Source organism: Coptis chinensis, chromosome 8 (assembly GCF_015680905.1).
Source record: "Coptis chinensis isolate HL-2020 chromosome 8, ASM1568090v1, whole genome shotgun sequence".
NCBI lineage: Eukaryota > Viridiplantae > Streptophyta > Magnoliopsida > Ranunculales > Ranunculaceae > Coptis > Coptis chinensis.
In genome coordinates this window covers 86373652-86444917 of record NC_141463.1, presented here as the reverse complement: position 1 = coordinate 86444917, position 71266 = coordinate 86373652, and the positions used below count along the sequence as shown (strand labels likewise).

The 71266-nt window shown below is 37.7% G+C and overlaps 6 protein-coding genes and 2 pseudogenes across 7 annotated transcripts; 2 read left to right on the top strand and 6 right to left on the bottom strand.

The window, feature by feature from the left end:
• Window positions 1–17123: 17123 nt before the first annotated feature.
• LOC147483854 (protein SEH1-like) lies at window positions 17124–23076 on the top strand. Its single transcript, XM_086576593.1, has 8 exons — window positions 17124–17762; window positions 17904–18015; window positions 18576–18676; window positions 19139–19216; window positions 20330–20485; window positions 21334–21446; window positions 22441–22567; window positions 22784–23076. The coding sequence occupies exons 1-8, from the start codon at window positions 17604–17606 to the stop codon at window positions 22916–22918; spliced, it is 981 nt and encodes a 326-aa protein (XP_086432719.1). The 5' UTR covers window positions 17124–17603; the 3' UTR covers window positions 22919–23076.
• Window positions 23077–39943: 16867 nt separating this feature from the next.
• On the bottom strand, window positions 39944–41410 carry LOC147483852 (syntaxin-121 pseudogene; annotated as a pseudogene). Its single transcript, XR_015207011.1, has one exon. The product of XR_015207011.1 is annotated as a syntaxin-121 pseudogene (transcript).
• LOC147483853 (syntaxin-121 pseudogene) lies at window positions 40575–41192 on the bottom strand (annotated as a pseudogene).
• Window positions 41411–42447: 1037 nt separating the features above from the next.
• LOC147483851 (TatD related DNase) lies at window positions 42448–46854 on the top strand. The gene is made up of 12 exons (XM_086580808.1): window positions 42448–42562; window positions 42704–42724; window positions 42815–42915; window positions 43018–43075; window positions 43178–43221; window positions 43305–43385; window positions 43937–44007; window positions 44092–44202; window positions 44653–44735; window positions 45593–45809; window positions 46419–46502; window positions 46675–46854. Exons 1-12 carry the CDS (start codon window positions 42541–42543, stop codon window positions 46742–46744), a joined length of 963 nt encoding a protein of 320 aa, XP_086436934.1. The 5' UTR covers window positions 42448–42540; the 3' UTR covers window positions 46745–46854.
• Window positions 46855–47205: 351 nt separating this feature from the next.
• Window positions 47206–49212, bottom strand: LOC147483850 (33 kDa ribonucleoprotein, chloroplastic-like). The gene is given in 5 exon segments (XM_086580809.1): window positions 47206–47675; window positions 47759–47832; window positions 47835–48066; window positions 48358–48459; window positions 48568–49212. Coding segments are annotated over 5 exon segments (912 nt in total). The 5' UTR covers window positions 48943–49212; the 3' UTR covers window positions 47206–47546.
• A 1083-nt stretch (window positions 49213–50295) lies between these two features.
• LOC147483849 (P-loop containing nucleoside triphosphate hydrolases superfamily protein) lies at window positions 50296–54171 on the bottom strand. The gene is made up of 7 exons (XM_086580807.1): window positions 53734–54171; window positions 53569–53661; window positions 53400–53486; window positions 53142–53235; window positions 52856–52912; window positions 51836–51915; window positions 50296–51743 (listed from the first exon to the last, which is right to left on the bottom strand). The coding sequence occupies exons 1-7, from the start codon at window positions 53955–53957 to the stop codon at window positions 50585–50587; spliced, it is 1794 nt and encodes a 597-aa protein (XP_086436933.1). The 5' UTR covers window positions 53958–54171; the 3' UTR covers window positions 50296–50584.
• A 1418-nt stretch (window positions 54172–55589) lies between these two features.
• On the bottom strand, window positions 55590–58542 carry LOC147483848 (dnaJ protein homolog). The gene is made up of 7 exons (XM_086578273.1): window positions 58426–58542; window positions 58154–58313; window positions 57238–57403; window positions 56966–57110; window positions 56591–56867; window positions 56285–56483; window positions 55590–56164 (listed from the first exon to the last, which is right to left on the bottom strand). The coding sequence occupies exons 2-7, from the start codon at window positions 58304–58306 to the stop codon at window positions 55845–55847; spliced, it is 1260 nt and encodes a 419-aa protein (XP_086434399.1). The 5' UTR covers window positions 58307–58313; window positions 58426–58542; the 3' UTR covers window positions 55590–55844.
• Window positions 58543–61874: 3332 nt separating this feature from the next.
• LOC147483847 (uncharacterized) lies at window positions 61875–63385 on the bottom strand. The gene is made up of 2 exons (XM_086579659.1): window positions 62873–63385; window positions 61875–62432 (listed from the first exon to the last, which is right to left on the bottom strand). The coding sequence occupies exons 1-2, from the start codon at window positions 63383–63385 to the stop codon at window positions 61875–61877; spliced, it is 1071 nt and encodes a 356-aa protein (XP_086435785.1).
• Between the last annotated feature and the right edge of the window lie 7881 nt (window positions 63386–71266).

Sequence of the window (71266 nt, the reverse complement as noted above, 5' to 3'; positions counted from 1 at the left end):
AATGGGTGGCCAAGATTACATTTCACATTTTCAATTAAAGGTTACAAAATAATCTACTTTTATAATAGAATTTACTATTCCTCAATTTAATCTTAGTGGAAGAAGTGGGTGAATAGTAATTTCCATTACAAAATAAATAATTAAGAGTGATTTGTGCACTTATTAAGTGGAGAAAGTGGAAAAACACATAAGCCTCCACTTGACCATGGTGAATAGTAATTAGAATTTTACTTTGTATTGGTTCGGACTTGTTTTAATCCCCAGTCGATTCAATTTATATAAGCTATATACCATTGCGTAGAGCTCGCCGCACTGATTCTTTTGATAGGTCACACACCCAAATCGGAGTTCGGAATCAAAAGATATGATTTTCTGAAGTTTCGTTGTCTTTTCTGCAAGATTTGAGCAGGGTTGACCTAGAATTGACTATTTTGACCAGGCTTCATGGTCTTGATTATGATCTTTTTAAGCTTCCAATGGGCTTCTTTTGGACTTGATAAAAAGTCTTTGTTTCCAATTAGCATATTCACCTTGTTTCCATGCTAAAATGCCGGTTTTGTTGAAATTTCATCGTTTACGTGTCGAAATCTGCAAAAACATGAAAACCATTATTATACCTATTTATTAAACACATTATTGACCCAAACCAAATGTTATGAAGGGGTTATTTACACCGTTTTGGGTGCTTATCAGTATTTTTCTTTTAATTCTTTTTTTATCAATAATAGATTAACATGTTAAAAATCTAGCTAGGATTAAAGTAATCCTAATAGGATGATGTTAAGTTGTCCTTATATTTTCAACATTTCTTGGTTTAGAAGATTCAAGATGTGCTTATAAGACCTTTGGGCATTGGTGGGGATAGAATGGTGTGGAGTGTTGAAAAGACATGAGAGTTTACTGTAAAATCTGCCTACAAGTTTATTTCTAAAGTAAATAATGTAGGTCAGAGTTCTAGTTTTAATTCCCAAACTATAAAGCACTTATGGAAATCCAAGCTCCTAGCCAATGTCCAAATGTTTTTATGGAAGTTATACATGAATGTTTTACCCATGGGTGATAGGTTAGTTGGCTGCAAGGAAAATACTTGGTGACTTCTCTTGCCACTTTTGTTTTAGGACCCTGGAAACTGATTGTCACTTTTTCTTTGATTGTGAATGGTCAAGAGCTATGTGGTTCTCATCAGACTTGGATCTCATAATGGAGAGTCCAGGCAGTACTCAGGCGATACATTGGGTTACAAGGTTTATGACATGGTGTCACAACAAAGACAAAGATACATCTTAGGCTGGTATCAAGGCATGCTACTTGTTATATAACATATGGATTACAAGGAATGAAACCAGGTTTGAGCATAGAATGCCTAATGGGGAAAAGACTATCAAGAGGAGTACTCTGGAAGTAGAAAAATGATTAAAAGTTTTCTCAACAAGAAACCATAAAACCCTAAACTCTATAACTCAATCAATTGAGCATTCTGATTTTGATTTGATTTTTCATGTTATCCTTAATGATTGTATTACTATCAGGTTCGATGCCTCTTTCCAGTCAACATTAGGAGGGGCAACAACAAGATGCATAGCTTGGGACACTATGGGGAAGGTAGTAGGAGCAGCATTTAGAAGATTCAAAGCCAGATTTGCAAAGGAAGCATAAATGGTGGCGGCTGAAGTTGCAATTTTCCTTGTTATCTCTTCTGGGTGGACTGAAGTACTTTTAGAAAGAGACTGTGCATAAGTTATCAAAGTCTTTAATAGCTCTACCTGTTCATGGCTTTTAGAGAGCTTGAGAGTTTTATGTAACAAATCTTTTAACTTTCTTTACCTTTTGTAAGTTTAAGTGGACTAGTAGGACCTCTAATGGAGTTGCACACTTGATTGCTAGATGGACTAACCACTAGCTTCAAGTCTATAATCTACCTATGTTGGAACAAAATATCATGCATGTTGTCCTTTAGATTTATTATTAATATATATGGTATTATCGAAAAAAAATGAAAGGTTGCTACACGTCTACACAGCACATAACAACAAATACTTTCTTTATTAAGCACAAAAATATATACTAAACTTTCTGACTTTTAAGTGTGAAATAAGCTACTGAGTACATAGCCATAACTAAAATGACGGATTGAAAAATAACCATTTTATCCATTCTTCCTCTATCAACCCTTAAGATTATGGCCTCATAAATTGGCCAGCAATTGACCGCCACAAACCCAGACATGATTAACTGAACAAAAACGTTCTCCCAGTTTCCATGTGTGAATATTGCACTGAGCCCTACAATAAATGCTACCAAATTGATTAGTGCGATCGCCGTTATTGGCACAAATAAGGAAGATGCAACTCCAAATTCGAATAGTCCCTGTTCGTACCGCTTGCTTTCTTCGTCATCTACCACTTTACTAGTTACATTGAATCCAAAAGCAGAAATGCCTAGTGATTTTAATACGTAATCTATAAATCCAAATAGGTGGGATGACACACTTCTGATCATCCACATCCTTTGATCATTATACCATTGACGAAATGTTCCTCCTCCTATAATGTAATCTAGAAAATCTTGTCCATATGCCCCAAGAAACAAGAACATGTGCACGTAAAACCAAGGGCTTGATACCTGCATTACATTTTTTACCAACAAGGAGAAACATGTCAAAGATATATGGCTTCAAGCACCTTTTAATAATACTATTTTTGAGCACGTAGCCACACATGCAAGGGATGTAAAAACCACGACCCATTGATCTGTTGGTAGTGAGGTTGACTATTGGCTAGTTTGGTCATGGGATCAAGTGGTGGTGCATTAAAAAAAAAGGATAGAACTAACCCACATGGCCCAGCACAAAAAAAAACCTCTGAAGTCGCCTCTGATTGGTGTATTGCAATAAAATAATGAGTCAAACTCTCTCTCTCACCTCTCTCCTCTCTCCTCACCAGCCAATCACAGCGGACTTCGAAAGTGTCTTTTTGTGCTGGGCCATGTGTTGTAGTTGCCCCCTTAAAAAAAACCAACAAAAAGAAACAACAAAAATGTAATGGTGTAAAAAAGGCTCTTAAGCAATTGGCCCGCCAGACACATGGGCCAAAAAAGTCATCAAATTTAATGTAAGAGTTTGGATATGGAAGCATGAGGGCGGCCCTCAGCCCGACCCTCACAAGGCCCTCACAAGTCACAATTTCTTTATGTAATTTTATTTATATTTTGTTAAAAAGTAACTGTATAAATAGCAAAATGGAAAATATATTTTACATGAGTTAGTGCCTTGTGTAAGCTCCTCCAACGTTACATGAAAAATCTAGTTCAAATGAACAAATTGTTTCAATGCCGGGATATGAACCAGAGTCACTTCTATATATATAAGCTAGAATCAAATATAAATCAAAGTGATGTGATATGATCTTTGGTATATGGTAATGAAGTTTTTAATCAACTTCAACTAATCAAACTCAAATTATTTTACAACCTACAACACCACATCATATTTGGTCTCATATACACTTTTTATTGATTCATGGAATACATCGGCACATATAGAACCTAATAATGAAACTTTTGAATTTTATTATTTTAGAAATTTTAACTAAATTATTAATTAAGTGGATGATCCCAAGTCAAGATTGAGAAAACCTATTATTTAAACGTGATAAATTTAGCAAGATTATATTGTAAATAAAGAGTTTAAGAGAGTAATCAAACCCAGCCCTCAATTCTCTAAAGAGAGGGCTGAGGTGAGGGTTGTGGCTTCACAATTTTAGCATTGGTTGGGCTGGCCCGCTTTACACCCTTACACGTGATTTTGTTAGCCTTATTAGAAAATAATAATCAGGATTTGATTTTGGGTGGGGCTATGAGAGAAATTCGGAGAAAATAATAAGACTTTTTTTTTTTTTTGGGGTGGGACCAATAGGAAAAAGTTGAATCAAATAAAAAAATGATGGTTATATGAACTTCACTTAAAATGACTCTAAAAAAACTCCACCACAAATTACAATGAATTAAAAAGCTAATTTTTAGTGGAGATGTTCTCTACACAATAGAGATCATCCTCACAAAAAATCAATTCATTTAAAGATATATAGTTTTGTCAAAAATCGTTTATAATGTTATGAAATTATCCAACGGCTCATATTTTTTTAATTTCGATATAACTTTTAATTTCGATTAATTTTTTGTAGGAGTGTTCTCCATCATGTGATAAGGGACAAACTGATTCACAATTACCAAACTGAATCAAGGTTTGATTTTAGTTGTGAATGAGCAGAACTTGATGAATACAAGGTAGAGTCAAACTAACTTCGATCGCGGAATCACGTACTCAGGTGGAGAAGATGAAGAGAAATTCTATTTTTATTTTGATATAAGGTAAGGGACAAATTAGGAAGTTGGAAATAAAGTCGGTTACTGCTAGGCTGGGTTTCTAGTTATGATGGACAGGTGGTTGGCTCTAGAGTCCCCTTGGAGGCCTTGGAGCAATATCGCTGGGAGCAAAAAATCACTCGTTTTGAGTGATTTTTTGCTCCCAGCGATATTGCTCCAAGCGGACTCTAGAGCCAACCACTGTCAAGAAATAAGAAAGCGGATAGCCAAAACCATCGAAAATCTTGACTTCCTATTTTATCCCTATAAAATATAAAATGAAAAAGAGAGAAAGTGCGGCAATGGGCTTCTCGCCTCCTCCTTATTTTTTTTCGAGAGGAAACAACATTGTTCACTGTTTTGAGTAAACACTACAAATTTTAATTTAGTAAAAATATATATGATATCAATATCACAATTACCAAAACTGAATCAAGGTTTGATTTTAGTTGTGAATGAGCGTAACTTGATGAATACAAGGTAGAGTCAAACTAACCCGATCAAGGAATCAATGCATCGTGGAGAAGATGAAGAGAAATTCTATTTTTATTTTGATATAAGGTAAGGGACAAATTAGGAAGTTGGAAATAAAAGTCGGTTACTGCTAGAATTTTGGGTTTCTAGTTATGATGGGCCGGTGGTTGGCTCTAGAGTCCCTTGGAGGCCTTGGAGCAATATCATTTGGGAGCAAAAATCACTCGCTTTGAGTGATTTTTTTTTGCTCCCAAACGATATTGCTCCAAGCCGACTCTAGAGCCAACCACTGTCAAGAAAATAAGAAAGCCGGATAGCCAAAAACCATCGAAAATCTTGACTTCCTATTTTATCCCTATAAAATATAAAATGAAAAAAGAGAGAAAGTGCAATGGGCTTCTCGCCTCCTCCTATTTTTTTTCGAGAGGAAACAACATTGTTCACTGTTTTGAGTAAACACTACAAATTTTAATTTAGTAAAAAATATATATGATATCAATATCACAATTACCAAACTGAATCAAGGTTTGATTTTAGTTGTGAATGAGCAGTAACTTGATGAATACAAGGTAGAGTCAAACTAACCCGATCAAGGAATCATTGCTTTCGGTGGAGAAGATGAAGAGAAATTCTATTTTTATTTTGATATAAGGTAAGGGACAAATTAGGAAGTTGGAAATAAAAGTCGGTTCTTCGCTAGGTGGGGTTTCTAGTTATGATGGGCCGGTGGTTGGCTCTAGAGTCCCTTGGAGGCCTTGGAGCAATATCATTTGGGAGCAAAAAAATCACTGCGTTTTGAGTGATTTTTTTGCCCAAACGATATTGCTCCAAGCGACTCTAGAGCCAACCACCGTCCAAGAAAATAAGAAAGCCAGATAGCCAAAAACCATCGAAAATCTTGACTTCCTATTTTATCCCTATAAAATATAAAATGAAAAAGAGAGAAAGTGCGGCAATGGGCGCCTCCTCCTTATTTTTTTTCGAGAGGAAACAACATTGTTCACTGTTTTGAGTAAACACTACAAATTTTAATTTAGTAAAAAATATATATGATATCAATATCACAATTACCAAACTGAATCAAGGTTTGATTTTAGTTGTGAATGAGCAGAACTTGATGAATACAAGGTAGAGTCAAACTAACTTCGACAAGGAATCAATGCACTTTCGTGGAGAAGATGAAGAGAAATTCTATTTTTATTTTGATATAAGGTAAGGGACAAATTAGGAAGTTGGAAATAAAGTCGGTTCTTGCTAGGCTGGGTTTCTAGTTATGATGGGCCAGTGGTTGGCTCTAGAGTCCCCTTGGAGGCCTTGGAGCAATATCATTTGGGAGCAAAAATCACTCGTTTTGAGTGATTTTTGCTCCAACGATATTGCTCCAAGCGACTCTAGAGCCAACCACTGTCAAGAAAATAAGAAAGCCGATAGCCAAAACCATCGAAAATCTTGACTTCCTATTTTATCCCTATAAAATATAAAATGAAAAAAGAGAGAAAGTCTTGCAATGGGCTTCTCGCCTCCTCCTTATTTTTTTTCGAGAGGAAACAACATTGTTCACTGTTTTGAGTAAACACTACAAATTTTAATTTAGTAAAAATATATATGATATCAATATCACAATTACCAAACTGAATCAAGGTTTGATTTTAGTTGTGAAATGCAGAACTTGATGAATACAAGGTAGAGTCAAACTAACTTCGATCAAGGAATCAACGCATTACTCAGTGGAGAAGATGAAGAGAAATTCTATTTTTATTTTGATATAAGGTAAGGGACAAATTAGGAAGTTGGAAATAAAGTCGGTTCTTCGCTATTTTGGGTTTCTAGTTATGATGGGCCAGTGGTTGGCTCTAGAGTCCCCTTGGAGGCCTTGGAGCAATATCATTTGGGAGCAAAAAATCACTGCGTTTTGAGTGATTTTTGCTCCCAAATGATATTGCTCCAAGCCGACTCTAGAGCCAACCACCGTCAAGAAAATAAGAAAGCGGATAGCCAAAAACCATCGAAAATCTTGACTTCCTATTTTATCCCTATAAAATATAAAATGAAAAAGAGAGAAAGTCTTGGCAATGGGCTTCTCGCCTCCTCCTATTTTTTTTCGAGAGGAAACAACATTGTTCACTGTTTTGAGTAAACACTACAAATTTTAATTTAGTAAAAATATATATGATATCAATATCACAATTACCAAACTGAATCAAGGTTTGATTTTAGTTGTGAATGAGAGAACTTGATGAATACAAGGTAGAGTCAAACTAACTTCGATCGCGGAATCAACGCACTTTCAGGTGGAGAAGATGAAGAGAAATTCTATTTTTATTTTGATATAAGGTAAGGGACAAATTAGGAAGTTGGAAATAAAAGTCGGTTCTTTGCTAAATTTTGGGTTTCTAGTTATGATGGACAGGTGGTTGGCTCTAGAGTCCCCTTGGAGGCCTTGGAGCAATATCGCTGGGAGCAAAAAATCACTCGTTTTGAGTGATTTTTTGCTCCCAGCGATATTGCTCCAAGCGGACTCTAGAGCCAACCACCTGTCAGTAAAATAAGAAAGCCAGATAGCCAAAAACCATCGAAAATCTTGACTTCCTATTTTATCCCTATAAAATATAAAATGAAAAAGAGAGAAAGTGCGGCAATGGGCTTCTCGCCTCCTCCTTATTTTTTTTCGAGAGGAAACAACATTGTTCACTGTTTTGAGTAAACACTACAAATTTTAATTTAGTAAAAAATATATATGATATCAATATCACAATTACCAAACTGAATCAAGGTTTGATTTTAGTTGTGAATGAGCAGAACTTGATGAATACAAGGTAGAGTCAAACTAACCCGACAAGGAATCACGCACTTTCGTGTGGAGAAGATGAAGAGAAATTCTATTTTTATTTTGATATAAGGTAAGGGACAAATTAGGAAGTTGGAAATAAAGTCGGTTCTTTGCTAGGCTGGGTTTCTAGTTATGATGGGATAGTGGTTGGCTCTAGAGTCCCCTTGGAGGCCTTGGAGCAATATCATTTTGGGAGCAAAAAATCACTCGTTTTGAGTGATTTTTTGCTCCCACGATATTGCTCCAAGCCGGACTCTAGAGCCAACCACTGTCAAGAAAATAAGAAAGCGGATAGCCAAAAAACCATCGAAAATCTTGACTTCCTATTTTATCCCTATAAAATATAAAATGAAAAAGAGAGAAAAGCGGCAATGGGCTTCTCGCCTCCTCCTTTTTTTTCGAGAGGAAACAACATTGTTCACTGTTTTGAGTAAACACTACAAATTTTAATTTAGTAAAAATATATATGATATCAATATCACAATTACCAAACTGAATCAAGGTTTGATTTTAGTTGTGAATGAGCAGAACTTGATGAATACAAGGTAGAGTCAAACTAACTTCGATCAAGGAATCAATGCACTTTCAGTGGAGAAGATGAAGAGAAATTCTATTTTTATTTTGATATAAGGTAAGGGACAAATTAGGAAGTTGGAAATAAAGTCGGTTCTTGCTATTTTGGGTTTCTAGTTATGATGGGATAGTGGTTGGCTCTAGAGTCCCTTGGAGGCCTTGGAGCAATATCATTTGGGAGCAAAAAAAATCACTCGCGTTTTGAGTGATTTTTTGCTCCCCCGATATTGCTCCAAGCGACTCTAGAGCCAACCACCGTCAAGAAAATAAGAAAGCCGGATAGCCAAAACCATCGAAAATCTTGACTTCCTATTTTATCCCTATAAAATATAAAATGAAAAGAGAGAAAGTGCGGCAATGGGCTTCCTCCTCCTATTTTTTTCGAGAGGAAACAACATTGTTCACTGTTTTGAGTAAACACTACAAATTTTAATTTAGTAAAAAATATATATGATATCAATATCACAATTACCAAACTGAATCAAGGTTTGATTTTAGTTGTGAATGAGCAGAACTTGATGAATACAAGGTAGAGTCAAACTAACTTCGATCGCGGAATCACGTACTCAGGTGGAGAAGATGAAGAGAAATTCTATTTTTATTTTGATATAAGGTAAGGGACAAATTAGGAAGTTGGAAATAAAGTCGGTTACTGCTAGGGTGGGTTTCTAGTTATGATGGATGGGGTGGTTGGCTCTAGAGTCCCCTTGGAGGCCTTGGAGCAATATATTGGGAGCAAAAAATCACTGCTTTTGAGTGATTTTTTCCCTCCGATATTGCTCCAAGCGGACTCTAGAGCCAACCACTGTCAAGAAAATAAGAAAGCCGATAGCCAAAACCATCGAAAATCTTGACTTCCTATTTTATCCCTATAAAAATATAAAATGAAAAGAGAGAAAGTGCGGCAAATGGGCTTCTCCTCCTCCTCCTTTTTTTTCGAGAGGAAACAACATTGTTCACTGTTTTGAGTAAACACTACAAATTTTAATTTAGTAAAAATATATATGATATCAATATCACAATTACCAAAACTGAATCAAGGTTTGATTTTAGTTGTGAATGAGCAGAACTTGATGAATACAAGGTAGAGTCAAACTAACTTCGATCGGAATCAACGTACTTTCGTGTGGAGAAGATGAAGAGAAATTCTATTTTTATTTTGATATAAGGTAAGGGACAAATTAGGAAGTTGGAAATAAAGTCGGTTCTTTGCTAGGCTGGGTTTCTAGTTATGATGGGCCGGTGGTTGGCTCTAGAGTCCCCTTGGAGGCCTTGGAGCAATATCATTTGGGAGCAAAAAATCACTCGCTTTTGAGTGATTTTTTCCCAAATGATATTGCTCCAAGCGGACTCTAGAGCCAACCACTGTCAAGAAAAATAAGAAAGCCGATAGCCAAAACCATCGAAAATCTTGACTTCCTATTTTATCCCTATAAAATATAAAATGAAAAAGAGAGAAAGTGCGCAATGGGCTTTCTCGCCTCCTCCTTATTTTTTTCGAGAGGAAACAACATTGTTCACTTGTTTTGAGTAAACACTACAAATTTTAATTTAGTAAAAATATATATGATATCAATATCACAATTACCAAACTGAATCAAGGTTTGATTTTAGTTGTGAATGAGCAGAACTTGATGAATACAAGGTAGAGTCAAACTAACCCGATCATCATGAATCAATCACACTCAGGTGGAGAAGATGAAGAGAAATTCTATTTTTATTTTGATATAAGGTAAGGGACAAATTAGGAAGTTGGAAATAAAAGTCGTTTACTGCTAGGCTGGGTTTCTAGTTATGATGGACGGTGGTGGTTGGCTCTAGAGTCCCTTTGAGGCCTTTGAGCAATATCATTTGGGAGCAAAAAATCACTCGTTTTGAGTGATTTTTGCTCCCAAATATATTGCTCCAAGCGGACTCTAGAGCCAACCACCGGCCAATAAAATAAGAAAGCCAGATAGCCAAAAACCATCGAAAATCTTGACTTCCTATTTTATCCCTATAAAATATAAAATGAAAAAGAGAGAAAGTGCGGCAATGGGCTTCTCGCCTCCTCCTTATTTTTTTTCGAGAGGAAACAACATTGTTCACTGTTTTGAGTAAACACTACAAATTTTAATTTAGTAAAAAATATATATGATATCAATATCACAATTACCAAACTGAATCAAGGTTTGATTTTAGTTGTGAATGAGCAGAACTTGATGAATACAAGGTAGAGTCAAACTAACTTCGATCGCGGAATCACATGCTGTACTCAGGTGGAGAAGATGAAGAGAAATTCTATTTTTATTTTGATATAAGGTAAGGGACAAATTAGGAAGTTGGAAATAAAAGTCGGTTCTTGCTAGGCTGGGTTTCTAGTTATGATGGGACAGTGGTTGGCTCTAGAGTCCCCTTGGAGGCCTTGGAGCAATATCATTTGGGAGCAAAAAATCACTCGTTTTGAGTGATTTTTTGCTCCCAAATGATATTGCTCCAAGCCGACTCTCTAGAGCCAACCACTGTCAAGAAAATAAGAAAGCCGGATAGCCAAAACCATCGAAAATCTTGACTTCCTATTTTATCCCTATAAAATATAAAATGAAAAAGAGAGAAAGTGCGGCAATGGGCTTCTCGCCTCCTCCTTATTTTTTTTCGAGAGGAAACAACATTGTTCACTGTTTTGAGTAAACACTACAAATTTTAATTTAGTAAAAAATATATATGATATCAATATCACAATTACCAAACTGAATCAAGGTTTGATTTTAGTTGTGAATGAGCAGAACTTGATGAATACAAGGTAGAGTCAAACTAACTCCGATCGCGGAATCAATGCATCAGTGGAGAAGATGAAGAGAAATTCTATTTTTATTTTGATATAAGGTAAGGGACAAATTAGGAAGTTGGAAATAAAGTCGGTTACTGCTAGGCTGGGTTTCTAGTTATGATGGACAGGTGGTTGGCTCTAGAGTCCCCTTGGAGGCCTTGGAGCAATATCATTTGGGAGCAAAAATCACTTCGTTTTGAGTGATTTTTTGCTCCCAACGATGATATTGCTCCAAGCGGACTCTAGAGCCAACCACCGTGTCAATAAAAATAAGAAAGCCGATAGCCAAAACCATCGAAAATCTTGACTTCCTATTTTATCCCTATAAAATATAAAATGAAAAAAGAGAGAAAGTCTTGCAATGGGCTTCTCGCCTCCTCCTTATTTTTTTTCGAGAGGAAACAACATTGTTCACTGTTTTGAGTAAACACTACAAATTTTAATTTAGTAAAAAATATATATGATATCAATATCACAATTACCAAACTGAATCAAGGTTTGATTTTAGTTGTGAATGAGCAGAACTTGATGAATACAAGGTAGAGTCAAACTAACTTCGATCACGGAATCACGTACTCAGGTGGAGAAGATGAAGAGAAATTCTATTTTTATTTTGATATAAGGTAAGGGACAAATTAGGAAGTTGGAAATAAAGTCGGTTACTGCTAGGCTGGGTTTCTAGTTATGATGGACAGGTGGTTGGCTCTAGAGTCCCCTTGGAGGCCTTGGAGCAAATATCATTTGGGAGCAAAAAAATCACTCGCGTTTTGAGTGATTTTTTGCTCCCAAATGATATTATTCTCCAAGCGACTCTAGAGCCAACCACTGTCCAAGAAAATAAGAAAGCCAGATAGCCAAAACCATCGAAAATCTTGACTTCCTATTTTATCCCTATAAAATATAAAATGAAAAAAGAGAAAGTCTTGACAATGGGCTTCGCCTCCTCCTATTTTTTTTCGAGAGGAAACAACATTGTTCAATCTGTTTTGAGTAAACACTACAAATTTTAATTTAGTAAAAAATATATATGATATCAATATCACAATTACCAAACTGAATCAAGGTTTGATTTTAGTTGTGAATGAGCGAGAACTTGATGAATACAAGGTAGAGTCAAACTAACTTCGATCGCGGAATCACATTACTTTCGTGGAGAAGATGAAGAGAAATTCTATTTTTATTTTGATATAAGGTAAGGGACAAATTAGGAAGTTGGAAATAAAAGTCGGTTCTTGCTAATTTTGGGTTTCTAGTTATGATGGACAGTGGTTGGCTCTAGAGTCCCCTTGGAGGTTTTGGAGCAATATCATTTGGGAGCAAAAAATCACTTTCGTTTTGAGTGATTTTTGCTCTCCCGATATATTGCTCCAAGCCGGACTCTAGAGCCAACCACTGTCAATAAAATAAGAAAGCCGGATAGCCAAAACCATCGAAAATCTTGACTTCCTATTTTATCCCTATAAAATATAAAATGAAAAAAAGAGAGAAAGTGCGGCAATGGGCTTCTCGCCTCCTCCTTATTTTTTTTCGAGAGGAAACAACATTGTTCACTGTTTTGAGTAAACACTACAAATTTTAATTTAGTAAAAAATATATATGATATCAATATCACAATTACCAAACTGAATCAAGGTTTGATTTTAGTTGTGAATGAGCAGAACTTGATGAATACAAGGTAGAGTCAAACTAACTTCGATCGCGGAATCACGTACTCAGGTGGAGAAGATGAAGAGAAATTCTATTTTTATTTTGATATAAGGTAAGGGACAAATTAGGAAGTTGGAAATAAAGTCGGTTACTGCTAGGCTGGGTTTCTAGTTATGATGATGGGCGGTGGTTGGCTCTAGAGTCCCTTGGAGGCCTTGGAGCAATATCATTTGGGAGCAAAAATCACTTCGTTTTGAGTGATTTTTGCTCCAGCCGATATTGCTCCAAGCCGGACTCTAGAGCCAACCACCGTCAAGAAAATAAGAAAGCCAGATAGCCAAAAACCATCGAAAATCTTGACTTCCTATTTTATCCCTATAAAATATAAAATGAAAAAGAGAGAAAGTGCGGCAATGGGCTTCTCGCCTCCTCCTTATTTTTTTTCGAGAGGAAACAACATTGTTCACTGTTTTGAGTAAACACTACAAATTTTAATTTAGTAAAAAATATATATGATATCAATATCACAATTACCAAACTGAATCAAGGTTTGATTTTAGTTGTGAATGAGCAGAACTTGATGAATACAAGGTAGAGTCAAACTAACTTCGATCGCGGAATCACGTACTCAGGTGGAGAAGATGAAGAGAAATTCTATTTTTATTTTGATATAAGGTAAGGGACAAATTAGGAAGTTGGAAATAAAGTCGGTTACTGCTAGGCTGGGTTTCTAGTTATGATGGATGGGGTGGTTGGCTCTAGAGTCCCCTTGGAGGCCTTGGAGCAATATCATTTGGGAGCAAAAATCACTCGTTTTGAGTGATTTTTTTTGCTCCGATATTGCTCCAAGCGGACTCTAGAGCCAACCACCACTGTCAATAAAATAAGAAAGCCGGATAGCCAAAACCATCGAAAATCTTGACTTCCTATTTTATCCCTATAAAATATAAAATGAAAAAGAGAGAAAGCGCAATGGGCTTCTCGCCTCCTCCTTATTTTTTTCGAGAGGAAACAACATTGTTCTTTGTTTTGAGTAAAACACTACAAATTTTAATTTAGTAAAAAATATATATGATATCAATATCACAATTACCAAACTGAATCAAGGTTTGATTTTAGTTGTGAATGAGCGTAACTTGATGAATACAAGGTAGAGTCAAACTAACTTCGATCATGAATCACGAATCGTGTGGAGAAGATGAAGAGAAATTCTATTTTTATTTTGATATAAGGTAAGGGACAAATTAGGAAGTTGGAAATAAAGTCGGTTCTTGCTAGCTGGGTTTCTAGTTATGATGGGATGGTGGTTGGCTCTAGAGTCCCCTTGGAGGCCTTGGAGCAATATCATTTGGGAGCAAAAATCACTCGTTTTGAGTGATTTTTTGCTCCCAAACGATATTGCTCCAAGCCGACTCTAGAGCCAACCACCGTCAATAAAAATAAGAAAGCGGATAGCCAAAACCATCGAAAATCTTGACTTCCTATTTTATCCCTATAAAATATAAAATGAAAAAGAGAGAAAGTCTTGCGGCAATGGGCTTCTAGCCTCCTCCTCCTTTTTTTTTCGAGAGGAAACAACATTGTTCCTTGTTTTGAGTAAACACTACAAATTTTAATTTAGTAAAAAAATATATATGATATCAATATCACAATTACCAAACTGAATCAAGGTTTGATTTTAGTTGTGAATGAGCGAGAACTTGATGAATACAAGGTAGAGTCAAACTAACTTCGACGCGGAATCAACTTTCGGTGGAGAAGATGAAGAGAAATTCTATTTTTATTTTGATATAAGGTAAGGGACAAATTAGGAAGTTGGAAATAAAGTCGGTTCTTGCTAGGTTGGGTTTCTAGTTATGATGGGCCAGTGGTTGGCTCTAGAGTCCCTTGGAGGCCTTGGATTGGAATAAAAATTGGGAAAAAAAGTGATTTTTGCTCCCAAGTGATTTTTTTTTGCTCCAAGCGACTCTAGAGCCAACCCTGTCGTCAAGAAAATAAGAAAGCCGATAGCCAAAAAACCATCGAAAATCTTGACTTCCTATTTTATCCCTATAAAATATAAAATGAAAAAGAGAAAGTCTTGACAATGGGCTTCTCGCCTCCTCCTTTTTTTTTTCGAGAGAGGAAACAACATTGTTCACTGTTTTGAGTAAACACTACAAATTTTAATTTAGTAAAAATATATATGATATCAATATCACAATTACCAAACTGAATCAAGGTTTGATTTTAGTTGTGAATGAGCAGAACTTGATGAATACAAGGTAGAGTCAAACTAACCCGATCGGCGGAATCAATGCTCAGGTGGTGGAGAAGATGAAGAGAAATTCTATTTTTATTTTGATATAAGGTAAGGGACAAATTAGGAAGTTGGAAATAAAAGTCGGTTCTCGCTAGGCTGGGTTTCTAGTTATGATGGACAGGTGGTTGGCTCTAGAGTCCCCTTGGAGGCCTTGGAGCAATATCGCTGGGAGCAAAAAATCACTCGTTTTGAGTGATTTTTTGCTCCCAGCGATATTGCTCCAAGCGGACTCTAGAGCCAACCACCTGTCAGTAAAATAAGAAAGCCAGATAGCCAAAAACCATCGAAAATCTTGACTTCCTATTTTATCCCTATAAAATATAAAATGAAAAAGAGAGAAAGTGCGGCAATGGGCTTCTCGCCTCCTCCTTATTTTTTTTCGAGAGGAAACAACATTGTTCACTGTTTTGAGTAAACACTACAAATTTTAATTTAGTAAAAAATATATATGATATCAATATCACAATTACCAAACTGAATCAAGGTTTGATTTTAGTTGTGAATGAGCAGAACTTGATGAATACAAGGTAGAGTCAAACTAACTTCGATCGCGGAATCACGTACTCAGGTGGAGAAGATGAAGAGAAATTCTATTTTTATTTTGATATAAGGTAAGGGACAAATTAGTTTTTTCTAATTAGTTTTTTCCTCCATTTGGTAACAAAAGAAATAAAAAGTTATAATACTGCCAAATGACCCCAACTTAATTTGAGACGACCTCCATCGTCGCAGGGGTCCCTTGTCGAAGCCTTACGTTTATTTATTTATTTTTTTAATTAATAATATGTCGAAGCTAAGTTGAATACTATTACTGTACTACTAAGGAAATTGGTGTTTGCCCAATGTGTATATCTTCGTTTAGCTAGCTTATTTGGTTGATTACCCTTATTTCCTCTGTTTTAGAGCTGCGGATATGGGCATGAGTCGATTGAAAATACGCCGCAGGGCATCTGTCAACTATGTTGTTCTCTCTACAAAATGGCAGCCAATGAGTTGCAAACTTCGCAGCCTCCATGAAAGCAAAGAGAGTCAACATTGAACCTCCATCGTCCGATACATAGACCGAAACCTTGTCACTTGGATAATCATAAGCCATAACTGATAAAGCGGTATTTATAACGTTTATAGGAGGTTCTTTGTATGGATCAGCTGTGCATATAAACACATCCAAGGATGGATAGTCCTTATAATCAATAATACAAGGAAGGTTTTCTAGATACTCTTTACGTTTAATTGGACGCATACGAAAGGCTTGTGTTGTAGCCCACATGAAGGTGAATATGGCATCAGAGACTAGTAAGGAAAGGCGAAGAAAGATGGAGAGCAAGGTGGTGGAATGGATGAGAGTGAGGATATGGTGATAGAAGAGTGCTAAAGCAGCACAAGTATAAACTACTGCGAATGCACGGTTTAGAGTTGTGAGAGAGAGGGGTTGATATGTGTGCAGTGGAGAGATTGTATTTTTGCTCTCTCTTGAGGTTTTCATCATATTTTTGTTGCTCGATCTAGCTACTAGCCTACTACTCTCCACTCCATAGCATGGATGAGTGAGGAGTATATAATGACGGGCAGAACAAACAAAACAAACAAAAATCAAACAAAACAAAATATGTCAACTTATCTATCTACCACATGGAACAAAATACTACGTTGAACGGTGATGGATAGGTTTCAAGAGTTTTCAGGTTTCAGGACCAGGTGACACGCCATGATGGATAGGTTTCAGGGTATTTTCAGGTTTCAGGACCAGGTGACACACCATTTTTGGACATAGGTTTACCATGCTAGATTTTGCAAATGTACACAAGATTGACTCTTTTTTACCACAAATGTGTGCAACATCAGCCTCACTCATTGGGCAAGCCAAACTTTTAGGCCCACTAACCCAGTAAAGCAAAAATTTGAAAGTGCATACCACTCTACCACTAGCACCACACACAACACTATTCACACACCACACATACCACTCTACCACCAGCACCACACACAACACTACTCACACACCACGCACACCACTACTCTATGATCCACTTATCTATCTACCACATGGAATAAAATATGTCGTCAAATTTTATGTATTAGTCAAGTGGGTATATATTAGTCAAGTGAGCGGAGCCAACATTTTTGGGAAGAGTGGGGTATGTGGGATAAAAGGTTGGTTGGTAGGTTTCTGTCTATCCTCACCTATCCTCTCTCTGTCCCTCTCCCTCCTCAGTTCCCTTTCTCTCTCAACTAAACTCTAACTCTCTTTCTCTCCACCCACAAACCCATCTCTTCCTCTCTCTTCTCCACCCTCGGCTCACGCCTCCACTACCTTAGCAGTTATCTAGTGTAGAATTATTGTTTCTTATATCCCTAGAATTCAATTCTCACTCTTATATTTAAGGATATACGGACCAGACATATAATGACTGGCGGGCATGTTACCCAATTGTCTAAAAATGAAAACAGACCCACTGAAAACATTTTCTAAAATTTTCTTACCACACTATGAAAAGTTTGTCACCGTTCAGTAAAAGTATTTTCCCACACAACTAACTAACCTGTAAAAAGAGGCAAGGGAAAAAAGGGTTTATGAAAAACCCTCACTTCCAAACCCAAAAAAAATGGAGAAGTCTCTGATAAATTTAGATAAAGGAACAAACTGCTCAGCATGGAACTATTGCGGGCAGAGACTAGCAACGGGTTCAACAGATGGGTCTCTCTCCATTTTCGATTCCATTGACCCAAACTCCTCCTCTTTCTCCTGCACTTCCAAATCCAAGGTTTGTCGAATTTGTTTGCTTTTCTTTTTATAACTTGATTCTAATTTTGTGAAATTATTATGTAGGCCATATAAAGATGTTTCATTTGCATATTGTGTTGGTTAGACTTTGTTCATTCTGAGTTACACTAATTTTGAACAGGTAAGTGAAGCAGGTATTTTGAAAGTTGTTTGGGTTCCTCCGGAGTACGGCGACGCTGTTGCATGCATTTGCGCGGACGGAACTTTATTACTGTGGGAAGAAGTTGGAGAAGGTATTGTAATCCAACTCAATTTCAGGACATGGTTAACACTGTATATTTTATATTGTTAAGATACAGTATTGTCATGACTCTGATAATACTCACAATTATAGTAATGATGCTGCTGTTGAGATTGTGAATACAGCGTTAAGTATCGTGAACATTTGCTTAAAACTAGGAATCCACTCTAGAGTTGTTGATGCAAATTAAAGTCTGCTTTGTGCATAAACTCGTACTCTTTTAATGTTTTGGGTCGTGGATAAAAAACATCGGATTACTTTGTGTGCTCTATCGAACACAATGGGAAGGGTGCGAGGTGAGGTGAGCATATGAGTTATCAAGTAGCATAATATCACTGCAAAAGATCAGACAAAAAGGTAATGTTGGCTTTTTATTCTTGTTTTTCTCCTCTCTATACACTTCACATAATCTGCTTACCCTGTAGAACTGTATAAGTGGAACCTAGTGTTCTATTTAATTACAGTAATAAGTTTATGCTGCTCGAATATGATATGCCGGTCTGTACTTTGGAATTACTATAAAAAGGCACTCATGATGTTATTATTTTGTAGATTCTCAATCAATCAAATGGATTAAGTGCAAACACTTTGAGAACAACGAATCTAAGGCTTTGGATCTTCAATTTGGAGCTTCTTTTACAAGTTTGAAATTGGTGAGTACAAGCACTGAAAATTCTGTAGGTTCCTTCAATATTATTCACTAGGAACTGCTGAAAGACTTTGCTGCCAATTGGTAATGAGTAGAGCGAACCCAGGAAGTATATGTAGTAATGCCCCCAGGAAGTATATGTAGTAATGCAAGTCTTTGATTATTCCATGTAGAGCCTAACACGTGGACAACATACTTGGGTAACATGGAGTAATTAAATGGGCCCTTTTGGCCCAAAGACATTATCCTGCTTTGATACAATCGTAAACTATAAAGCATCCAACTGAAAACCAATTGGTGATGTGTGGAGTGGCCCCAAGAACTATACAATAAAGTGATGGCTTTAACTACCCCATGTGGGACTATACTAGCATCTCAACAGTAGTACTTGTAGTCTATGTCTTAGAATAAGCATTATGTTGTATTTTTGCTTACTGATGTATAGCATGGGTTTCACTTTTTATAGGTTGCTGCATATTCAAACGGTTTTGTAAAGGTGTACGAGCTCCAAGATCCTTTGGATCTGAAAAAGTGGCAACTTCAGGTTATATCCAGATCTGTCTTATGATTTATATATACTTTATTTGTTTGGCCCAATTATCTACCTTTGTTTTTCTTTTTGGCTTGATCTCATGTGCATTGCTCCCGTTTGTAGGTTTTATTCTTTTCTCTGACATAGTGACATGCATACTCCTTTTGTTCTAACTGTTCTTTTTCTTTGTCATCTTGTTGTCTTACAAAATCTTTGACAAAACTTGATGTGTGTTCTTAGTTTCATTGCATTTCATGGTTTCTCCCAACATCATACAATTTGTTTTCTGTTTTTATTTATTTATTTTTTTCTTCCTTTTGAATGTTCTTTTCTTCAAAAAAAGAAACAGAGAAAAAAAAACTTTGTTTAGGAGACTGAAATCTGCTCCAATGTTTTTCACTTTCTCCTATACCCCTTGATTCATCATTTGCTATTAATCAATATAACATTGAGCAAATGTTGAAGTACATTTCAAGATAGTGTAATGCCTAACTATTTTTCAATCTTCAGTATGAATGTTTCTTTTATCACTAAAGATGTATTATATTACCTTGGCCATGGAGGAAGTAGTAGGATGAAATGTCCTAAATTTCTGAAAGTCAGAAACAGCAGAACACAAGCACAGAAAACAGCCTTTTGTATAATTTTGATGACTGGATATTACTTAACAAGTTTGAATGATATATTTCATCGATTAATATCAAGTGTTACAACAGTTTACAAAAGTGTGTCTTGTAGCAAGATGCCACTTGACCATTCAAGAGTGCATATTCCCCTCATTACATTGAAACTGTTATCCTTCGCGCTTTTATTATCATGATTATATTATTATTGTTTTTAATTTCTTCTGTATTGATTATTTTGATTTATATTTCTTTTCTACATGGTAGAATATTGTAAATGAGACTGACCTGTCACCTTCAAATTGATACCTTACTCAGTTGAGTTGGATCTGATTCTTAGAATTTCTGTTTTTTAAGTCACCGCACCTTTACTTTAGAGTTATGGGATGGGAGGGATGTTCATATATAAGCATGACATACTGGCTTTCAGACATCAATGCTGCATTTATTCCATTGGTTGAGACAAAATATTGTTCATTGACAGTGTTGTCCTTGTTGTCAGGCAGAATTTCAAAATGTTATTGATTCAGTACCAATGATGGGGAAGCCTTCATGCCTATCTGCATCAATTTCTTGGAACCCACAAAGAGGTGAAAACAATCAATCAAGTTTTTCCCTGGGATTTAATTCCAAACTTCCCCAGTTTAATTCCTCTAAGGTACAGGAAGCTTAATATATTTATTTATTGTTCTAGCAGACCTTTCCTTGCTTCACTAGCATATGAGAAACTGATTTTTTTGGAGAAATTTTGGTACCCTTATTTACGGAAATATCAAGAGTCGCTGGAAATTGGATAGTGAAGTTTTGTTTAAATTTCCTGCATCGATTTTCTATATGCCAACATGTATTGCTACAATGGAAAATTTTGTGTCATTTGTTCTGTGTGCTGGATGGCAACACCTTCAAATAAGCATATTATAGCTAAATTACACTGACACGGATAGGTGTGTCTGTTTTCGACACGGATACAGAGTCTCTGACATGGCGAAATATAAAAAAATTGAGGTATATCACTTGCAATATGTGTCTGATATGTGCCTGACACGGATTATTTTCAGAATATGGTGTGTCCATGTAACATAGTATAATAGGGGTCGATCATCTTAGGTGTTCATTTTTTAACCATTGTAATTCCACCTTATATGTGTTCACATAATTCATCTTTTTAGTTGCTATGTTGAAAAGGATCTCGGCATAATGGTTGGAAGAACCTTTCATCCATGCCTAAACTATACCTAACGGGACCTGCTGTTGAGTGTGTCTAATTAAGTGCTCATGTTGTCTAGCCATGACAATAGAATAGACACCTCTATTTTCGGCACTGTTTGTATACCTGCACTTTTATGTCAAGGACTTAAAGTATATCATCTTTAATATGTTAAAGTGGCTTACTGGTTAAGACTTGGGAGGTTGGACCCAAGGTCTTAGGTTGAAATAAAAAAGATCATTTTTATCAAATCCAACTCCCTTTTATTTGCTTTACGAATGATATATTTGAGTTTACAGGTTTGGGAATTTGATGAGGCCCACCAGCGGTGGCTTCCAGTTGCAGAGCTAGCTCTACCTGGAGACAAAGGTGACCAGGTTTATGTTGTTGCATGGGCACCGAATATTGGCAGGTATCGACCTACTTAATGGTGATCTTTTCATACGGCTAGCAGCTATAATCAATATCCAAAACCACTTAATAGCTAATACCGGTAATTTGACTTTCGGTTTTCGGACCTTGATTTCTGAACCAGATAGCAATATCTGCTGAACTTACCTGACCTCGAGTTATTTTTTCTTTAGTTATCTTAAATTTTCCTTCAATATACGACAATCTTCCTTCATGCAAATAAATAAACGAGCAAATTGGGATAATTTTAAAGCAGTTTGAGCTATTCAACTGGCAGTAGTGCTTTACCTGTTGTGACTTCTTGTAATGTAGTGGGTGAAAAAAGGGACAATTTATGTACCCGCTGTGAATTTAAGAAGGCAGATTTCCGCCAGTCAATGCTTTAATAGAGTCTACCCTTATGATATAGGTTTACAAAGTAATCGGGATTTCAGCCAGTTCATATTGCAACCTTCAGTATTGTTGGATCTGGCACCTAGTCCACTGAAAGTTCTTTTTCCTGTTATTTTGGGCATGCAGTACCTGAATTGTTCCCTAGTCACCTTTAAGATGCGACACCTATAGGAGAAGCCCTAAACTGCAGCTCCATGTTGTCAATCCTAGGATTCTTCGTTCTGGTACCATGAAGTTTTTAACGCTGAATCAATTAAGTACAGAAACATATTGCAGAGCGGAAGAGATGCTGAAAAAGGAGAAGTTTGCTAACAACTAGGGTCTATTTTGTTTTTAATGTAATTTATTGTTATTTCATAAAGCTGGTTACTGTACTCCAGGTCTTTGTTTAATATGTATCACTGGGAATTTTCAAAACTTCCCTGAGCTTATCATGCTACACCAAAGACGATACAGAAGCCTTATTCCAATGTCAGAGGAAAAGATTAATTATTTACATAATGCTCTTGATATATTGTCCATGAACTTGGTCCGCCCAGTAACTGATACTCGATTAAATTGATATATAACTATACATTCTAAACTTGTTAACTTTCTATCAGACCATATGAGGTAATAGCGGTTGCAACGAGCAAAGGGATTGCAATATGGCATATTGGGCTGATGCCTGACACAGATGGAAAGCTCTCGGTGGAGAAGGTTGCTTTACTCTCTGGTCACGAAGGCGAGGTGATTTTTTTTTGAAATAGCATGTTTATGTTCCTCTTACATTTGAAAGATTAATATGGGGCTATGGATGCCACTACGTGTCGTAATTGCCACCTCCCTGATTGTTGGCATTCTTTTGGGCACATAATTGCATTCATTCTATTTCAAAACCTCTATCTTGGAAACAATTTTCAATAATGTTGAAAATTAATTAAGACATTAACCTCTGTTTTTAAGGTATGGCAAATGGAGTGGGACATGGGAGGAATGACACTGGCAACAACTGGAAGTGATGGGGTGGTAAGATTGTGGCAGTCTAATCTAAATGGGGTGTGGCATGAGCAAGCTACCCTTGAAACTGCATCCTCCTAGACATAAGAATTGAGTGCGGTATCTGTAGTTTGATTGGGGTATCTACTGTATTTGTAATTGATGAATGATGAAATGCCTCATTTTCTGCTTTTGTTGAGTATCACACTATCACACATGGATCTAAGTATCAAAATATCACTCCTAATTTTCTTTTTAAATAGTAGATTAGTAGTCTGTGTTAGGTAGGGATTTTCTAATTTTTTGGCACAATTGCAGTAAATCACTGTGTTAACGTAAATTTGATGATAAGAATATACTTATCATTATACTTTGTTCTAATTTTCTAGATCCTTTGAATAAGTTCTTCAAAAGATGAGTAACAAAGGTTGGGCCTACTAGGCCGTGCCGTCGGTGTGTATTGTGGTCCTTTTAGATCAAGTTAGGCAACTTTAACGTGCGCTGTCAGGTAGTATGTTATATGACCCGGCATTTTATAAAATTTAGAATTAACTAGTATTACCCCTAGGGGTGGGCAATGGGCCGGGTCGGGCTAGTCCGGCCCTAAACATTTAAAGTCCTTAAGATATTAGGGCCGGGTCGGCCCGGCCCTAAAGTCAGCATAGGGCGGGTCACAAGTCGAAACCTCAAGCCGACCACTAAACTAGCCCTCTTTAAAGGGTTTAGGGCTTTAGAGGAGCCTATATATTTTCTTTTTTTTACTACATCAATTTTAAAACTCATTTATATTACAAAAATGTCTGATAATAATCTACAAACTCAAAGTCCAACCAATAAGAATGATAAGTCCAAAAATTTAAAATGCACATCCACAATCTAATATCGGAGTTGAATTTGTTTTCAGACTCAAATCTCAAAAAATTACATTTAACATTGAAAATTAGAACAAATAATTATATTATCATTTTCAATTAATATATATAAAGAAGAAACATAATAGTTTTGGTTAAAGGTCAAGTGGAAGTTGTTAAACTATTTGTAATATCATAAATTATTTCTATAATAGATTCAAACAAATATAATATTACCTTTCTTCTAATTTAAAAGTGATTCAAGCTTTATATATGGAAATGAAAATAAATTTTTGAACAAGTGATGGAGAAAGGTTTGAGATTACAAATGTCATTTTTCCTCGACAAAGGTTGTTTTTTCAGTATTTTGCTTTAATGGTGTGGAAGGAAATCTTTAGTTTTAGACTATTGGATGTGAATAAAAATATAATTTATAAGAAAAATGAGAAAAGAAATTTGAGAATAATAAGTTATGGACTTTGACTTGATGAAAAGGAATAAAGTCTTATTTTTTTATTAGGCTAGTGCTCATTGTTTTACTACGCTAAAAGTTTTTGTTATATAAAACAAGTTATTGGAAGTACCCTTGGGTGTAAGTGATAAATTACAAAGGACAATGTTATTTTAATTGAAAATATTTAACAAAGAGTTGACAATTATGGTATGTGTATTTAAGTGAAAGTATGAAAATTAGGCTAGGTTAGGGCTTGGTTAGGGCCTATGTTTTAGAAATAGGCAAGATAAAAATGAGGCTTTAGTTGTGAGGGCTTTATAGGGCTTAGGGTCTGGCCGGTCAGGGGGTTAGGTCGTTAGATCGGATTTCTAAGATGAGCCGATTAGGATTTAATTAGAAGATGGGAAATTGGGGTTTTTTTCTAAAACTGCGGTCGACTTGGTTTTGGTTTGGTCGTTAACTTTCAAGTCAAACAATTGAAAATTACACAAATACCCTCATTATTTTCAAAAAGAAAATATTCAATTTTAATTAGAAGGGGGCATTTAAGTCATTTTCAATTGTTTGACTTGAAAGCTAATGGTCAAACCAAGTTGACCGTGTGTTTAGGGGAGAGACCCTAATTTCCAATCTAGTGAGGGGGAAATCCTAATTGGCTCATCTAGTAGGGGGGTAACACTAGTTCACCCTAAAATTTAATTGCAAATGAAAATTGGATTGGCATAATCAATTTTCAGTTAATCATGAACAAAATTACTACAAATGTTTTACTGCAAAATGGATTTGCATTGTAGGATTTGACAGTTAAATTGATAAACAAGCACTTTTACAATTTTACTACAAAAGCATTGAAAATAAAGTCCCTGTTAAAATGATGTGGCCACATCGCGAACAGTGGAAAAGATCATCCTCGATAGGGAAGTGTAAAGGAGCGTTTTGGTACTCTTTTACATACAAGATTAAGAGGAGAAGGAGATCGGATATTGATAAGACCGAGTTCGTTGATGAGCGAATTGCCTACGTATCTTCTCTCGATCCTGGGGGAGAGAAGAATCAGGTCTCATGTAGTTCATGTAGGTGGTATTTATAGACATTGGGAGATGTAGATCCCCGAGACACGTGCACTGACATGTACATATGTAGGATGGAGATTGAGAATGAGTGTTAGGTTGGTTTTAGTAGAAATTGTGTGATGATTGGGAGTGGGTGCAGTAGTTCATATATCACGGTGATTGGAAGTACAGGTATGGCCCTGGTGATGATTGCATCTGGATAAAGGATGGTGTCATCACTTTCGGGCTCGTCTTGAGGTCGCCTATTCGATTTGGAGGTATTCCGAGCGAAATGGGCTGAACCAACCACATGGAGCGAAAACGCTTCATTTAATCGATCTTGGAGGTCAATGATATGAGTTTGTTACGATCTCTGCTTATGCTCAATGCGTGCTTAATATTTCTTAATGAGAATATTACTCCCTTACACAGCCCCCTCTCAGTAGATTGTGTTGTACATTGAAGCAATCTGCTGAAAAAAAAAAACAGTGGTATGTGTTGAGCATGAGTAGAGGAGCGGGCTGGTGTGAACGAAACTGACTGTCTTACCGTAAGGGTCGATTCGTGTTGTATGACGACTTGATGTGATGTGAAAGTTGGCACGTGACAGAATCATAGCAGAATTTTGTATTATGAAACGCATCACTTGCTCTTGAAGTACTATTTTGATGTTTACATCTTGCATTTGGCATAGAAGTGTATGTGGTGAATTCTGAGTATGCTACAGTTTGAGAGGGCGTTCGTGTTCGAGTTAACACGTCATCTCTAGTTAACCTTGGGCATGCCTGGCCGTGACTAGAGAATAGTTTGTAGTGCTAAGTTGCATCTGAGCTTTAGTGAGCGTATTAATGTAGAGAATGCTTGTAGCTCTGTTAGAGCGTTTATGCTGGAGAACGTTTGAACTCCTGAGAGTGTTTTAGTTTGGCTGCGTGTGCATGCAGCTCGTTGAGAGTGTTCTGCACTGAGTTAATCCTAGAACTGTAAGCTCTCAACTAGTGAGAATTGAGTGGAGCCTAGAGTGGTAGGTCGTCAACTAGTAAGAACTGTAGAGGCTATAGAGCCAAGTAGCTCGAGTGAATGTGGTAGCTTAAGAAAGTTTGTTGCTCGCGGAGAGCGTGTTAGCTTAAGAAAGTTTTTTGCTCGTGGAGAGCGTGTTAGCTTAAGAAAGCTTGATGCTCGCGGAGAGCGTATTAGCTTAAGAAAGCTTGTTGTTCACTGAGAGCATTCTCACTGAGTTGATCCTAGAAGTATAGATCCTCAACTAGTGAGAATTGGAGAGGCTCTGGAGCCTGTAAACTCAAGAAAGCGTGCTGCTCGCGGAGAGCGTGTTAGCTTATAAAAGCGTATTGCTCACTAAGAGCGTTCTCACTGAGTTGATCCTAGAGGTGTAGGTCATCAACTAGTAAGAACTAGAGAGGCTATGGAGCCTATGAGCTCGAGAGAGCGTGTTAGCTTATGAAAGTGTATTGCTCATTGAGAGCGTTCTCACTGAGTTGATCCTAGAAGTATAGGTCCTCAACTAGTGAGAATTGGAGAGGCTCTGGAGCTTGTAAGCTCAAGAGAGCGTGCTGCTCACGGAGAGTGTGTTAGCTTATGTAAGCGTATTGCTCACTGAGAGCATTCTCACTGAGTTGATCATAGAAGTATTTGTCCTCAACTAGTGAGAATTGGAGAGGCTCTAGAGCCTGTAAGCTCAAGAGAGCGTGCTGCTCCCGGAGAGTGTTAGTTTATGAAAGTGTATTGCTCACTGAGAGCGTTCTCACTAAGTTAATCCTAGAAGTATAGGTCCTCAACTAGTGAATTTTGGAGAGGCTCTGGAGCCTGGAAGCTCAAGAGAGCGTGGTACTCAGATGGGCGTCAGGACCCAAGTGAGTCTGCCTATGTTAGTGAACTGGCGGATCTAGTGAGCGTCCTGATTTGGAGATTGCAGTTGATAGCAAGCCTTGACAACAAGAGCTGAGGCGACCTCAAGGGGGTCTTGACACCAGGAGCTGGGGCGACCTCTGGGGTCTTGATAACAGGAGCGGAGTCGACCTCTGGGGTAGCGGAGGCTAACCTCGGGACCCGGGGGTCGGGTCTTGACACCGGGGAGCGGGGCAACCTCCGGGGTCTTGATAACAGAGGAGGCGACCTCCGGGGGTCTTGACACGGGGAGTCGGGCGACCCTCCGGGGTCTTGATAACAGGAGGCGGAGGCGACCTCTGGGGTCTTGACACCAGGAGCTGGGGCGACCTCTGGGGTCTTGATAACAGGAGCGGAGGCGACCTCTGGGGTCTTGACAATAGGAGCGGAGGCGACCTCTAGGGTCTTGACAACAGGAGCGGAGGCGACCTCTGGGGTATTGATAACAGGAGCGGAGGCGACCTCTGGGGTCTTGACAACAGGAGCGGAGGCGACCTCTGGGGTCTTGATAACAAGAGCGGAGGCGACCTCTGGGGTCTTGACACCGGGAGCTGGGGTGGTGACGCTATGTAGCGTTTGAGCTCGAGTGAGTGTTATACTCAGCTGGGTGTCGTGACCCGAGTAAGTTTGTGGGTATCCAAATTTGGAGATCATCGTCAATAGCTAGCCCCAGTTTATTTTTGAAGTTTTAGGGGCTATTTGTTTTTTTGGGTTAAGTTATAAGAGGGTCTTATAAGACCATGTGTTATAAGAGGGTCTTATAAGATGGTCTTATAAAGTGGGTTGTTTTTAATTTTAAGTTCCTCTTATAAGCACTTTTAAAAATAGAAAAAACAAATACATGACATCTTATAGATGGTTATTTGACAAATATAACCCTACTTTACATCACATTTAACTTGAATATATTAATTTGAAATAAATGTATAGTTTGATTTTCGGTTTCAAATCAATTTTGATAATTAGAATATCAATTTTAGGAAACTACCTTAATTGGCGGTGGTAGTGGTAGTGGTCTTAATAGCACGGTGGTGGTGGTAGTGAAGGTGATGATATTGGTTTTAATAGCACGGTGATGGTGGTGGTAGTAGAAGTGGTGGATGTCTTAATAGCACGGTGGTGGTGGTGGTGATAGTCTTAATAGTACGGTGGTGGTGGTAGTAGAGGTGATGATATTGGTCTTAATAGTACGGTGGTAGTGGTGGTGGTGGTGATTTTAATAGCACAGTGGTGGTGGTGATAGTCTTAATAGTACGATGGTGGTGGTGGTGGTGGTGGTAGTCGGTGGTGGCTAGGGTAATAGAGTTATTTGGAAAATAAGATAATGAAAAGGGAAGAAGAGAGAAATGAGGCTAGGGGTATATGGGAGGGGGTGTTTGAGTCATTTTTCAAGTTATAAGACTTATAGAATTGAAGTAGATCTAATTTTGGTACTTATAGAATTGGAACCTCTTATAAGACATTTATAGTAGAATGCCTCTTATAAGAGGCAAAAAACAAACTAAAAAAATGTCCAAAATCACTGGGCCACATCTTATAAGAGGTTATAAGACCTCAAGGTCTTATAAGAGGCAAAAACAAATGGCCCCTTAGTTGACCTGTACAAAATGCGAACTAACACCAAAGAGTTAGTACGAACTAACAGTAGTAATCCTGGAGATGCATAGAGCATAATAACTGAATTGAGTCTATTGAGATGGCAATGACTAGCCCCAGTTCGGAGATGGTTGTGGCTAGCCCCTAGTTTGGAGCTTGATGAACCTGTAAAAAATGCGACCTAGCACCAAAGAGTTAGTACGAACTAACAATAATAATTCTGGAGATGCATAGAACATAATAGCTGAATTGAGCCTATTGAGATGGCAATGACTAGCTCCAGTTCGGAGATAGCTGTGGCTAGCCCCTAGTTTGGAGCTTGATAAACCTGTACAAAATGTGAGCTAGCACCAAAGAGTTAGTACGAACTAACAGTAGTAATTCTGGAGTTTGATTAACTGCACTCTGATCGATTCGTTGCGACAGCTCGTTAATCTGCTGATTAACTTCATGGATACTATCCTCTATTATTGCACCAGTTTGGTTTTGTGCATCCACTTGTGCTCGTAACGTAACATTCTTCTGCCTGAGCAGGGTAATTTGCTCGTTCATCGTACCTAACTGACCTACTAGACTCTGGATTTGAGCTTTGAGGCTTGCCATGCTTCGTGGGCTTGAGGATTTTTCTTTTTGGTTTAGGAAATTGGTAATTGGTTTCTCAAGAAATCGATACCAGAGACGGCGCCAATGTAAATGACCGTTTTGGTCCTCCTTTACATACAAGATTAAGAGGAGAAGGAGATTAGATATTGATAAGACCGAGTTCGTTGGTGAGCAAACTGTCTACGTATCTTCTCTCGATCCTGGGGGAGAGAAGAATCAGGTCTCACGTAGTTCATATAGGTGGTATTTATAGACATTGGGAGATGTAGATCCCCGAGACACATGCACTGACATGTACATATGTAGGGTGGAGATTGAGAATGAGTGTTAGGTTGGTTTTAGTAGAAATTGTGTGATGATTAGGAGTGGGTGCAGTAGTTCATATATCACGGTGATTGGAAGTACAGGTATGGCCCTGGTGATGATTACATCTGGATAAGGGATGGTGTCATCACTCGAAGTGTTCTGCTTGAGGTCGTCTATTCGACTGGAGGTATTCCGGAGTGAGCTGAAGTGTACCACCTACATGAAGCGAGCTGCTTACAAATCGATCTTGGAGGTTAATGATATGAGTTCGTTACGATCTCTGCTTATGCTCAATGCGTGCTTAATATTCCTCAATGAGAATATTACTCACTTACAGGAAGTAGTGTCAAAAAAATTCCTGAAAGAGTGTGCTAAGAGTCTTATAGCCACATATAAAACCAAACTGTTTTGCCGTAATGCCGTGTGCATGCTGCATAGTTGAAAATGCTGTGATATTGTGGAAATTTCTACAATAGATGCTAAGAAATTCAGCATCAACTTTCCCTGTGTTAACTGTGCAAGCTGCTTACGCTCTCTTTGATGTATAACTGATATGATTTCAGGGTCCAGTTCCTGGGACTCAGGAATTTTTGACTCAATTTTCACTTAATTTTTGGACTTTTGGATCATCTCAATCTAATGGTTCCAAATATTAGCATGATAACATTTTTAAAACATGACATCACGTGAGTCCCTTATCATTTATTTAATTTTTTTTCCTTTTCTTCTCAAGTTTCTTCAACTTACTCTGATACTCCACACCAGGCCACCAGCAAATCATAGAGGATCCCCTTTTATCAAGGAAGAGCACCAAATGTTTATAAAAAATATCCATATCTTGAAAGCTGAAATCTTAGCCTGGTAGGACAACATTCTGAAACACAAAAGGGGAAGGTGGTCAACTCGAAGTTTTTCGATCAATAAAACATCATTGGCCGACCCATATAAAAGAATTCCATCCTTTAAACAAGTAGCCTTAGCCCTTCGATTTATTTATGTGGGTCTTCTAACCAGCATATGATTCCATATATAAGGTTTCCAAATTTTTTAATGATAACGACATAGATCCTTGCATGCAGTGATGTGGGTGGTTAAGCCACACGCTGAAAAGAAACTCACCTTCCATCTAGCTGGTTGTATATTCTTGACTTCACATAAAGCCATTTACTTCACATAAAGCCAGTCAGCCAGATAGTAACTTTTATTGGATATATTAACATTCCCACTCAAAGGAGCATTGGTGAGGATGTAAAATATGTTACGTAAATGAATGCGGAAGCGTGACAATTGGACAAAGAAGATTGAATGTGGTGATAGAAATCGACAAAAACAAATCAATTAAAATACTTACCAATGCAAAGCGAATAACCAATAGAAGTGGAGACGAGATTTACGTGGTTTGGGGTTAACCTAATCCACCAAGCAAAAGAAGAGAATTTTACTAATCAATAGATAAACAAATAGAGTACAATCACTCACAAACGAATCCCGAAGAATTCACAAACTCTCTCTCACAAATTGAACCTTACAAATCCCACCAACTGGTCTCGTATTTATAGAGGTGGGTATCAAATTAGAATCCTATTTAGAATAGGAAACCAAAACCTTAATTGTGTGGTTTATCCAAATTTGAGTCGTATACCAACAATTCTCCACCTCGGTGAAGATTTATCCAAATCTGAGCCGATCAACCGAATAGCAAATCCCCTCTTCAAAACATAAATGTCCGAAGGACCAAACAAATAACAAAATGTCCCGAAGGACCAAACACAACTGTACCACATAGTGGCTGCCTACGTACCCTTATTAAAAGATCAAGCCGACCGTAGTTCACCAATGAATGTATCGTAGAATCCATTTCACAGCTTGCCAGTGTTTCTTCCCAGGGTTATGCATATATCTACTAACAACACTAACAGCTTGTGAAATGTCTGGCCTAGTACACACTATCGCATACATCAAACTACCAACAACACTTGCATATGGAACATGAGTCATGTACTCACGCTCCTCATTGGAACTCGGAGACATAGTAGCACTAAGTTTAAAATGAGGGGCAAGAGGTGTACTCACAGACTTAGTGTTCCCATCAATACCAAACTTCAGTAGTACCTTCTTCAAATATGTTTTTGAGACAAACAAACTATGCCTTTTGCTCTATCTCTGAATTTCCATGCCAAGAATGTTCTTAGCTTCACCCAAGTCCTTCATCTCAAATTTCGAGGACAAAAGTCGCTGTTTAAGCTTATCAATCTCAGTCTTGTTTCTTGAGGCTATAAGCATATCATCAACATACAAGAGCAAGTAGATGAAAGAACCATCATGTAGTTTGCGAAAAATAGACACAATGATCGTAGTGACTTCTTGTGTACTTGAGCCCTAGCATAAACCGATCAAACCGCTTGTACCATCGCACGAGATCTGTTTCAAACCATATAGCGATTTTTTCAGTTTACACACCAAATCCTCTTTGCTTGCAACTTTAAACCCACTTGGCTGAGTCATATAGATCTCCTCTTCTAAATCACCATGTAAAAAAGCAGTTTTTACATCGAGCTGGGCTAGCTCCAAATCGTACTGAGCTACCAAGGCCAAAAGGATGCGTATGGAGGAGTGCTTCACAACTGGAGAAAACACCTCATTATAGTCAATCCCCTCCCTCTGAGCGTAGCCTTTAGCTACCCATCTTGCCTTGTAACGTAACTCATTACTTAGAGATCCTTCTTTCAATGCAAACACCCATTTCCCGCGAATCGCCTTCTTACCCGTAGGTAACTTTACAAACACCCAAGTATCATTCTTATGAAGAGATTGCATCTCCTCATCCATAGATGTCTTCCACCTTTCTGACTTGGAGCACTGGATTGCTCCATAATATGAGAAAGGAACATCTTCATCAAGACTTTCAATAACAGGAAGTGCATAGGTAACGTAATCGTTTAGCCAATACAATAGGGGAACATTTCTCTTAGATTTACCAGTTGCAATAGGCTCATGAACCGGAACCAAAGGACCAACATTCATCTGCTCCTCTAATGGAGTCATATCCTCTGCATCATCATTTGTTCCATCACCTGTAATCACTATTTCTGTGTCTTCAACTGGAACATTAACTAACTGACTATCCATGGTTGCCAATCTACTAGATACAGAACCATCTGGACTAGGTGAAGACGCATCAATCTCCACCTGCTGCAATACCTCTTTGGCCATACTCTCCACCTGCTGAGAGTCAGCAGACTTCAACATAGAAGCCTCATCAAATGTCACATCTCTGCTCAAAATGAATTTCTTATCTTTCGGATCCCATAGCTTATAACCTTTAACTCCACTTTTCAGACCCACAAAGATAACTTTCTTTGCTCTAGGATCCAACTTACCATCTTTGACATGAAAGTAAGTAGGACACCCAAACACACGAAGGGAATCATAATCCCGAAAGCAAGTTTACTGGACAAACCTCCATAGGAGTTTTACCTCCAATTGCGGCCGAAGGCATCCTATTAACAAGGTAGCATGCATAACTCATACTCAGCCCAAAAACGCTTTGCCCAATCCAAAGATTGGACAACATACACCGCGACTTTCTCCATTAGAGTACGGTTCATGCGCCAACTACCCCATTCTGTTGCGGGGCGCATCTTTCATTGTGAAGTGCCTCTCTATTCCCTCATTCGACATACTTGCAAGAACGGATCCTTTCATTATATTCACCACCATTATCGGTTCGAGTCTTTTGATCTTTTCGCCACCGAAGTTTCAATCAACTTCTTCCACTTCACAAAGATATCTAGGACTTCATCCTTGTTTCTCATGGTATATACCCACAAACGCCTAGAGTAATCATTAACAAAGGTCACATAATAATGTTTGTTCCCTCCAAGAGATGCATTCTTAGAAGGACCCCAAACATCCGAATGAACATAATCAAGGGTTCCACACGTACGGTGGATAGCGGTGCCAAACTTTACCCTTTCTGCTTGCCCAGAACACAATGCTCACAAAAATCCAACTTACAGGTCTTAGCACCTTTCAACAATCCTTGCTTTATTAACGTTTGCATGGACTTCTTACCTGCATGTGCAAGACGCATATGCCATAATCTGGTAGCCTCCTTAGCAACTGCCTCTGAATACTCAGTAACATCTACTTCTCCACTAGTTGTACCACCATTCAAATAGTACAAGTTATTCTGACGTATGCCTTTCATGATAACCATTGCTCCAGAAACTATCTTTAGAACACCATTGTCAATGACTACCTTGTAGCCCTTAGCTTCTAAAGTACCAACAGAGATAAGATTCTTCTTCAAAGTGGGAACATATCGAACATCTTTTATTTTCTTAACTGTTTCATCATACATCTTGAGACGAATATTACCCATCCCCATAATGCGACAGGGTTGATCATTCCCTATCAACACATCACCACTTTCAAGCTCCTTGAAACTTGTAAACCACTCCCTTATGGGACAAACATGATAGGTAGCACCCGTATCCAAAATCCAATGACTGGAATCAATGAAACAAATAATCGATGTAACAAGAAAAGAGAAATTTGAACTATCAGAATCATTACCTCCTTGAGCAATGTTGACATTAGATTGTTTCTGCTCAGTATCTTTCCGCTTGTGTTTCAATTTCTTGCAGTCCTTCTTCCAATGTCCAACCTCATGACAAAAAGCACACTCATCACGGGCTAGATTTCGCCCTCTCGACTTGGAACGAGATTTACTTCTTCCACCACCAGAGTTTGGACGGTCATTAGACCTCCCTCTTACCACAAAAGCAGTGCTCGTCGACTCTCTTGACTCCTTTTTATTGTTGTTCATCATATCCCAACTTGTCAACGCAGATCGCACCTCGTAATAGTTCAAAGCTTTCTTCCCGAACATAATGGTGGTTTTTATATGCCCATACTCCTCCTTGGGAAGAGATCTCAACAAATGGAAAGCTTTGTCTTCATCCTTCGTTTCTTCTTCAATGTTCAACAAGTCGGTAAGTAACTTGTTAAACTCGTTCATATGCTGGGACAATGAAATACCTTCTTTCTTTCTCATATCATACAACTTTGATTTCATAAAGACACGACCTTCTATTGTCTTATCTAAGTACTTCTCTTCAAGGATTCTCCAGATTTCCTTGGCCGAAGTCTCATTGAGAACAAGGTACTTCACATCCCTAGCCAAACACGATCTTATGATACCACAAGCTCGCCTATTTTTCTTAACCCAAACACTCTCCTCTATATCCGATGGTTTTTCGTCTAACACATCATCCAAGTCTTGTTGGCATAGTGCATCTATAACTTCACAACACTACATACTAAAATTGTTAGATCCATCGAATTTATCCACATCAATCCTTGCATGGTTAATATTCAAAGTCGTAGGAGGTAATTTCTCCCTAGACGTCATAGAAGTAGTACCCAATGGAGGATCTGTCGCCATACTTTCTCAAACTTTCATATACCGCAAAACAATCAATAAACCAACAAAAGAAGCCCTAGGTAGAACCTTGGCTCCGATACCAATTTGTTACGAAAACGAATGCGGAAGCGTGACAATTGGACAAAGAAGATTGAATGTGGTGATAGAAATCGACAAAAACAAATCAATTAAATCACTTACCAATGCAAAGCGAATAACCAATAGAAGTGGAGACGAGATTTACGTTGTTTGGCGTTAGCCTAATCCACCAAGCAAAAGAGGAGAATTTTACTAATCAATAGATAAACAAATAAAGTACAATCACTCACAAACGAATCCCGAAGAATTCACAAACTCTCTCTCACAAATTGAACCTTACAAATCCCACCAACTGGTCTCGTATTTATAGAGGTGGGTATCAAATTAGAATCCTATTTAGAATAGGAAACCAAAACCTTAACTGTGTGGTTTATCCAAATCTGAGTCGTATACCAACAAAATATACCATCATGACGTTTCGGAAAAAATTATGTGCCATGCTCACGCTTCCATACTCTCTGCAGCCCACCTGTTGGGTTGTTTGCATATATCTATTATGTAAACCTGAAACGAAAAAAAAATGGAAATGAACCACATTAAGATGCAATTTTCAAGTTATAATTATATGTCAAACAGGAAATGATAGAGGCAAGTAACCTTCCTCGGATGTAGACCTCGAGTCAGGGGCCACTCTGAGGGGTATGCAGCATAGGCCACCGCCTAGGGCCTCCACTTATTGCTAATATTTAGGGCCCCCAATGGGCTACATACCCACTACCATTTCCATATTATTATTTTTTTTTTTTAAAGTCTGATTAGGTCCATTTGGTTCATAAGCCCAACTGCCAAAAGTCTTTTAGTGAAACAAAGTTACGGTAAGCCCAATTTTTTTTTTTTTTTGTTTCCTAAGAAACAGGGCCTATTTTGAGGAGGCTTGCCTAGGGCCACCCAAACCTCAGAGCCGGCCCTGCCTGAGTTAGAATAGATAGTTATATACTTGCAATCTTCTGGTGTGGAGTATATTGAAGAAACTAGAGAAGAAACAGTGGAGGAAAAAAAAATGAAAATAACGATAAAGGACCCACATGATGTCATGTTTTAAATTACTATCATGCTAATATTTGGAACCATTAGATTGAGATGATCTAAGAGTCCAAAAATTGAGTTAAATTGAGTAAAAAATTCATGAGTCCCATGAACCGGACCCTTAATTTATTACTAAGAATGTAAGAATGGAGCACTTAAAGTAAGAGTGGGAATATAAAATACATAAAAAATAACAAAAGCGTAATTGAATTTTCATTCATTTTTTTTTTAGCCGAATTTTTAAAAAATTCGCCAAAAACCGAATTATTCGTTTTAAAGCAAAAAATCCCGAATTTTTCCAAATCTTTGAAACATTCAGAAGTATTATACGTATTGCCCTTCACAAATTCGATTTGCGAATAATTCGGCGAATTACTAATAAGGATTTAGAGTTTAAAGCCATTGCTAATCTGCTAGAAATTAAATGGTAATTGCACTTGAAAGTAAAAGAAATTTCAGCCTGTAGGTTATGCCTTGAAACTCATTATATCTGGAAAATATCATTAAGAACAAAATGACATTATCATGGCCGAATCAGAAATTTACCTTTTTTTTGTTGTTGGTGTGGTAGAGTCATTATTTATGTCTCCACACTAGCTCAAAAACTATTAAAACTATTATTGAAAAATACCAGCTCAAAACACACGTCATCACCTAACAAGATTAAATATCCACCATCCAATTTAATGGTAAAGATATTATCTCATAACAAACTTAAGTTGTAATCTTAACTGTAGAAAGAAAAATCAAGATTATGATCCAATCTCCATCTTCTTTCTAATCTAGCACCTTCACCACCCCACCACCAACTGCAGCCACCAACACAACCAAAACATGATTTAAAATTTTTAATAAATTAAATCAATATACTTTTTGTTTCCACATAACCGAACTAAATCACTCAATTTAAAAAATACTCATATATCAATGAATCAAATACTCTATTACTAAATACCCATTTGTATGAATACACATTTAACCGTACAATTCAATGGGTGCATTTACCGTAGACCAACAACCCATTTACCGGAAGATCTATTTAAAAAAAAAAAATTAATAGTTTCATGATGAGGAAGGAAGGAGTTGAGATGGTTCAAGAGACATTTGATTAAAATATTTAATTAGATAAATTGGTTACCAATTATCTATTTTTTTATAATGTTATAAAATTATTCAACGGTCTAGAATTTTCAAATTTCAAAACAATTTTTGACAAAATTAAACATTTTTGTTTGGGCTGATTTTTTGTAAAGAGATTATCCATTATGAGAAGTCTATTTTCACAAAAAATCAGCTCTCAATTCATCTTATAAATCCACTTCTGGTAATGGAGTTAATTTGGTATTGCATATAAAGCCTCGTAAAAGACAATGGATGAAAATAGGACTTCATTTGTGAAAGGACCGATCATTATAACACCATTAATCACCCGAACTTAAAATTCTAAAAAATGGATATCCCTCCATGAGTCCATGATGGGCCATAAATAGAAACAACATTGAGAATTTGGCAATTTAATTATTTGAGGTTACTTGACGACTTGATTTATATGTTCTTGAAGTTTCCACCTGTACTTGGAAGTGGATAAATGAAGGAGATCGGACTATGGAGACAAAGTATTCTGTGGGTTTTCCAATCTTTCCTGGGGTCTAAGAATTAAGCTAATTGTACGTCGATACACTTAGACAGCACAATGGAATAAGACTACATGAATCGACATTATTGACAACAAAATTTGTGGAAAATTAGGCTATTTCGTATTATAGGTAGCAAGGGTATTTTCTTGTTTCTTAATTCTACTCCCAAATTGAAATGAAATTAAGCAAGGCGCGCCATCAATAGTACATTTTTCGTAAGTTAAGTTACTTCAGAGAATGTCGTTACCAATGAATTAGGAAAAAAGTGTAATACGTTATACAAGTTTCCACAATACCATGGTTCAAAATTTTATGAGGTACACACATTGTCACCAAATTCACCAAAACCCATTAAATTGGCAAGGCGTTTTGTTCCAGTTTAAAAGCCGAGTTTTTCAAAATATCGCGTTTTAAAATTAAAAAATGTTTAAAACTCGAGATTTTGAAAATCTCCCGTTTAAAACTTTATTATTATTATTTTATTTTTATTTTTTTTAAATCTAAAAGAAATCGTGAGAAGAAAAATGGGTTTTGGAGTTCACTTTTTTGAAGAGTGGGCATTAAATTGACTTATTGAGACAGTTTTATTTTGTTTTTGACTATTAATACTTTGAAATTTTAAAGTTATTCACTTATTTGTATTTGTAGTATTTGATTATGCAATTATGGTTGGTAATTAATAGTATCTTATTTAGGGCAAAAATTCTATAGTAACACACAACATGGACCGAATGGCCAAACACAATGACATGATATGGAAAACGCACGTGCCTTATCATCACTTTCACAATCTCACTTTGCCAAAATTTTCAAACCTGAACCTCCCAATCCATCTTCATCTCTCTCTCATCGGAAGTTACAATTTATGAAACATCATCATCATGTAGTTAATATTAGAACTCATATAACCTCATCATGTAGTTTTATAGTCGTCGTTGTTGGTGCTAGAGTTTTTTAGGGGATCGGATCCTAACAAAATTACAATTGCAGTTTAAGGTTATGTATGGATGATTAGAATTCTAGGGCTGAAACAAAAACGATTTCTTATTCAGATTTTGAAAATGAGAGCTCGCAAAAAAAGAGACCCATTTCATCCAAGTAAATATGATTATAAGGAATAACACAAGAGTTAGAGGAACGAAATAGAGAAACCCAACTAACATAAGCTCAGAAATAGTAACCCCATTTAATAACATTGCAATAATTAGCACCCTTTGAGAGGAGATCGAAGCAAACATGGTGTTCTCACTTCTCAGAGAAAAAAAGTATGGAGAGAATTAAGTTCTACCTGAGAGAGAAGGAAAAGGCGAGTGTTACTAGAAGGAAAAGAAAAGAAAATGGATTGCACGTGATTCACTTAGCCACGTCAGTTTGTTTAGAAATTTCGGTTCACTTTGTGTGTTGCTGTAGAAAAACTCTATTTATGGTCGTGTTTTGGTAATCTAAACCTTATAGTATTTGAATAAGTAATTGATAATTTGATACTTTCATGTATTTGAATTTTCTTTCATTTGTATTACTATTATTTTTATTTTATATGCCTATTCTTTTTTTCACTCTTATAAAAAAAATCAAACTCATTATCTATCGTCTTATTTATTATCGGTTTTTACCGTTTCTTTTACGTATCATACATATTATATGTTTTAAACCCGTTTTTTATGTCCCACGTTTTTTTACGTTTTTTTTTCCAAGACGTTCCGTTTAAAACACAAACTGTTTTTTTCAAATACGCTGTTTTAAACCCATACCGTACTTAGTGACAATAGGTACACACACACATACACTATAGTAGGAAAGAGAAGATTGGAATCTGGCGCAACAAAAATAGTCAAATTGTCGGGGGGTTTCGAGATGGCTTGAAGGTTATCCATTCTTTTTAGAGCATGTCTTCAGTGCCCATGTTGTATGGTACGCAAGATGTATGGGCCTTTGGATCAGTACTTCTTTGGTGAAATACACCCTCATCTCTGTGTGTGAGTGGCCCAGATATGAGTGCCATACATCTCACGCACAGTAGATTTAGCCTTTTTTTTTATTATTTTTTCCGATATCCATTCTAGTACTTCATTGAGTTCCTTCTCAATATACTAAAAACACAATCAGCAATCAGCAATCAGCATCAGGCTTTTCATTTTGTTCTTTATATATTTTCATCTACAAGACAAAAAAATCGCGAACCTTCATATAGCATTTTTTTTATTAACAACACATGCCATAGGTTGCCCAACAACTATCTATTAATTTGAATGTAAATGAATCAAACTCTAAAGACAATCATAGAATAAGAAATCAACAAATAAAATAAATTATTCCTCCAATAAAATAATATATACTGAATGACCAGGAAAAAAATATATACTACCAAGCACCAACTACCACAGCTCATCAACACATTCATGGCCATTTCTCCAAAGAGCATCTACTGACCAGGAGGGGGATTTCCATTCGGAGTCTGGTTCGGTGTTGGGTTTGGATTCGAATTGGGACTTGAATTGTTACCATTCCTAGTGTTTCTAAGAACAATTGGAAGAACAATGATCAAAATGACAATAAGCAAAATAATGATGCCAATACAAGTCCACTTACGAGTACTTTTCTGATGTCTTCTAGCAGTTGTTAATTGTTCTGTTCCTCTGTTAACAAATGAACTCGCTCTCCCAACTTGACTTTCAATATCATCAAGTTGCTCACCTTGAACTTCAACCAGAACAGCCATATCTAAAAACACTTGATGCAATTCCAACAAACTCTTCTCCATATCTTTAACAACATCAAATCTTTCTTGAATTTCACTTATAGTATCAATAACTCTTCCCTCTCCCTTGTTCTTGAATCGCTTTCTGTAACAAACTCTCACTCTCCCCTGTCGAAATCAATATCTCAACAGTTTTATCATCCGGTGATTCTCCAGTAATAGTAAAGAAACGCCGTTTCACCGTTTCTTTATACTCTGAACCTATTTCTTGCCTTAGAGTATTGAACCCCTCCATAGAATCTTTAAGCTTTTTACGCAATCCATTAAGAACTGAAGTCCTCGTACGATCCGAGGAACTACCTGGTCCACAACCAGGTTGTGTCCGATTTGAAGCATTAGACCGGTCTAATGCTTCGAGTCGGACTTTTATAAGTTTAGCTTTTTTTAAAGCTAAACTTATATCAGAATCCATCTGAGATCGAAGATTTTTGATGGATTTCGCATTGTGGATAGTCTTTAGAGTCTCGTGTGACTGGTGAAGATGTTGGTGTAGTTGCTCGATTTCTTTTAACTCGTCTTTGATCCCTTCTACGTCTTCGAAGAATTTGTCCAAGTTTGCCCCCATGGCAGACATTTGGACACCACCTTTTGGATTATAATTGTCTGGTGAGTTATTTGGTTCTGATTTGAATCTGGAAAACGAACCAGAAAATAGATCGTTCATGGTTATGGAGGTTTAAAAGAATGATAGGAGGATTGGGTATTGGGAATTGAAGTCTGAATTTAATGTCTATCAACTTATCTAGTTACCTGTTTATGCTCTCTTTTAAGAGATATAGAGGATTAGATGGAGGGAAATGACGCGGATGGAGAGAGAGAGAGAGTGAGACCGTTGAAAACGCGTTAAATAGGTTAATGCCGGCTCTATGAGAGGATTGAGTTGGCAGGTAAAGAGGGTAATACTGGTCTTTGGACTTTGAAGCAAGAGAGTGTAATAAGGAGGAGGGGTCTATCAATTAAGCTGATTGAAAATGAAAAGTCAAATAGTTTTTAGATTCACTTTTTGTTAGGTATCAAAGAGTCTAGCAGACATTTTTACACGGTTTTGAGTATTTAACTCTCTGATTTTGGGCCTCAGCATTGGGTTACTTGGGGCATGGGCAACAATTTCGAAATTAACAAATAAAAGGCGTCGTGAGAAACCAAAACTTGTAAATTGTAACGGAACCTAAAAGTCAAGCTCAGAATAATAACAAAACTGTTGAACTAAATTGGTATCCCAAGTCCAAGGGCATCCACCAGCTCACCAAGTGATGCAACCTCTGACATTACCTGTTGTCGACCTAGCATTTGTATCTTGTCTACCTACATCTACAAAGTTCGTATACGATTTACATATGTGGATCTATCATATCATTCTATCAAAATTTAAAAGTTTCCTAAACTATCAGTCATAAGGGCAACTCCAATGGGGGGGTGGGTGTTGTAAATCCACATGTTCTACATAGGTGCTACTAGAATTTTACAATTCCAATTGTAAATAATTGTATAGTCTATAAATATTCACTCTCTATTGTTTCCAAAGAAAAAATATAAAAAAAATTCAATTTTAAACCAGGATGACACCTGAGTTTAAAATTGAATTTGTAAATCCACATATATCTGTGTCGTATTCTAAAAACATGAGTAGGGGGTGGATGTGCGCCAGGGACGCCGAAACCGAAGGCGCACGTATATGTGCCATACCGGGGGCGGATGCACGCCGTCAGGGGCACTGCAGGCGCGGATATCTGTGCCGTACAGGGGGCGGATGCACGTTGGGGGCGCCAAAAACGAGCGTATTTGTGCCGTGGGTCGGGGGCTCCGAATGCGAGCGTATATATGCCGTACGGCACAGGCAAATATTAGTAGCAAACAAGTTGACGCTGAATTTATTGTTGAGGTTGACCACTCTATGGGCTTTGTTTGGGGGCCCAAAATTCCATAGTGGTGATGGGCTGGGCACCCACTAACAGGGAGTGAACTTCAACTCTCTCTCTCTGAACTCCAAACTCCGAACTCCGAACTCCGCCATGGCTTCTGTACGTATGATAGGTATGCTCTACTTTCTTTCTTTTGTCATTATTTTTCAAAATTAATTTGTACACTATTTATATATTCTCATTTCTCACATGTAAAATTCTAACTAGTATATATCTGTTTTTTCATTGTCTCAAAAAAAAACCAAACCAACAGATATAGCAGTTAATTTCACAGGTCAGTCAGGCATTTCAACAAACACTTTCATTCCATTTTTTTTCACTTTCATTCTCAATGTGTTTATTAATTCAATTGCCCTGGAAACAGATACCATGTTCAAAGGAATATACAATGGGAAGCAATGCCATGTGGCAGATATTGCAACTGTTCTTAGTAGAGCTTGGAATGCCGGTGTTGATCGCATTATCGTAAGCAATCTCAACTTACCATTTGTTTTCTTTCAAGTACAAAAATACATATACATCATTCATTGGTAGTAATTTGGTGTTTGATCATTTGGACTTACTTAGGTTACTGGTGGGTCTCTGGAGGAGTCAAAAGAAGCTCTCTCCATTGCTGAAACCGATGGTTTGTCGCCCTCTCACTATAAATACTTTTACTATTAATGCAAAAAAAAGTTTAATTATTAAGTAGTTTTAATTTACTTTTATTGTCAATTGTCATTTGCAGCTCGGCTTTTCTGTACAGTTGGTGTGCATCCTACTAGATGTAATGTATGTCCTATTAGTGCATATTTTGTTTCATTAAAGTGTAGAGAGGTTTTTTATGTTTTCTCTTATTGTTGTAATTTATTAAGGAATTTGAGGATAGTGGAGACCCAGAAAAGCACTTTCAGGATCTTGTGTCATTGGCAAAGGAGGGAGTCCAGAAGGGAAAGGTGTGTTCTTTTGGACCAACTTAGCTACCTTGTTTTGATCATAAGACTTTTCAAGACGGGATGCATTTTGGAAAAATTTCTAGGACGCAAAGTTCCTTTGTAATTCTCATCGTGCATCATCCAATGTAGAGTTGTGCTGAAATATGCATTGTTGAATGTAGATCATGATATCCGAAGGTTAAGCATCTTGTTGTCAATTTCACAGAGAAACATTTTATTGTAACCACATAATCACAGTTGAATTACTCATTAGAGAACCCCTGCTTCTCACATTTTGATTTAGAGTAATGGGTTAAAGGAGTATTTACCATTGTCCCATGAGAGGCTTTCATAATTGAGAAACCTTTAACTACAATAACATCATTCTTATATAATGGTATATCCGGAGTGGATCTTTCTTGGAAAGTGAGTGGGAAAAATGACTATGTTAACTGGTCTGAACACCGCTTTGATGTTAATCGTGATTGTGCTGTTGAGCATACTAGTGAAGTTCTTGAAGTGTTACATGCGTTAGCTGGAAGTCATCTTTTAACATTGCTTCTATTGTGCAGGTAGTAGCAATTGGTGAATGTGGATTGGACTATGACAGGCTTCACTTTTGCCAACCTGAAGTTCAAAAAAAGTAATCGGCATCTCAATAAATTTTATTAGGAGGGAATTTCATGTTCTCATAATTTTCATTTGGATTCCATCATTCATTAATTAGGTATTTTGAGAAGCAGTTTGAACTAGCAGATGCAGTGAAGTTGCCTATGTTTCTGCATATGCGTGCAGCTGCCGATGATTTCTGTGAAATTCTTGCTGCACAAAAGGAAAAGTGAGTTTCCTAGCCCCCAGACTTGCGAAATTGGATTTGTTGTCCAAGTGTTCACATTAGATCTTACTATGCTCACCTCTGTTTCAAAGAAGCCAAGTGAAGCCAAACTCATAGTCTTAGTATCATACTCAGCTGCCAAATGGGAAGCTACTATATGTTTAAGGAAAAGTTCATGGTGTCATATTTTAAGAGTGTCAAGTACTCGAACCGCATGCTGAGCATGGGGATTGCAATTAAAATTATATGTTCCTGCATAATTTGGAACCCAGACTAAAACCAACTCGATTTCAGGTTGGGAAATTCAGTCTATTACTATCATTGGTTTCCTCCAACCTAAACCCATTCCCCAGCAACTTTCTGGGGCGTCGTCCATTCTTTACCCTTGCCTGATATCGATGAATGTGAAGTTGATCTGGAAGTACCTATCCCATTTCTCTGATTGTCTGACAGGTTTGTTGCAGGGGTTGCTCATTCGTTTACAGGTAGTGCAGAGGATCGTGACAAGCTATTATCCTTCAGTAACCTCTTTATAGGTAAATGTTTGTCTGGGGTGGATGTGTGAAATATTTGTGATAAGCCAGTCCTATTCATAGTATATTCAGAATTCTTCTTTCGAGATTGAGTTTTAAAATTAATATGTTGGAGAGGATATGTATGATAGGAGAAATATTGTCCAAGGTGATGTACTTCATAAAATTCGGGAGAAATGGTAAGGTCATAAAATGGTCCTACCTCACCCTTAGACAATTTATTCTGTATTCTTTTTTCACTAATCCAATTGATTCTGTCTTGGGAAGGTAAAGAGTAGAGCATTTTAATTATTATGGGAATCCACAAAACCATGTCTTAGAGTGGTTAGAGCCATTAATTACTCTAAAGATTTGGACCTTAGCACTCCTCAATGTTCATCTAACTGATACCATCAGTGACAAAAAAAAATCAAGTTGCTTGTCGTACGTTTTTTGTAGTTCTGTCTATATTATAATCCGGAAAAATCTTGTGATATCCATAGCAATCGTCAGAGATAGAACCAGTGGCAATTCTATTTGGTCCTCCACGTGGCATATCTCAGTCTGTAATGGTTGATGGTGTGACATGATACAATGTTTGGGTTATTCGTAGTACTTTAATTTCATATCTTGAAGAAACGACTGATCAGAAGTGGAATATGGATTGAGGAATGGGTTATTTGCAAGCTGTAGAAGCTTTTCCTAATTTAGTACTTTTCTTTTGTTACCGTAATCGAAACCCCTTTAGCGCTGCTGTGCTGCCTATTGTACCTTTTGGTATAACGACTGAATATTAAGCAAAAATTATTGTATATATATAGAGAGTAAGATGCAAAATTCTTTTTAGATTTTTAATCTGTCTCATTTTGTGTGATAAGCAGGTGTAAATGGTTGCTCTTTGAAGACTCCTGAAAATCTTGATGTAGTTAGAGGGATTCCTGTAGAAAGAATGATGATAGAGACTGATTCCCCCTACTGCGAAATAAAAAGCACTCATGCTGGAATCAATTTTGTAAAGTCTGTGTGGCCTTCTAAGAAAAAGGAGAAGTATAATCATGAGTCTATTGTCAAAGGACGCAATGAGCCTTGTCTAGTTGGGTCAGTAAAATAATTTTCTCTGTTTTATCATCCATGATATGTATCGTGTTACAGTCAATAATTTTCTGATTACTAGACTTGAAATAGTTACAAAAATGTAGCTTCTCATTTAAGGTCTCCTTCCAGACCTACCTGTGCTATACCATTCACTGTTTGTCAGGGACTGACACTTCATGCAGTTTAAGGACACTGACCTAGGGTTTTGTCATTATAACTATTCAACTTTACGTTTCCTTGCAAACTTACATAATCAATATAGTAAATTTGAACATAGACAAGTATTGACTGCTGTATAAAATTATATTCTCGTTTCTCAGTTCATGCAGAAATTATGATACTAGGTTTTCCAGAGAAAATTAAAAATTAGATCTGACCTATACTCCTTTTCTTACTATCAACTGTGATTCTATGAAGTTAGCAATGAGTTCATGGAATTGTAAAGCTTCTGTTCTCTATAACTTTCTTGCATTGATCACAAGTTTCTTTTAAAATTCAAATTTGCAAGTCTGTAACTTGCAATTGCCTTCTTGAGGATTGCTTGTATTTATTTCGTTTCCAGTTTCGCATACAGTTTCTTATATCCGGTAGTTAAATGGTTATCCTTTTCAGGCAAGTACTTGAAGTGGTGGGTGGCTGTAAACAGATTGGTGATATAGGTCAATTGAGTAAGATCTTGCACCGCAATACATGCAGGTACTGTTTCATAGTTGTGTGTTTTTACGACTTCAACTTAAAAAAAAACTTTTGGGCATTGAACCAAGCAGGTTCCAGTGAGTTGACTGTTTCATAGATTGGTCAAGTCCAGTGAATTTGCTGTTACACTTTGGAGATTCAGTCATTCTGAATATGAAAGTTGGTTTTGCAGGGTCTTCTTTCCTCATGACTTGGATTCTATTGCAGATGCTCTTCTTTCTGGAGGTTCAGATATGCAGTAATTGAAACACAAAACATGCATTGTTTCAGGTTCACTCCATATACCAAAAGATGATCAGACCTTACTGCACCCGAAGAACATGTAAAATGTACTCATTTTTCTTACCAACTGGCGGGGTAACAAAATTGCTGTTTCTAGGTTTTCAATTACGTACGTACTTGAAATTTTTGGAGATACATAATCATGTAATTGTTCTTTATTTATATGAGTAAAGACCTTACTGCACCCGAAGAACATGTGAAATGTACTCATTTTTCTTACCAACTGGCGGGGTGTAACAAAATTGTTGTTTCTAGGTTTTCAATTACGTACGTACTTGAAATTTTTGGAGATACATAATCATGTAATTGTTCTTTATTTATATGAGTAAATTAATATGTTTGGTGGATTTCTAAATGATTGGAACTTCAACTCAAAAGTCTCAAATACTCTATATCTAAAGACTGCAACACTCATAAACCATTTAAGAACTGAAGAACAAAGTGATTTTATTGGAAAATGATTTACATCATCAACCAGCTCAAACTTCAAATAACCTCAAATCTATAGTTTTATTCGTTTATTGTTACAGAACTTCTGTTTTGCCTTTTCCCACAATCAATGACTTCGACCTCCACAGATGGTACCTTCCACACAGATGGAAAGCAAAGAAGAATAAACAATACCCTAAAATGAATGGGGATTTGCAGAGGCACATTTCCCTTTTAACCATTCTATCTTTTCCTTCTATGCCTAAAGAAGGATATGAGAAAAGGACCTCCAGCATATCCTACCTATACTTCACATCTTCCATTCAGTACACACTATACAGCACTATCAGATTGCATTGCAGTGGCATTGTCATCTGTTTCAGCTTCTGCCTTTGTTTCTTGGGAACGGGGATCAGCATTTTCTCCAGCCAGGTTTAACCTTAGAGGTCGCCCTTCCACTTCCTGATTTTATACACAACACAAAATTATTAAACACGAGGAGCTACAATTGCGGATAGTTAACTAAGCTTTGTATCAACCTTTACCACCGCATTCATAGCGTCGAGCGCAGACTGTGCGTCTCTCATTGTTGCAAAGGTAATAAATCCAAAACCCTGGACCTACCAGAGTCTCTCTCATATATGACCCTGGCACTCAATAGACCTGGCTGGCCATCAAAGGCATCTCTCAGTCCCTCAGAAGTAAGCCTCCAACTGAGGTTGCCTGCATATATTTTGTATGGACTTTCAACAAATCCCCTATAGCTGCTGCGAATCTTTGGACCCATCACTTCCCTCTCTCCTCCCCGCGGCACTTCAGGGAAGTTCACTTTCACACTTCTCCCGCCTACTAGCTGTGTATCAAACCACCATCAACAATATATTCTAAGTAATCACCAAGAAGACAACATAACCATATAATAATAATGAGCATGTCAGCAGAAATACCAAGACACTTCACAAGGAATATGAATACATTTTGGGCTTGTGTGTGCTAGAAAATTGAAGAGGAAGACACAACAGAATTTTCTACTATAACCATGGTTGCATAATTACCAAGTATCTACAGTTCCATTTAAACTAAATATTTGCAAAGTTCAAATTTGTAAGTATAATTTGAAACATTAAAGTTTAAAAGTACTTACAGCTCCATTAAACATTCTAATAGTGTCTTTAGCCTCATCAACAGTTTGCATTGTTACAAAACCAAATCCTCTGCTTCTATCAGTAACTCTATCATATACTATCTGCAAATAGAATCACAACCCAAGAAACAAGGACAAAGAAAACAAAGATTAAGTCCTACTTAACAAAATAAAAGATGAAAAAAAAAGGTGGTCAATTGGAAAAGAAACCTCAACAGATGTAACTCTGCCAGCTTCAGTGAAGATATCAGTAAGTTCAGAAGAAGTCATTGCATAAGGAAGATTTCCCACATATAATCTGCTTGCTTCAATAGCTACTACTGGTTTTCGTACTTCTTCTTCTTCTTCGAATTCATCTTCGAAGTCGTCCTCGCTTTCAAAGCTGTCTAAGGCAGTTGCAAATGCACTAGAAGGGGTGGAGTGTAAGCTGATATGAGTGATGATGGTTTTGAGTTTGAGTTGAATGGTAGTTGGATAGTTTAAGGAGAGTGTGGAGAGTTTGTGTGGTTGGTGATGAAGTGAAGTTGAAGTAGTAGTTAGTTTCTTGGTAGCAGACATGGAGAGTGTTGGAGGTGTTAATGCCATTGTCTTTTTTTTTTACAGTTTTAGAATCTGAAATGAGGATTGCTTTAGAAATGGAGAAGGGGAGTGTTATACTGTAATCTGTGTGACAGAGAGGAACGAGATTTTTAGATTTGAGACATGCAATCTGGATAATGTCCAGGAGCACTTACAGAAGAAAATGATCAAAATCTCGGATGTCGGTCCCTGAAATATCGGTATAAAGGATGGTCCTTTTTTCTGAAAAAAATTAAAATTTAAAAATGATGTTGCCACAGGTAAAGAATGTAAAGACATAATAAATTCCGAAGTATTTGAGCTACACCTCCGGTACTATTGTATAATTAATTGTATATATATAAAGTTACGTGACCTCCACAGCGCCAAAGCTGAGATGTTTAATGGGTATTAGTATGAAGACAGGAATGATACACATTACGATTGAATCACAATGGCTGTTAGTGTAGGAAATTTGAATTTTGAACAACGCCTGGAGCTTTGTTAATGTGTGAGAGAGAATTGAGATTTTAGAATGAGACATATAAATGTGATAATGTCCTGGAGCACTGATGGAAAATCTCGATGTCGGTCCTAAAATCACAGGTTTTACGTTTAAAAAGAGCAGTAAGAAAACGAGATAGGGAAGACCATGGGTGATTTGTCCAACTTCCAGAAGACATCTTAGACCTTATACTCAGCAGCTATACCTTGCTGAGTTGCTTCGGTTTGGTTTTATGTGCAAGTCTTAAAGCGTATCTATCCTACAGTAGAAGCTCGTTGTAGAAACCTCATCGCCGTGGCTGATAACTCACGATATATGAAGAAAGAAACCCTGCATACTGACTACAACTCAACATCCCTATGCGATACGAGGTTTGTCCTTATGAGTTATGATCACTGTAAGGTTCACAAGATAGATTTACCACAAATAGATGGGCAATCTATGGTGTTGGTGCGTTTGATTGTATGGGTAAATCTTATTATCTTATGTAGTGAAGAACTTAAATAAAACAGAAGTACCTAAATAAAACAGAAGTACCTAAACAACGTATATTTCCACCCTAAATTCTTGGGAGGCTTTACTTGGGTAGAGCTGTGGCGTAATACAGAAAGGAACAACCTGGAGCAAGTGAAAAGGCAAAATAGCTTCCTGGCGACCCTGCAATGCCTGCATGGATGTAACCAATTTCGTACATATCATACTATAAGCTCCAGAGAAGAGCAAATTGATTTGCACCTTGTAACAAGTTTTTTCCAACATTTCGTTTGAACTTTGTACCACCACACTGCAGAGTAACATGAACACTAATGGTCGCATCATTGTGTACCTGACTTACATATATATATGTGCCGAGATCAACTTTGACAATATTAATATGGCGAAAGGTCTCATCAAATATCATAAGTACTCGGCACAAACCATTAAAATAAAACCGAATAGCTCTCGTATAAACAATAAACATACAAGCGTTCTACTCAACAAAGATTACCTTACACCCAACCACCACTGCACTAACAGAAACACCCCCTTCCTTTTCTATTCCTCGTGAATCTCATTCCAGGTATAACAGGCGACCTTCTCATGCTCCATCACTATTGGTCTGCTAATACTAATACGAAACTCATTCCGGGTACAACAGGCCATCAGCTCAACCCCAAAAGTCATTTAACTAGCTTTTAAGGGCCCTGAATTTATTGGCTTTTGGAATACCTTTAAAATAGGCATTCCATCAGTTTCCTCATTTCCAACCCTCCAAGAGCGATTTTTTTTCCTCTGGGGCTTCTTATGCTGTTTATATGATGCAGTTGTTTCCTTCTTAGCAGCAATGGCGGCAGCAGCAGTAGCCTTTTTGGATGCCAGTCCATTTGTAATATCAAATGATTCAAGATCATTCAGTACAAACTCCAAATTGTTTGTACTCGTACCTTCAGTAGCTGAATTATTTTCAGTGTCAGAGGAGTCCGTCTCATATGCAGGTGATGTACTGAGCTCCAAAGTATCCACTTCCTGATCTTCCTCATTTGGCATTCCAGGAGGGAATTCGAAATGAGGCAGCTTCCCGTCGAGGTAGTCCTTCAATATAAGGCGGGCAGCTTTTGTTTCATCAGGCAGTCCACTTGAGGCAACATAACCACGTGAGGAGCAGTAAGCCCTCAAAAGCTCCGCTGCCAGAGGGGGTCTAGTCTGGGATTCATAAGGTTTGGGCTTGGGCAAGGTGATATTATATACCTCCTCAATTGCGTCTCTTGGAACACGATTAGCCACAACCTGTACGGCCTCCCTGTGTTGAGTCATCCGATCAATGGGCAATACCCCAGATGCAACCATCTCATACCTCGATGTGGTGAAAGATGGGAACACTAAACCAGGACAATCACAAAGCATCAGTTCATCTGATATTATTAATGTCTGAAAATGCTTAGTCTTCCCTGGTGTTGAAGTAACACCAGTCCGCTTCTCACCAACCAAAGCATTAATTGTTGAGCTTTTGCCAACATTCGGGTAACCCACAAATCCCACCACAACGTGCTTAGATGCTGAAACACTCGCATTGCTTGCACTACTAGAATGGGCATGAGCAAAGTTACTATTTTTATGCCTTATGTTCCCTCTGGTAGCAGCTATGGCCTCTGCTTCAGCCTGTAAGCGGGCCAATAGTTCATCCCGGCCAAATATGTTAGTATCAGTAACATCTGAATTCTGCAACGTGCTTTGGTTCTCGGACCCCTTCAATGGTTTGCCTTCTAGAGCAGCATAGGCAGCTTTAGCTGACCAGAATAGAAAGAGGATCCCGTTATCATGGAAGTACTTGGCCCATTTTTCCCTGCAAATACACAGATTTAAAAATCATTGGCATTTAGTGCAACAATTTTAGAGCTAGGAATGGTTCAAGAGAAACGAATAGGGAAACCAAACCTTAAAGCAAGTGGTAGAAGATCTGCCTTATTAACAAGCAGCAATGTCTCTTTATGCTCATCAATCTCCCTCGCATAAGCCTGCGATTCAAAAGGCAGATAAATATAATTATTATTCACTAATGCTGTAAGGCTGAGTCCAATGGTGCATCCACCCTCTATCTCCATTCCACCAAAAAACAGTGTTTTGAGGATGGGGAGTCAATTTTGGTGTCCAATGGTTCGGACCATTCTACGCCACTTCGATTGGCGCGGAATTAAAAAAAAAAAAATGCATTCCACGCCACTTCAAATAGCGTGGTATGAAATTGTATTTTGCATTCCACGCCACTTCAAGTGGCGCCGTTTGGATTTTACAAACTACGCCATTTCAACTCACGTGGAATGGACTCTCTATTCCTCAATATTACTCTCCATATATAGAGACTTATATGCATATAGGGGGCAAAAACCACCACTACTCCCTCCTCCACTTTTGAGGGAATGGGGAGCCATTGCACCCAGCCTAAAGATTAATATAGAGGTAAGGAGACAATTTTTTTTCCCACGTTTGAAAGAAGACATAAATCAAAATATACATATATTTCACACTGGTGATTCTTAGTTAGTGCCTGATATATATCAGAAGCCAACCCTGGTTCATACCATCATAATCAACAACTAATACATGAAGCAAGAGAAACATATACAAGGGCTTCTCATGCGTGATCTAGTCTTGCATGGGGAGGAAGGAGCTCTAGGGTATATATTTATATCTCATTACCATTAAATACCTTTCTAAAAGGCCACTAAATTCCACTCAGAACATAAATAAGACAAAGAATTCCATTTCCATGGGTTTGAAAATTTGGATGTGTCAGGTTATTGTACATCTGACTATCTGAGTATCTGACAAAAATCTCCCTTTTTAATTACAAGGATTCAACCCATGTACCATCTAACTACTATACAATTATTTATACTCTTATCATACATCAAATGGAAAAGCCTGCCAGAGAATAGGGAGTGATTTAAAGCATACCTCGAGATCAGGGCAACGATAAAACAACGGATCACGCGCATCAACAACCATTACGATCTGATAAGGAAAACAATGTACATGTGAGAATATAAGAAAAATATATAAGAAAGTATAAACAAATTTCTACGATGATCAGAAAGAAATTCAATAGTTAGAATATATATATCTATATATAAGGCATATAAGGCTATAAAAGATGTAAAACATAAAAAAGGAGCTCAACAAGAATGTACAAATAAGTTAACCAAAAACTATGTGTGTGTCCAAATACAATATTAATACTAACCAGATCACTTCGTTCAAGTACCCTCCACAACTGCCTCCAAATATCGAGGTTCTTCTCAAAAGGAGTAAGTACAAGCTTCTCATTTTCCTCGAGTCTGCATAATAATGGAGCCCCATGGATATATAATACAGGTCAAACATGGTTACGAAACATTATTACACCATTAACACTTATTGATTCCGAAATGACTATATTGTTTAATTAGCAAAAGTTGTTCGGGCTTCATGTAAGTATGTAACATATTGAAAATTACATTACCTTGCAAGACTTCTCCGCCAGACCAAAAAAGCTTGTTTTTCATTATTATCAAGTTCTTCCACCGGCATTCCAGCATTCCACGGCGGCCTACAAACATATAACTATCTTTATTAACCAAAAAAGCATTCCTATTTATACACCACAGTAAAAAATTGACAAAAAAGAATACCTGCGAGGAACACGTAGACTACTTTCATGTTCAGCCTCCTCCATCTTCTGCTGCTGTCTCTGTACCTCCACTGGTATTTCACTCACCCCATCCCTGATCCAAAAATTTCATAATTTCAACACAAATACAAAAATAATAATAAATAAAGGAGAGATATTTAATTACAGATTGATGGGGAGATTTGGAGCTGGGTGATCAGTCGAGTAGAGACGTTCGGCTTCTTCAGCTTGTTCAATGATGGCTTCGATGTCGGTAACTTCAGTAACGGATTCAAGGACTTTTTTGGATTGGTTTCTGTAAACACGACCTTTTTCTTTAGTTTCAATTACCATTTGATTATGTTGTTTCACTAAAGCTCTTCCTAATCCTGTTTTCTCGTTCTTCCCCATTTTCTTCTCTCTCTGTTTTTCTGTGTGGAAAATATTTAATGGCGGCTGTGCTGTTTTATGGTGATGGGCAGAAAGAGAAGCAACAACTTCTGTTAAGAGTTGTATGTATGCAACTCTCTGAGTAAAATGTTAAGTGACTCGGCATTTGGTTACTATAATAATAGCTCGATCAACTTGTTAGTAATGGTGGCGTGGACCAATTTATGCTCCCATCAACTCATCTGGTACATAACACACCTTGTGCCTTCACCACGCTATTACTGCAGTTTGGCATTTGCCTGCATAAGGACTAACACTAGCTGTGTGGTTCATGGGACTTTCAGTTCTGCATAACAACCTTTGGGTAGTTATTGTCTTTGAGTTATTCACCACACCAGTATTCTCGCCATAGATCAATAGCAAAACCATATTGAAGTGCCCTTTTTAAACCTGCCATACAGATGAACCTTTGTAATAACGCACTACATCCAAGGCCAAGGTGCTGTGTCCACAGTGCTCGAAGCGAAATCTTTGGACGTACAATACTCTGTCACCTTACCTTTCGTGGATGGCTCAGACCACCACCACCACCACCAGAAGTCCAGGACAAAATCTTCACGTATGGCCTATGTGTTGACACTTTTATATGTGATTCCTGGTGGGGCGGATGATATATGACACCGGATATTGCTATAGCTTTACTTCGCAAATGCATGTAGCTTTCCCTTTCTTGAAACTTACATCAAAGTGTTGTGTATTACTATTTGGAATTAAACTTCTTTGTCTTAAATATCCTCTTCCATTAACATCTCAACATGCTATTGCTTTTGAATCTATGATTTTTTCTTTGTTATGTTGTTGGTTGTCGCGGAAATGATTTTCAACTTTCTTCCTGCATGTGAATTTTATACTTCTCCAAGAGTCAAGAGTCAAATATATCATTGACACCCATTCTCAGGTTTGTGTTTCAGTTTCTTCTTTACTACGCCAGTATTGTTTTTAGCATATGGCTTCCATGTAATTTCAGTTTAAGTCTGGTTTCTTATTTGTTTAGGAACAATCTGATATGTGCACCAGTTCAGATCTAACCGTATGAACCGAAAGTGATTTGGATGAACTGAAAACTATGTTTATGACAGGTACAATTCATAGATTCCTATTCCCATACTTGCACTCTAAGGATTGAACGTATTGACGTTCACTGACACCATCTAAACAAAGTAAAATTAACAAAACGACTCTGGCCGCGTGAGCCTAAATATCATGGGTTCTAGATTGGAGCATCATCCAACGGTGGTAGAGACTAGAGGATTGATCCATTCAACCTCACAATTTATGAGGTTGCTAGACCTCGCCGACCATGCCATGTACCGACTACAGAGTATACTATACCGATGCGAAAATGAGGTGTCCCCACCATTACAAAATGAGGTGTCCCCACCATTACAAAAATGGAAATAAGTTGAAGAACCTAGAAGCTATTTTGACCGAGTTGATAAGAACATACACTGGAAATATAGATATTGGAAATTAGGAATCACTGAGCAACCCTCTAAAACAGAAATCTATCTAAAACAGAAGTCTATGTGGATGTTGGACGACATAATAGGTTTTGGTCCATCTTTCGCACCCTGCAGTTACTTACATTTTACAGACACAAACCAGAGCCTATATATTATAGAATAACATTTGAAAGCAGCTTATTTTAAATAAAAAATAAGATTGCAGCCAAAATTCATAATTTCAATACAATACTTGCATATAGCAGATCCACATAATGGCATAGACCTCCCAATTCCACTCGCCTACTCCAGGACTACCTTGTTCAACATAATTAATGACACATAAAAAGTAGAAACATAATTCAAAAGGTTCCTGCATAAAATAGTTGCTTTAAATCATGGTTCACTACTGCTGGGCACACTGAACTCTCTGAGCACCTCCATGGCTCTCCTCGTCATCGTCATACGCCTCCCGAGAATGGGCTTGCTTCCTCCGCATTTCCTCCTCGATGTTTACATCGTGGAGAGTTGTCTCCTCACACTCATCTACCTCCATGTCGGTTAGCTGAGTTGATGCCCTTGGTGGCAGCACTGTCTCTAATGCCTTCGATTGGTCAGTTGTCAGTGAATCAGGAAATTCCACGGTGAAATGGATGTATAGCTTCCCCCTCATAAAGGGCCTCTGGTACATAGGCATCCCCTCGTCATTTATTGCCTTGAATTGATCTGTTCATTGGTGTCAGAGGAAAGCATCAGTACATCAGTTTCAACATGTATAAGAACAATTTTTTCTTTTTTTTTTAATTAAATATATGAATGGTGTTAAACTAATCCCAAAACCCTTACCAGGCTTGACAACTTCCCCAGGGTTGGACTTGATGAGGAGCTGTCTGTTATCCAAGTGAGTCAATACAAACTGGAATCCACAGAGAGCCTCTGTCAGGGACAAACTGTGCTCAACGTACAGGTCATCACCTTTCCTCTTATACTTGGGGTGTTCCTTCTGCTGCAGGACAAACACAATATCCCCAGTCACCGTATCCGGCTGCGGAAATGCACCATAGAGCAGGAAAGATCTAGTTAATCTCCAAACTATGACAAATAAACAAAAGCAACAGATACATTCGTAAAAATTTCAAAAAAATGAACTACCGCTTCATCAGCTTCACCAGGGAAGGTTATCTTCTGCCCATTTTGCATTCCCTTTTCAACGTGTACTTCCAGCACCTTTTTCTCCGGTACAACCTTCTCACCTTTGCATTGAGGACAGCGGTCCCTATCATTGATGGACTCTCCAGTGCCTTTGCACTCATTGCAAGGATGCTGCATCTGTTGAATCATAGATGGGCCAAGGTGTCTAATTGAAACCTTCATACCAGATCCTTGACAACCACCACATGTCATTGAAGCACCCGACTTTGATCCCTTACTACAATATTTACAAAAGAAAATGAGTAAGATGATTATCAACCCCCTCTTGTATATCCATTACAAGATAAAACCATAAGCGTGGAGCTGTGGACTCACCCCTTGCACTTGGAGCAGATGACATTTCGTGAGAGCGATAACTTCTTGGATGTCCCATTGTAAAGGTCCTCCAAGGTAACCTTCAGTGGATGCATCACATCCTCTCCCCTTCTCTGCCTTCGTCCTCTGCTGCTACCACCACCACCTAGTGACAAATTTCTTGTCAGACTTGCATCCCCATAAACAGATACATTTAAATTTATACGGAGAAACCAAAAAATAAATTGAAGTCACATTCACAAATAAAGCACTCGTGCAAGCCAAAGCCTTGCCTCCGAATGGACTACCACCAAAAAATGATTGGAAGATATCGAATGGATCATGTCCACCTCCTCCTCCACCCATTCCTTCCTTGAGGGCATCCTCTCCATACTGGTCATATATTTCACGCTTCTCAGGGTCACTGAGAACCTCATAAGCCTGAGCCAACTCTTTAAACTGCAAACTCCAAAAGTTCGATTGAATTAATATTCAATCTAACTTCTCAAATAATTAAGCCATAAATCAACGGAAGCTAAGTTTTTTTTAGTATTAACTCTTACAGGAAAAGCAGCAGGTTGTAATACAATTACAAACTGTCAAAAGGCTTAAAGCAGAAATGATTATTAACTTAACTAAAGTAAAATATATCAAGTGTACTTATGTTCGTTGAGGAGAATCCAAGAGCTAAGAGCTAATGTTATTACCCTAACGATGAAATGAGAGAAAATAACATAGTAACTTAAACATCTTTTCTTTCGCATTCTAAGAAAAAGCTAAAAAATAACTCCAAATCTATATGATGCTGTGCTTTAAGATCAAGTGACACTTAAAAGAAAAAATATTCAGCGAGTTCTATTCTAAGCACTACTCAATATCTAATGCACCCGTGCATCAAGTATCCTAATATGCACTAACAACATTGTAATCATTAGAAGAAAAATCTTGGAATCCTAACTTTTTAAGCCAGTTCCTTGCTTGTGATACTGAGTTACAACCAAGTAACATTTCCAATTTCAAGACCTCCTATCGATGTACAGTCCAAACCAGCTGGTCTGTAAAAATTCTAACATAACCAATATTCCACCGCTTCTATCTTCATTCACACCAATAAAGTTTCCAACTTTACTATTCTTTCCTAAAACACCATCAAAATTCTCTAACAATTCCACTAATAAAACAACAACAACAACAAAAATAGAATTATACCTTCTCTGGATCTCCACCTTTATCAGGATGATTCTTAATAGCAGCTTTCCTATAAGCTTTCTTTAAATCATCTTGTGAAGCAGATTTCTGAACACCAAGAATCTCATAATACTTACTATTATCACTCTTCTTTGGTGCTCCTCTTCCAAACATATTTCTTCTGATTTTAAACAATAACAGATCGGAAAGGCCAGTTAATTAAATTGTTAAAAAAAAAAAAACGATTTTTTAAGAAATGAAACCCTAATTGAGAGAGAAAGAATACAACTTACGAGGAAGGATGGAAGGAAGGAAGAAGGTTTGTTTGTTTGTTGGAGAAGAGGAAAGGAGGAAAGGTCAAGAGTTTACTTGTAGTGTGGGTCTTATATATATACGACCAGATAGTTCTTGTGTTAAGGTGTGAGTACGTGTGAGTTTTTTTTTCTTAGGCCAAGTCCAATGGTGCGGCAAAACACCAAATTTCACGTAAAATGTGATCCAATAATACGTTAAAACGTTATACCGCCAACATTATTTTTATAAATTTCTCTATTTATGCAGTCAATTTTAACCTTATAGCGTATGCTTTGTACGCCATAGCCAGTGGCGGCCAGCAAAAAAAATCCAAATAACTCTGCATGCCATAGCCAGTGGCGGTTAGAAATTTGATTTAATTCAATTAATAACCTGCACGCCACTCCCAATGGCGGTTAGAATTCAATTATTATTTTCCACCCGCCACTCCCAATAGCGGTTAGAATTGATTCCTATTTTTTTGTTTTTTTAATAACTTAATTTATGCAATTACCATTCTATCCTATCATTTTAAATAACAAAAACGGATATTATTGCTACGCGCCAGTATCACTGGCGGGTGAAAAACCAAACAATTGGGTTTGATTTCGCTATCCCAGTAACGGTATCCACTGTGCTATTGTGGTTTGGTGTTTTGCTGCACCAAACCATTGGACTTAGCCTTATTACTAATTGGGGGAAAACAAAACTTGGTCTATATGATTGTTGTTGCCACTGGCTTGAAAATATTTGTTACGTACTATATTTGTGGGACTGCTTTTGTTTTGTTTTGGAGTTGAGGAACCACATCACCTATACACAGTGGCGGAGCCAGGGAGGGCCCAGGGGGGGCCCAGGGTACGCCCTGGCTCACCCTCAATTTCTTCCTAAAAAGCGACTAGTATATATATATAAATGATTTTGTTACTAAACTCTCACTGTAACCGACCAAAAATAAAAACCCCCTTCCCTTAACTAACATGAGAAAGTTTTCCATCTCTAATTTTATGTATTTTAAAAGAAACAACACTTTTAGCAGCTTTTTTTTTTGTTTGGAAAAACAAAAAAGATGAAGAAAAAAAAAAAGTAATAACATTCTCAAGTCTCGCCCAATAATTCATATGTATGTTTATTGGTATGTTTTTAAACCTTAATTCCCCAATCTCTTATTTTTTAGTTTTTTAATGAATTTTATTAGTTATAATTCAATTTTGTATGTAATGAATTCAATCCATCGGTTACTTAGTCCATTACAATTTTAATTTGTTGCATAAAATTGTAGTAAATTTACTTTTGAATCTACTTAAGGCATTGATTGGAATTTTGGGATTGAATGAAAACGAAAACAATTAAAATAAATGCTAAAGTGACACAAAAAAAAATGTTTGGTGTCTAAACATGTACAGTTTAAAACAATGGTGGAATCATAAACCATGTTCAAAACAAGCTAGTTTGAAAATCCAAATTTTGCTTACCCACTATAGATTTTTGAGAAAGCGTAAACATGAGAATTATATTCCCAATCCAGAATTTGTAAACGCTTTGTAAGTATGTAACACCATTTTTTGCTATTAATATTAATTATCCTTTAGCCAAAAAAAAAATGTCTAAACATTTTATAATATTCTTTATTGCGCCTAAGTGCTTATTTTTTTTTCCCAATACCTTTTGGACTATTGGGGAAAAAAAAAAGAATTCATTGCTTTTTTCATTTGTGAAATTTTAAAGTGGTTTCCATAAGCATATATATTTGTAGGCACTTTCTTCTTAATTTCCTAATTTTCTAAAGCTAAATGTCCGTGTATTTTTATTTATTTTTTCCTCCTAAATCGATCTATTAAGCAATCTAGTTTTTTGTAATTCCAAAATTTACATGTCTTTTGTGATGGGATTCGAATTGTGTTTTTTTCTTTTTTACTTTTAAAAAATATACAAGGAAAAACAAAAATTCAACAAATTGGGTGTTATTTTATTTTAGTTTCTATATAGTGACTAGTTGTGGCTCACCCTCACCCAATTTCCTGGCTCCGCCACTGCCTATACATGTTAAGTTCGCCATGGCATACTAGAGGAACTTTTTCACATTTTCACCACGGCAATGACAGCATTAAGATAGAGAAATACATTCCGCTCTGAGTCAACTATTATTCTCACATTGACTGATAAAGTGGGATGGGATTTTCAGTTGAGAACATGGATAATTTAAGTTGGGTAAGTGATAATTTAAGTTGGGTAAGTGATAATTTCAACAAACAAATTTACGTCCCTTTCTTTTACTGTAACATGCTAAGTTTGACAATGATGCTAGTGGTAACTAACAAGTACCCTAAAGTAGTAATTGAAACTTTGAAGAAATACATATAACTCCCTTTCTATGAAAAAACAATCACACAGCAGGATCAACAGCTCAAATGATTGATCCCACATTCTACAAATCAAACAACAACACTCCCCTTAGAAATTCTACCAAAATTGCATCGTTATAAAGCCCGCCACTCAAACAGACTAAGAAAAAAAATACACGGTTGGAAAAATATGAGAAGGATTGAAGCAGTTTGGCTACCACGTTTTCAGGGCAAAGAGACCAATATTTAACTTTCTCGAGTACAGGAACATGATATGGATGTCGACAAAGAGTGTCCAAGTGCTAAGGTACTTGTTCTTGTAAACAATGAAGGCTGACACAGAACAACCCAGATGAAACTGAAGAACCGGCAACCAAATCAAACGCTACTTTTACATTCCATAGCAACATATCTGCTGCAAAGTTCTCTCCACTCTCAAACACTCGTGGCAGACCACGTGTCCAGACTACAAGCAGGTCGTGCATACGACCTAAGGTCAGGTCGACCTAGGAAACGTAACCGCTGCAAGCTAGTTAACAACATTATTAATGAGCGATCATTACTTCGTAACGAAAAGTGTAAAAGCAATCATCAAGACAGCGCAAAAAGAGGATCTACGCCTATAAAAGGAGGCGTCTTTCTCCATTCTCGAGGAGGCCAATTCTCCATCTTCTCGATCATCTATCTTCATCTCCCATCCAATCAACCAATCAAAAGCTTGAACTACGTCCGACTTGATTCGAGTTCACTAAAAAACTCGATACGTAGGCAGCTCGACGTAACCGAGTTCAGTCGAACAAATACTATCTCTACATTGGCGTCGTCTACCGGTTCATCTTCTTGAGAAAAAGCATTCAAACAATTTTCTCAAGCCCACACAACTTGGTAAAACCACCATGTTGCATGTGATAATATGATCACTCCATAGTTGGATATCCATCAAGGCTTTACCTTCTCCGCGTCTTATTTCCTCGTTTTGCTTTAATGAATCTCCGATTAGATTTGTCAACACCACCAGTACCCAAGGAAAAACTACTTCCACTAGAGAGATTGAGATTCCCCGCAGTCTGAAATGGAGATGGGTTCTGTGGAGCTCCTATATTCTATTGGCCACCAAACTGGAACGGAGACCCTCCTAATGGCTGGCACTCCAGGGCCAAACATGAAATTACCCGGTGCAGGTGAATAATTAGGTGGCTGCCAAATGCTAAAATCGCAGGATTAGATGCTTGGACTGTGTCCTCTGCCATGCTATCCTCCATATGCACTTGATTAGTACTTTGAGGGTTTGATCCAAATTGGACAACTGGATTTGGGGTAGCAACAGGCAGAATTAGTGATGACAATGTCATCAGCAAGAACACTAGTGGATAGACAATATTTTTCTTTTTCTCTACCATCTTCTTAGCAAGGTCACTAATCCTTTTCAACTGCGAAAATAGATGGTTGGAGCAGACATCGACAACATAATTATCTAGCTGATCTTGAAGGGTCATGAGATCAATAGGTGAAAAATCACTAGGATAAAATTCAGCAAGACATATTAAACTCTTCTTATCAAAAGCAAGAAAGGAATCACTTGGATTCAAGCAAGCAACACAAAGAAGCAATTTTGTATTCACTTTGTCAAACTGACTATTTAACTCACGAAGCTGGCCAGTCTATACATTTGTATGTAGAATAAATCTACATGGTAATAATGAAGATTTGTCATATCTTCAGCATTACGTCGTGATCGTTCCCTTGCTATGAATTTTTCTTCTATGGTAGGTATGGAGATAGTATTTTTAGTGCAAAAAGAAGATACATCAGCCATAAGCATAACCCATTCATCATCTCTCATCCTTTGCAGTTTTCCTTGGATACTTTAACTAGTGCCATTGCATTGACAATATCTTGATCACTTCTTTGCAATGTTTTTGATAAATTATGAGTAATTCCCAGTATATCTTTTTCATTAAATGTAAGATGAAAATGAAATCAAAATGTTGAAAAGAGCCTAACAAAGCGGTTGCTTCTCCTCTTTGTTTTGAATTTAGACCATCTTCTACCACAACCTCAAGAACTTCGATAACTGAAGGACACATGACAAGAAGCGGACAAGTGTAGCATAATGTGAACCCCAGCGTGTGTCACCATGCCATTTCAAACTAATCTCTTGATTTAGACCCTGTCCACTAGGACGTTCACTAGATTCAACTTCTTCAAGAACATTGTTATTGTGGCTTTCCGTAAGAATTTTTCTACGTTTACAGGAAGCTGCACAAATATTCACAGCACTAAAAACCAAGTTAAAGAACAAAGCAATGTGGGTGTTATTTTTAGCAACAACAACTAGTGTTAATTGAAACTGATGGGCGAAACAATGAACATAGAAGGCAGATCCATTATCCTTCAAGATGAGGGCTTTGAGACCGTTGAACTCATCTCGCATATTACTAGCTCCATCATAACCTTGACAACACAATCTTGATATACACAGTCCATGCTTGCAAAAAAGTGATTCAAGAGCCACTTTGAGAGATATGGCACTAGTTTCTTGAACATGAACAATTCCTAAAAAATGTTCAACCAAACATCCATGAGTATCTACAAAGCGCAAAACAACAGCCATTTGTTTTTAATTGATATGTCTTGAGATTCATCAACTAACACAGCAAAAAAAGAATCTCAAAGCTTTTTAAGGATGACATTTGAGGTTTCCACTGCAGCGGAGTTGACAATATCTTTCTAAATATCAGGAGAAGTCAAGGTGACATTCTTAGGAGAATCTCGTATAGCAGTCTTAATGGTATCATTGTGATTGGTTGTGTAGTTCAAGAGCCCAAGAAAAATTCTAGGATTACTTAAGGTAGGTTTCTTGTCATGACCTTTAAATGCTAATCCTTGTCGTAGAATAAATCGACAACAATCAATTCACTAATTGCAAATGAACTTGGTAGTCCTATCGAGCTTTCTTTGATTGCCTATCAATAAAAGTTTGAATTTCTTGTTTCTGATTTAGTAAAGTTTGCCATTTTCTATATGCGACATTGTGAGCACTATTAGGTCCCCCAATATGTTTCTACAATGTTTGTTTATCTTTCCAATTTCTATAACCCTTAATCACAAAAGAATTACTGCCTCCTTGCTCCCCATGGTCTGGTCTGAATATGTAACAATGCAAGCAAAAAACTGCATCCTCATGTATGTTGTACTCTACCCAATCACCTTCACAAAACCAAGTAGCACAGAACTTGCAGTTTTTATTGTTCGTACGTGTAATTGGGTATGTGTGCTCATTAGGCTGAAAAAGACTTGTAGATATGCCCGTCGCACAAATTCTTGCTTATTATGAGGATAATCTGGGATTCGATGTCGTGCAACCCAGGATCTGAAAGAAGATTTGTATGATCAGCTTCTACACGACTTCGCTTTAAGGCAGGTTGCTCTTCAATGACTTGATTGAGGGGAGTGTTTTCTAATACCCACTACACCATAACAGCTTTTTTGTGACGCCTATTTGGCGTCAGAAATTTGGCATCTCAATTTGCGTCAGTAATTTTTGTGATGGCATTTTGGTGTCAGTAATTTTTGTGACGGCATTTTGGTGTCACAAATTTGTGACGGCATTCTAGCGTCACTTTTTTTGTGGTGGCGTTTTCACATTTGTGACAGCATTCTGACGCCACTTTTTTTGTGACAGCGTTTTGGCGTCACAAATATTTGTGATGACATTATGGCGTCAGTAAACATGTTTTAGTTTTTTAAAAAATAGTAATTATTATTTTGCTATATGAGCAATCATTTTGTAGTCTTGTACCTGTAGAACTATCCAAGAGACAACTTATTTAAAAAACAATGCAATTAATCCACAAAATACACAAGTATACCTTCCACACTGAAAATTTCATTATAACTCGGAATTGCCAAATAATCTATTTCACGTTTCAAAAATACTCTACAAAGTACACAAGGATGAACACTCATGATTTACTCTATATCTCTCAAAATTATTATCAAATAACTTTCACACTTGTCAATTTTAAAGTGCAATAATATACAACTACAAGGTATATCTTCTTCGCATGTATCCAAGGTCTAGCAAAAATGAGGCACCTTCAAAGCTCCCACCAAATGAAAAGAACTTGTCAACTCTAAACTTGCCCTTTACAAAGAAAGAAGAAAACTTTATTAATCAACTAATAAAAGACGAGAAAGTATAAATCTAACTTGAGTATATTGAATATGACAACTGCTAACCAAGGATAAGACATAAGATATTTTGATTATAATAAACAGTCTAAGTTTACACCTCATTATAATTAATTTAAGCTCACAATGATATTTATTGATTTAAAGCATTCAATTTCAAAAGGAAGAGCAGTAGTGAACAACATAATACACATGCATGCTAACAATTTCAGAATTTCCATATAATATTCACCTAGCTTAGTTAAGGACGAGCAGTACATACATAGACTAAACTAGCTACGGAGAAAAACAAGTCTAATATAGAAACATGCCTACCAATAGACTTTGTTATAATAATAATTAAGGTGATCAATCGTATATATACCTTGCAATTTGTAGCCCAGGGGGCGAGGTGAAGCCCTTAGTGTGCAAGTGATAAGCAAATTACAAGGCCTAAGCAAAAATGTCATTGCCACACTAGATATAAAGATGAAAGTAGTCTTAATAAGCAGCGAGTATTGAATATGCAATGATCTTTGATAACCAAGAGAATATATGTGCTCTAAATGCTACTATAGGTAATGTTCATGTTGCAGTGGAGCGACTTTTAGGAAACCTTGGTCAGTGAATTGTGTTCTCTATTTCTATGGTCCACCCAGTTTTTACAACTACTAGTGTAGTGGACATCTTACTTTTAAATCATAACCAAATTATTTTTTATGAACAACAAGGGAATACAAGAATAAGCCTTGGTACCCTACCCTAAAGGCGATAGTTTGATTGAACCTAAGGCTTGGTCTATAATACCAAATGTAAACAAATTTCCAAACCAAAAAATTACTATAGTCAAAACATACTAAATTAAAACATAAAACTTCTAGGTTTGAAGACGCAACAAAAACTAGTGTCGAAGGCAATGTCATAACATTTTCACAATTTATTTACATACATTGATGAATGCATGAAAGTATTGGTAAGCACAAGGAACCACAAGTTACATGAGAAAAAAGAAACAAAGATTTTTCAAACCTGAACTTAAAATATATGAAAACAGTCTATCCCTTATCTCCACATCTTCATGGCCTTGCACATTAACCCTGTAGTTCCCCAACTTTTTAGAGTCTCAGTTATCACCTATGAAGTAAACATATACATTTAGTCTAGAAAACTTATCGACTTTAAGAAACCCATATTATGAGAATCTGTACACATTTGTCTTCTGGAAATCAATGCGAATCAATTTGCTAACTAGTTGCATCAAATATCAATACTGAAAATATTACACCTAAACCACAATTAAATTAAGTGGAACTGACTTATAAATCAATGCAAAAAGGGAATTAGTCTAGAAAACACACATTGCCACTACTTAAGAGCAAGTTACAAATTTCTATATCAATACCTTGTCCAACATGATATTCTTTGATCATCAAGAGATAGGCTCCAACATCGAAATTTCACCCCCAATCATCTCCAACACACTGTCCGATCCCTTCTGTCTACACACCCAGTAAGTGATCATAACTTGAATAAAACTGAAACTGAAAAATGAACATAATACATTGGGTCAATAGCATCTCCAATCAGCTCAAGAGGTTGTCGTCACACCTCCATAGTTAACTCTTCAAGTCAGTCCAACCAATGCTTTCATACCTTCCCAACTTTCTAACCGTACCTCAAGTTAGCCCAACACACAAGAAGAGATAGAGAACGCAAAGTGTTAATTCATTAGCCTCAAACTTGATGAAAAACAGTCAAAAAGTGCATTCCAATCGAACGTTGGCCCAATGGACAAGAAGAGAGAGACAACGAGCTCAAACTGTGGCATTAAATGTCACTACTCCACTTCCTATTAGTGTTTCTAAATCAAGAGAATTCCCCTTAGCAAAAAGTTTTAGGGTGAGGAGCAAAAGAAAGCAAAGAGTCAATGATGATTTTACTCTAATTAAAAAGAAGCGGACTAGGAGAAACTTAGAATCAGACTTTCAGAATATTCTAGCATGGTCCCACACAAGTAAGTTCATTTCTATGTTTGTTTTGTTTTAGTTTATTTTTTTTCTCGACCAAAATTTTATCTCTAACAGAACTTTTTATTTCTTTCTCGACTTAACAATTTTTAGCAATGTTACAACTCATCTAGAGGAACCTTCTACTGATATGCATATTCACGCCCGACATTATCTTGGAAAAATGGATGTGCTATGTTCCTTCTGTAAAGCACTGAACTGGATGGATGAAATGCTTGCAAATTCATCGCTTAGTAGCTAGACCTCTTTTCGGGATGTGTTGCAAACAAGGAAAAGTCGGTCTTCCTCGATCTACTTAGTCCATTGCCTTTGCCTCCTGCGATTCAAGATCTATATAATGGTAGTGATGCCAAAGCCAGGTCATTTAGACAACATCTTCGTCAGTATAACTTGGCTAATGCATTTACCGGTCTCAGTTTTCAGCCGGATGACCGAATATTCAGCGGTAGTGGTCCTCTTCCATTCACCGTTCATGGTGAGTTACGCCATCAAATTGGATCGTTACTACAAGAACCTGGAAAAGATTTGACTTATGCTCAATTTTATGTTTATGACCCAGCTAGTGCCCTTGACGTGCGTCATTGCCGAAATCCATAATTGAGACGTGATGTTTTAGATGTCATTCAGAGTACACTATCGGGTTATAATAGATTTGCTGAAAATTTTCGTCAAGCATATGTTGAGTGCACGCGCTGCTGAGGAAAATGACGTGGCATCTTATCTCCATTATAATACATCTACTAACCAACGTAACGGCGATACAATCTTCCTTCAGCAAATAAAATTGCAGTTATTATACATGGGGATGGAACTAAAATCAGGAGCACAAGAGATATTATTTTTCATTATAGATCAAGCAATGCACTGAAGCAGATTGATAAATGTAATCCCGCTTATCTACCCCTGCATTATCCTTTGCTTTACCCTAGGGGTGAGCTTGGATGGTCAACCGAAATGAAACTTTATGACGTCAATAGTGTGCAAAATCAGAGTCGTAAAGATGTCTAAAAGACAGTCACAAAATTGAAAATTGGTCTATCACGTTTGGACCCAAAAGTCCAAATTATTTATTGGAATATTCCACTCGACCACACTCCAAGTAGAAGTTTTAAATCCTAATTGTCATCTAGGGAGAATTCGAGCATCATCAGTGTAAAGGTGTGATTCAGCTTTCCTTTACATATACAGTTGGATGGGAACTGAAAAGGGATATTAGGGGGACCGAGTTCGGCTTAGGAGCGAACTGCCTACGTATCTTGCTCTCGATTTGTGAGGGAGAGAAGAATCAGGCCTGACGTAGTTCATGTAGGTGGTATTTATAGTCGTTGAGTATGAAGATCTGTGAGACACGTGTGCTGACATGTACAGATGTATGGTTGAGATCAAGGATGAGTGTTAGGTTGGCTTTGGTAGGAATTCTGTAATGATAGGGATAAGTAGCTGTGGTTAGTAGCTTGCGGCAGTGGTTTGTGAAAGTACACCTTTGGTAATGATTGCATATGGATAAGAGATGATGTCATAAATCGAGGCGTTCTGCGTGAGATCGTCTGTTTGACCTGCGTTATCCTGGAGCGAGCTGAAGTAGACCACCTACATGAGGCGAGCTGCTTAAGAAGCGAGCTTTGAGGACGTTGACATGAGGTCGGTGTGGTATTTCTGTTTATGCTGGACACGTGTCTAATATTCATTAGATGTGAATATTACTCCCTCACACAGCCCCTTCTCAGTAGGTCGCTTTATACGGAGAAGTGATATGCTGAGAAAGAATGGTGCCACGTGTTTAGCATATGTGAGGAGGCGAACAAATGTGAATAGAAATATTCACCGTGCTGGAGAGATCGTTCCGTATTATATAGCAAACTGGTGGTGGATTGAAGCAAACACGTGATTGGCACGTGTTTAGCATAACTTTTGAGAGTGCGTGCGAGAGTTAAGTAGCCTTGGAGCTACAGAAAGCATATGGTGCTGGAGAAGAGAGTTTTTTAGTTCGAATAAATGGTTGGCTCGTAGAGAGCGTTTTGCACTGAGTTGAGCGTAGGTCGAGGGACCCTTAGAGAGCTCGAGTGTTCGTTCTAGCGTATGTAAGTGTGTTGCTCCAGTAGGTCAAGGGACCTTGTAGCGCTTATGGAAGCATTTTGCTCGCAGAGAGCTTAGGTCAAGGGACCTTGTAGCGCTTGTGGAAGAGTTCTGCTCGGAGAGCGTTCTCACTGAGTTGATCCTAGAGATGTAGGTCCTCAACTAGCGAGAATTGGAGAGGCTATGGAGCCTATAAGCTCAGGAGAGCGTGCTGTTCACAGAGAGCGTGTTAGCTTATGAAAGCGTATTGCTCACGGAGAGCATTCTCACTGAGTTGATCCTAGAAGTATAGTCCTCAACTTAGCGAGATTTGGAGAGGCTATGAGCCTGTAAGCTCCCCGAGCGAACGCTCGCCGCTGGAGAGGCGTATTTAGCCTCGAAGGCGCATCTTGCTCATCGAGAGCGGTCTCACAGAGTTGATCCTAGAAGTATAGGTCCTCAACTTTAGCGAGATTTGGAGAGGCTATGAGCCTGTAAGCTCTTGAGAGCATTATGCTTGGGAAGAGCGTAGTTAGCCTCTGAAGGCGTGCTGCTCACTGAGAGCGTATGTAGCCCCTGAGGGCGTACTGCTCACTGAGAGCGTTCTCACGGAGTTGATCCTAGGAGTATAGGTCCTCAACTTAGCAAGATTTGGAGAGGCTATGAGCCTGTAAGCTCCCCGAGGCGCTCGCTGCGAAGAGCGAAGTTAGAAGGCGTCTTTGCTCACTAAGAGTGTATGTAGTCCCTGAGGGCGTACTGCTCACTAAGAGCGTGTTAGCTTAAGAAAGCGTATGGCTCACGGAGAGCGTTCTCGCTGAGTCGATCCTAGAAATATAGGTTCTCAACTAGCGAGACTCGGAGAGGCTGTGGAGCCTATAAGCTCAAGAGAGCGTTTTGTGCTTGAACACGTTTGAACTCCTGAGAGTGTTTTGTTCTGTAGAGAACGAGCTGTGAGTGGTTTCCTCATGCTGAACTGCTGTAGAAGATGAAGCGACCTCAGCGGAGCTGGTCTCGGGTGATTGCTTCTCGACCGGAGGAATGGAAATCTTGGCAACAGGAGTTGGTGCGACCTCTAGGGTCTTGACAATAGAAGCTGGGGCAACCTCTGGGGTCTTGATAATAGGAGCGGAGGCGACCTCTGGGATCTTGACAATAGGAGCGGAGACGACCTATGGGGTCTTGTCAATAGGAGAGAAGTGGTGACGCTATGTAGCGTTTGAGCTCGAGTGAGCGTTATATTCAGCTGGGTGTTGTGACCAGAGTGAGTCCGTGGGCATCCTGCTTTGGAGATCGTTGTCAATAGCTAGCCTTGAATTGGCGTGACTATAGTTAGCCCCAGTTTTGGAGCTTCATTGACCTGTAAAAATGCGAGCTAGCACCAAAGAGTTAGTACGAACTAACAGTAGTAATTTTGGAGATGCATGGATCATAATAACTGAATTGAGCCTATTGTCATAATAACTGAATTGAGCCTATTGAGATGACAATGACTAGCCCCAGTTCGGAGATGGCTGTGGCTAGCCCCTAGTTTGGAGCTTGAAGAACTTGTACAAAATGCGAGCTGTACAAAATGCGAGAGTAGTAATTCTGGAGATGCATAGAGCATAATAACTGAATTGAGCCTATTGAGATGGCAACAATAAGCCCTAGTTCGGAGATGGTTGTGGCTAGCCCCTAGTATGCATTGGAGCTTGATTGACCTGCACTAGATCGAACTAATATCCAAAAGAAATTAGAACAAAAAACTGTTAATTTGGAGACTTTTCCTGCTGGAGCAGGGTAATGTGCCCGTTCATTATGCCTAGGTGACCGACTAAACTCTGGACTTGAGCTTCGAGGCTTTCCATGCTTCGTGGGCTTGAGAACCGTTGGTTTTTGAGTTTTGAGTTTTTGAGTTGTGTGAAAGTGGTTTCTCAAGTAATCGAGACCACAGACGGCGCCAATGTAAAGGTGTGATTCAGCTTTCCTTTACATATACAGTTGGATGGGAACTGAAAAGGGATATTAGGGGAACCGAGTTCGGCTTAGGAGCGAACTGCCTACGTATCTTACTCTCGATTTGTGAGGGAGAGAAGAATCAGGTCTGACGACGTAGTTCATGTAGGTGGTATTTATAGTCGTTGAGTATGAAGATCTGTGAGACACGTGTGCTGACATGTACAGATGTATAGTTGAGATCAAGGATGAGTGTTAGGTTGGCTTTGGTAGGAATTCTGTAATGATAGGGATAAGTAGCTATG

Coding starts and splice junctions, on each gene's coding strand:
- LOC147483851 (XM_086580808.1), top strand. CDS start 42,541: ATGGCTTCTGTACGTATGATAG. Junction 43,076..43,177: donor CTCCATTGCTGAAACCGATG/GTTTGTCGCCCT, acceptor TGTCATTTGCAG/CTCGGCTTTTCTGTACAGTT. Junction 43,222..43,304: donor TGCATCCTACTAGATGTAAT/GTATGTCCTATT, acceptor TAATTTATTAAG/GAATTTGAGGATAGTGGAGA.
- LOC147483848 (XM_086578273.1), bottom strand. CDS start 58,306: ATGTTTGGAAGAGGAGCACCAAAGAAGAGTGATAATAGTAAGTATTAT. Junction 56,868..56,965: donor ATCTGCTCCAAGTGCAAGGG/GTGAGTCCACAG, acceptor TAAATATTGTAG/TAAGGGATCAAAGTCGGGTG. Junction 56,165..56,284: donor TGGGGAAGTTGTCAAGCCTG/GTAAGGGTTTTG, acceptor ACCAATGAACAG/ATCAATTCAAGGCAATAAAT.
- LOC147483847 (XM_086579659.1), bottom strand. CDS start 63,385: ATGGCTGTTGTTTTGCGCTTTGTAGATACTCATGGATGTTTGGTTGAA. Junction 62,433..62,872: donor GTTCACATTATGCTACACTT/GTCCGCTTCTTG, acceptor ACAAATGTATAG/ACTGGCCAGCTTCGTGAGTT.
- LOC147483854 (XM_086576593.1), top strand. CDS start 17,604: ATGGAGAAGTCTCTGATAAATTTAGATAAAGGAACAAACTGCTCAGCA. Junction 17,763..17,903: donor CCTGCACTTCCAAATCCAAG/GTTTGTCGAATT, acceptor AATTTTGAACAG/GTAAGTGAAGCAGGTATTTT. Junction 20,486..21,333: donor CCCAGTTTAATTCCTCTAAG/GTACAGGAAGCT, acceptor TTGAGTTTACAG/GTTTGGGAATTTGATGAGGC.
- LOC147483849 (XM_086580807.1), bottom strand. CDS start 53,957: ATGGGGAAGAACGAGAAAACAGGATTAGGAAGAGCTTTAGTGAAACAA. Junction 51,916..52,855: donor ATCGTTGCCCTGATCTCGAG/GTATGCTTTAAA, acceptor TTTGAATCGCAG/GCTTATGCGAGGGAGATTGA. Junction 51,744..51,835: donor CTTCTACCACTTGCTTTAAG/GTTTGGTTTCCC, acceptor GTGTATTTGCAG/GGAAAAATGGGCCAAGTACT.